This window comes from Tenrec ecaudatus, unplaced genomic scaffold, assembly GCF_050624435.1.
Source record: "Tenrec ecaudatus isolate mTenEca1 unplaced genomic scaffold, mTenEca1.hap1 Scaffold_104, whole genome shotgun sequence".
Taxonomy (NCBI): Eukaryota; Metazoa; Chordata; class Mammalia; order Afrosoricida; family Tenrecidae; genus Tenrec; species Tenrec ecaudatus.
In genome coordinates, this window is record NW_027457685.1 from 419370 (window position 1) to 491458 (window position 72089).

General features: G+C 42.7%; 1 long non-coding RNA gene across 1 annotated transcript; it reads left to right on the forward strand.

Moving 5' to 3' along the window:
* Positions 1-4563: 4563 nt before the first annotated feature.
* Positions 4564-23568, forward strand: LOC142435971 (uncharacterized). The gene is made up of 4 exons (XR_012781693.1): positions 4564-4668; positions 4963-5006; positions 22588-22851; positions 23218-23568. It is a non-coding gene; the product is annotated as an uncharacterized LOC142435971 (long non-coding RNA).
* The last annotated feature ends 48521 nt before the right edge of the window (positions 23569-72089 follow it).

Below are 72089 nucleotides of genomic sequence, written 5' to 3' on the forward strand. Positions count from 1 at the left end.
AGATGTTCTATTGAAATTAAAGACAATCTCCATCCTCACGATATTTAGGTAACAAGACCAGGCCTACCTGAATCTTTCCATACATCTGAACACATAGGGAAACAAGAGTATGTCATCCATAAAGCTCCTTGGCCCTATGATATTTCAGAATATTTAGAAAGGAGTAAAAATACTTTAACCCTATCTTCTAGATTTAGAGTTGGAATAAAAGGTTTCCTAACAATATGGTTATTGTGTGGTTAAAAGAAACCACAGAAATAAGAAAAAGTGCATTTATCCTCTCATGAGTTAGTACCAAGGGTGGGCATTGGGCTCAGTGTATTTTGAGAGGCGCCTGCTAACAGCGAGAGGCGTTTCCTGGACTTACACTGTCTTCCACATCTGTGGGTACCTCAGCAACATTCTTTTCTGGTACTGAGCTTTCAGACTCTTGGTCAGGAGTATTACCTGGAGTTGTCTCTGCAGGTTTCCTGCCATGGGCAGTAGAGCTACCATAGTGGTCAGCACAGCAGTTCTAGCTGACCAGGCACTGCAGTCCTTACCCAGACTCCTGTCTTCACTTCTATCTTCTCTTGGTCCAGAGCTGGTGGGTCCTTAGAATCCATGCAAGTCTGCTTTCTCCCTGAGACTGGTTTTCTGTCTGGACTCACACTGACTCTCACTCACCGTGAAAAGCTTTGGCCATAGAGAATGATACAAGTTGCGAACACTCTGAATTGGTTGCAGTGAAATGAAGTGAGATCGATTCATGTAGATATTTATATAGATATTGTTATGAGATATATGCCACAATAAAATATCAATCAAGAAAGACATTTGCCTGAAAGACAATCAAAGTATTAAACAGAGGTTAGGGTTCATTCTGTCCACAGAAATAGGAACCATACTTAAAGCAGATTTCTATTCAAAGTAATTCAAGCAAGAGAGTTATAGAGTTATTTATTCCATGTTAAGGAAGAAATTGTCAAGTGAGAATTCTTTTTATGGGTTTCTGTGATGCGTTTGGGAGGGAATTTTGCAGCTGTTGGTAATTGTTGAACACAATAATAATCTAATGCCATTTGTGTTAGTCTGGGTACATTAGATAAATGATCCACAGAAACTCATATGTATAAGAGAGTTTTATATAAAGGTTAAGTGCACATCAAGAAAACATCCTAACTCAGTGGTACCCAAGCCCACAACTCCAACATTAGCCCATATGCCCAACACCAATCCACAAAGTCTTCTTCCATCTCACAAAACATGCACAATGAGGCCGATGGCAGGAAGAAAGCCAAGTAAGAGAATGTGTAAGCATCTCAGCACAGGCAGGGTCACCCCTCAGCTGTTCTAGCACTCAGGGCTTCATGGGGGTAGGTCCATGCAGCTTCTCTTAAGGGATGTTCTTGCAGGAAGTGAGCCTTGCCAGATGAAGCAGGGAACTGTCTAAGGCAGCTGCACCCTTGTCTGACCATCAGAAAACAAGTGACCCTAGAACTAGAAAGGCGAGGCTCACCAAGCCATTTATCCCTCGGCCCTTCAATTGACCCCATAAGTGTTTATCGGCCAGGTTGGCACAATAAACTATGTACCTCTCCATTGAATTATGTATGAGAAGAATGTTGAAAATATTATTTTGTAGCACATATATGATAAAAATAACTTAGAATATGACATAGTTTTCATTTTTTACTCACAATTAGAAACTGATGGAGAGTGTTGCTGGTACAACATTTCAAAAGACTAGCTAAAATATTCAATCAGAAAAGAGATTATGATATAAGCCAGAAATTTGAATTTATAAAAAGTGTTAGCAATGGAATAAATATTCTTTATTTAATATTTTATTTATTGTCTCACTTTTCCTCCAAAACTGTTTTATTGGGAGCAAATGCAGTTGTCATATCCATCCGTAGTTCAAGTGCATCAAGCAGTATTATACAACTGCTACCCCAATTAGCTTGAAAACATCATCTTCCTTTCTCAACTAGTGGCACCATCTCCCTTTATTCCACCACCACCACCACTCCACTGTAGTCCCAGAAACCCTTATTCTACTTGCTGTCTCTTTATGTTAATCAATTCTGGCTTTCATCTACCATCAAAAAGAAAAACATATCGCTGAAATTCAAGAATGCTATCCCCCAATGACAAAATACATGAGATAAACTCCAATAAGAATTTAAATTGAGAAAGCAGGCAGTCCAAGTGCAGCCAGCAACCCTTCCTCGGAATCCATAACAGACCTAGGTGTGCTTCGGATGTGTCAGTCTGGCTACTGCAATGTGAGGATCTTGTCAGTTGACTGCCTTTCTCAGGATATTCTGGATCCAAAAGCACTCTTTAGTAGCTGGTGTCCTGCAACACGCCCTGTGGCTCATGCTGAACACGCAAACTGCTTGTCATATGCATGATATTGAATACAGCAAGAAACAACAAAAAACACCTACTCCCTGCCTTCAAGGAGATTTCAGCTCACAGCACAGCCTTATTTCTCTATGTTTGCTGTTCTTCAACTGCAGCACAAAGGAGGGATGCTTGCAAACCTCCCTCCCTGCACTGGCCACAGAGTGAAACCACTGGCTGTGAGGACTGCTGCCTACTCTGATGGTGAGCCGGCTCTGTCTCTTCTCTGTGAGCAAACTACTGTTGCACACAGAGCCTGTGTGTGAGCTGAGCTTTTGTCAGTGACTTACGACACTGGTTTAACAGAAATCAACAGTTATATGTGTGCAGTACACAAGAAGGGGAGTAATTCAACTTGAAGGGAGAATAAGCTTATTTTTATAAAAGAACCTTGTAAATTGAAGCACAATCAGGAAAAATATATTTAAAAGGAAAACCATTAACATGTTAATAAAGATTTTTAAAATAATATAAAAGATGTCACAGAAAAGGATGATATAATTAAAATGAGAATACGATATATGAAGTTTTGTGGAGACCAGGATGATGGAAAAAATAGAACAATTTTTAAAAATAGAACAATTCCTGATAATAATATGAAGTATGATTAAACACAATGCAGAATACACAGAAAACAAATTAATGGACATAAATAAACAAAACAAGATGCAAATTCAGAAATTCGATAACTATAAGCCATTGGCGCCGTTGAATCCCGAATCACAGTGATTCTAGGACAGAGTAGAACTGCTCCGTAGGGTGTCAGACACTGTTAATCTTTTGGAGGAGCAAACAGCCTCATCTTTCTCGCTTGGAGGAGCTGGTGATTTCAAACTACTGACATTGAACTTTGCATCCCAATGTAAAATAGATAAAAAGATGGCAAAATGAAAACCTGTGCCAGAGGAGGCTAAGAGTTAAGTGAGAAAGCCCTAATTCCAACAGGAAATCCTCCCTGTCATCCATCTGTGCCTGTCTAAGGCTGGGTTCTCTGCGTCCCCTGCTGCCCAGTGTCTTCCCTGCAGGGGAGGTTTGTGTCTGGGCTCACACTGACTTCCCCTCACTGTGCTCCTTGCACAGTAATACGTAGCCGTGTCCTCAGCGGTCACGGAGCTCAGCTGCCGGGAGAAATGATTCTTCAATGTGTCTCTGGTGATGGAGAGTCGGCTTTGGAAGGATGGGTTATAACCTGTATTACCACCATAATCTATGCACCCCATCCACTGCAGCCCCTTCCCCGAGGTCTGGCGGATCCAGCTCCAACAGTAACCACTGCTTGTTATGGAGAAACCAGAGACAATGCAGGTGAGGGACAGCTTCTGGGAGGGCTTCACCAATCCTGGACCCGACTCCTGAAGCTGCACCTGGGACAGGACGCCTGCAAATTAAAAAAAAATATTCCATGTCAGTCACTTGAAGTCATAACTATCTCCATAGACCCAGGTCGGATATCTGAATCTCTCACCTTGGGGAACTGTCACCAGGCACAGCAGAACACACAGCAATAGCATCTTTAGACCACAGCTCTGTTTCCCAAGAGACCCACAGCCCTGTCTGAAGAGAACTGATAGTTTTCCCACCCCAAGGGTGAAATTGTACCCTAGTGCCTGAAAGATAATTTGCATATGAGGGAGTCCTGTCCTTATAAACAGAAAGTGATAGAGGCCAGGCCCCCCTTTATCTTCTGAGCCCATGGTACGGTAACTGTTTGAACTCATATGTTAAGCAGGGACCCTCAGTTCTTGCTTCAGCCCCATTAACACTTTGGCAGAGTTGGGGGGTTGGGTGTTTCCAGTTTGTTAGGAGGATGCACATCCACACCCAATGTACATGGTTCTATCTCAACCATGTCACCCATGCACTCCCTCTGCAAAGGGCCAAATTACTGGTGCCTCAGCCATTGTTATCTGAGTCTTTGCCGCTGGAGTTTCAGCCACAGGTGTGGGCCCTTTGGCGTGGACCGCCTCTCTCCTCTCTGGCTCCTCCCCAAGCCCCGCCCCAAGCCGGCCAGGCCCCGCCCACCCCCTCACCAGGCACCTGTGCTGGCATCTCAGCAGAAATGGGCGGGGAAAGAGCTGCCTTGAGAGGAAGTGAAGGCAGACCCCTACCCCTCTCTTACCCCGCCAGCTCCTCCCACCCCGGGTCACGCCCAGACAGGGCCGGAAGTGGCGGTGTCTTATTCTGAACTGCAACTCACTGCAAGGATTCCACTGTCGGTACTCTGCTTGGGGTGCCAGAGAAGCGCCCACAGCCTGAGCACCCTGTTGCCGGCGCTCCCAGGTGGGAGGCTCTGGGCTCCGGGACATGTATGTGGGCGGAGGCTATTTTAGTCCAGCTGACTAGGGTGCAAGCGCCCTTTCTCTCCCCCAGGAACCCTGCCAGTGCTTCTCTTGGTGAGAGGTGGGCGGGTGTCCCTAAGGCCAGTCCTATTTCCCCGCTTTCGGATTGGGTGGGGTTCATGGTGGGAGTCCCTGTTGGAGAAAGGGGATCACGGCTGGGGTTTTGGGGTCCGGGTTCCCAGATTTGTTGCTTTGTGAGTTTCCTAACCCCCCTCCCTTGTTTCCTTCCACACAGCGATGCCTGCTCCCCGAGACTCCTTGCACCTCCTCAGCTCAAAGGTGAGCCCCGGGGTCTTGTTCTGCTGACCTCCCTCTGGACCCGATCAGAGTCTGTTCTAGGCACAAGATTTCTTGCTGAGTTCGTGACAGAAACGTCTTCCCTGGCTTTAAAATATTGGTCGCGGCCCTTTTTTTTCTTAACCCCTTGTTTAGAATTCTATCTATATATTACTATGGTTTTTTAAACCATTCCCATTTCCTTTCCTTGGTATTCTTTATTGCTTCTGTTGGGTTCAGTTTGTGAAGCACAGAAGGAGTGGATATCTGGAGATGAAATAACATGCGATGGTTTGTAAGGATGTCTGGGTGGGGTCGGGGTGGGTGGCTGGCGGAGTTGGGCACTAAGAATGAAGGATTGAGGGGACTGAACACTAGTACTGAAAGTGACTAATAAGCCTTTTTAAAGGCGATTGAATCATGGTGGGAAAATAGACAATATGAAATCGATTGTGGTAATGATTTTGCAGTGCTTAAGATGGCTGAACTATGGAATTGTGGGAATTTGTGGGATATGTGGATTCAGTGCCCCAAAAAGTGTTAAAGAAAAAAAGAAAGTTCTCCATCACAAAAGCAATCTAACTAAACTATGCACAGAAGAATCAAAAAAACAAACTGAAACAAAGAAACAAAAAAAAAGTAATGCTAAAGTACTTGACTTCTATTTTGGGGATGAAAGTGGAAGTGACCCTGAAATGGGCCCTTGGGTTATGAACGTTGTGAGGCTGAAGGACAATTTACTTTACCAGAGTGCAGCGAGAGCTGGCCAGCCTGCCTGCAGGGCAACAGCAGGTGCACAGTTGCCAGGATGTCCCAGGCTTTGATGGTGGAGCAGTTTGGAATGTGCCAGTTGAGATGCCTGGTAGGCGATGAGCCCACAGTTGTCGATCAACGAGTGCACGATGTCCATGGCCCTGAATGAGATGCTGAAGTCCAAGGGGACTTACTGGAGCACCTTGTGCACATACACAAGAGTAAGCCTCTGCTGCTGCACTGGCATTTCTTACAGTGCTCCCTCTGAGCCTTAGCTAGAGTCTCCATGGACTTATCAGGGTCAAGTGGGTTGTTTGACTGGGACAGTACACCTGGCAAAGGTAATGTAGGTGTCTTAAGGTGAGCTGAGGGAGGACAGAAACCTCCCCTGGAGCAGAAGGGCTAAAGCTTACTGGATCTTGATTTTCAGGAATATAGACTGTGAAAGCAGGACCTCCAGATTCCTCTGACCTTTTGGGTTTTCAGCAGGAATTGCTGGAAAAGTTACCACAGGGATAACTGGCTTGTGGTGGCTAAGTGTTCATAGTGATGTCACTTTTTAATCCTTCAATGTTGGAATGATTTGATCTGATCTCCCCTGTAAGATGGGGGTGGAGAGAGAAGGGCTGGGTTAGAGGAGAGAGGAGGGAGGACAGAGGAGCGGAAGGAGGAGAAAGAGAGAGATTGGAGCAGCTTCCACACACCCTGATGGCCCCTAATCTGGATTCCCAGGCTGCCCCCTGCCCGACAAGGTGGGTATACCAGCCACTGAGTGGGGACTTAATTGTTTTTCTAGACACTACGTAGGTGGTCGACTGGTAGATCCTATTAGGAAAACACGTTGGAGATGCTCACATTGTGCACTGTGTGTCAGCATGCCAGTTGGATCCCTGGCCCACTGTCGGCGCTCTCCAACCCTGGGGTCCCCAGGCTCTCCCTCCTGTTCTCACAAACTTTTAAATAGTTGAGTTGGATTCCATTTTAGTTTCTTAGATCTTATCATTGTTTCAAAATGTTTCACAAAATGTCTATTTTCAATTCTATTATTTTACTTACATGATTTTTGTGTGTACATATGTGCATGTGTGTGTACCATGCACACGTTTTTGTAGTATCCTTTTGGATCACCACTAAGGAGGTTGACCAGTAGTCTTGTTCGGAAATATGTGTGCTACCTGCCAACTGCGTATATAAATCCGCTATTCCTGTTTGTGCCCATTTTAGCCCTGCAGCCGGGCTGGCCAGCTCACTATTCGCTAGCAAACAGCATCACCTCCTCCTCCTCTTGTGTTTTAGGAGGGTATCGGTGTGTTGGAAAGATAGTCAGCATCTTAATATATAAGAGTTAATAGTTTGGGAGTTGGAGATTAGCAGTTAATCACTAGGGATTTAAGTACCAAATTATTTTTGAGTGTTGAAATGTAGCCTACAACTTTTTTACATTTACTAGCTATAACATTTATCACCTATTTGGCATCTTTTTATATGAAATCATCAATTTATGATGAAGAAGGAATTTTCATTTGTTTCTGGAAGTTTTTCTTCCTTTTATTAATTCTTTTTTTCTGATTAATCTAGCTAGTACAATTTTTAATATGAGTGGTGGAAATGGACACGTATGTTTATGCTGATTCTGAGGTAGTGTGAATTTTTTCCTCTTCTACATGTGAAATTTGCAGTTTTTTTCATGAATGTGTATTAGCATATTGGATTTGACCTATTTCATGTTAGATTTGTAGTTGTTTTTAACGTGAAAAGCTTTTGACTTTGTTTAGTATGTATTCTGTGTCTATTTAGATAATTGACTTTCCCCCCCATCAGTAGACATATCTGAGTGTTTATTTTCTTGTGTTAATTCAGTTCTGGGATGAATTAGAATTAATCATGATACATACTTATTTTAATATATTATCTGTCTCAGTTTCCTGCTTTTAATGTAACTTTTTCATTCAGATCCCTTATCAACACTGGTCTACAGTTTTCTTAAAGTATCATTATCTGACATTGGTCTCAGGTTACTTCTGGTCTCAGAGATGGTGTTACTAAGTACTCTCTCAAAACTATTGTTATGTTGGAACCCAATAAGTTGAACTTAAACAACAAAACAGTAAAAAAAAGTGTTTATTCATCTTTTGTGAATACTCTGCCAAAATTTTTAGTTTTCATGTATCATACAGTTAGGCTGGAAGTTTCTCATGACATTTTATTTTGATTCAATTGATTATAGACCTTCTAGTGACTTTGGTGTATGTGCTTGGCTGGGGAGCCAATGGGGCGAAGCTACCATCTGTGGGATTATGACTGAACGCCTCTAAGTCAGAATCCCGCCCAGGAGGAACGATACGGCAGCGCCGCGGAGCCTCGGTTGGCCTCGGATAGCTGGTGCTCTGCCGTCCCCGCCGGCAGGCGGGCCACGAGCGCATCCGCCTCGGCGGGCCACGCGCTTGCCCCCGCTGTGCTTCGGAACCGGGGTCTGGTACAGAGTGCCCCACGTCCCGGGAAACGGGTCGCGGCCGGAAAGGCGGCCGCCCCCTCGCCCGTCACGCACCGCACGTTCGTGGGGAGCCTGGTGCTAAACCATTCGTAGACGACCTGCTTCTGGGTCGGGGTTTTGTACATAGCAGAGCAGCTCCCTCGCTGCGATCTATTGAAAGTCAGCCCTCCACACAAGGGTTTGTAAAAAAAAAAAAAAAAAACTTAGTGACTGTGCTGCCCTTAGACTAGAGCTCATGTTTGTGAAAATACTCTGCCATCTGGCATGCTGTGAGGCCCTTAGAGAACTGCCTTCAGCTCACCAAAAGAATGGATTAATGAGGGGTAGGAATGCCTCAGTGATTTCGTTGTCACCTTGTTTGTTCCAATTTTATTAACTGAAGAAACCTCTTCCCTTTTTTAATGAGAGAAATAATACCTTATGTAAACACACACTAATGTCTTTGTGTTTGTGCTGGATGCATATTTGTGGATTCTGAGACTGTTATGTCAGCTGTCATTGAGTCAATTCGATTTCACAGGGACCCATTGCACAACAACAAAGCACTGCACTCTCCTGTGCCATCCTCACAATTGAGGATGAATGTATGTTTTTTAAAATTTAATTAATTTATTTATTTTAACTCATTTTATTAGGGGCTTATACAGCTTGTATTACAATCCATGCATACATCCATTGTGTTAAGCACATTTGTACATATGTTGCTATCAATTGTTTTTAAAAAATTTTCTTTATACTTGAGCCCTTGGTATCAGCTCCTCGTTTTTTTCCTCCCTCATGAAGCCATGATAATTTATGTTTTTATTGCTTTTTCGTGTCTTATATTGACCGATGTCTCCCTTCCACCCCTTTTCTGTTGTCCATTCCTGAGAAGGAGTTATATGTAGATCATTGTGTTTATTTCCTCCTTCACCCCCCACCTACTACTTACCCCCCTGGTATTGCTACTCTGATTATCGGTCCTGCTGGGTTTTATCTGCCCTTGATTCCCTGTGTTTCTAGCTCTTATCGGTAACCATGTGCTTTCTCTAGTCTAGCCAGAATTGTATGGTAGGTTTGGGTTCATGATAGTGGGGCGGGGAGGGGGGGGTGGGGGGGGGAGGGAGCACTAAAGATGTAGAGAAAAGTTGTATGTTTCATTGGTGCTATACTGCACCCTAACTGGCTCTTCTCATCCTTTCACCTTTTCTGATAGGTTGGTTTATTGTGCCAACTTGGGCAATAGGAACATTGTATTAATAATGTTGCAGTTTGATTGGAGGGCAAATAGATAAATGGCTAGGCAAATCCTGCCTCTCTCTCTCTCTCTCTCTCTCTTGCTCCCTTCTGATCAGATCAGGGTGTGCCTGCTAGTTCTCTGCCCCAACTTGTGAGCTACACTAACAGTGGGACTGCCAACCTGTGGATCATGTCGCTAGAACTTGAGATTCCTTCGAGAAGTGGTTCATCATGTTGCTGGTTTATACATCACTTGAGCTTGGGACTGTTGGATCCTATTGTCTTGCTGACTGTTGATGACCTGACCTTCTGTTTGCTTCCTGTGTCCACACTGCCTGCATTGCCCTACATAAGACTCACCTGTCTGCTTCCTTGACCTTGGACCCAGGGGCTCTCATGAGTTGAAGGATTTCCAGTATATTAAATGTTTCATGGAAGTGAGATGAACTGAGCACTTTGTACAGCTGTGTGGACTAATTAGCTGCTATATTCTTTTGTGCTTTATATGTCTATCCATTATATATAATACATAATAATATATAATGATTATATACATTATATAGAATGATTTTATATATCATGATTATATATAATATATAATAGATGTATACAGCACATAAATATATATACATATATATGTATATATATTTACAAGTGTCCTGGTTTAGTTTATAAAATACCCTTCTGTAAGGGGGTGTCCACTTGCCTACAGATGGACTGTATGTCTCATTCCATACTCCCCTTCTTTGACATTGATAGGATTTTTTGTTTTGTGTCTCTGATGCCTGATCCCTGATCCTATTGATACCTCATGATCACACGGGTTTGTGTGCTTCTTCCATGTGGAGTTTGTTGCTTCTCAGCTAGATGACCTTTGGGACCCCAGATGCTATTATTTTGATAGGCAGACAGCATCAACTTTCTGCACCATTTTGTCTTAATTGATTGTGTCAGGAAGCTGAGCATCACAGAATGCCAGGTTATTAGAGCAAAGTCTCCTTTCATTGAGGGAGTACTGGAATAGAGGTCCAATGTCCGTCTGCTACCTTAATACTTAACATTTAAATATATGTACATAGATTTATTTCCATTTCATCATATATATTTAAATATGCAAATGACTGTATTTAGAAATTTATAAATGCCCTTTGTCTCCTAGTACTTTCCTCTATTTCCTTTTACTTTCCTCTTGTCCCACTATCATGTTTGGCATTCATCAGTTTTCAGTAATTCCTCTCATTACATTGCCCTTGATCACGCCCTACCAGGCATCCCAGAGTATCTTCGACATCGATTTTAGGATTTTAGATTACTTGTGTCCTTGACCCCAGGTTAACAACCACTTCCTTTCCCCCGCTTCCCCGTCTCCTGAACCCCCCCCCAGAACCATCAGCCCCATTGTTTTCTCCTCTGGTGTGTTTATCTTGCCTATCTTATCTAGATAGACATGCAAAGACAATAGTAAGCACAAACACAAGACAGAGCAAAACAAACAAAAAACAACTATTGGAGAAAAAGAGAAAAGACTAGAAATCGTCCCAGGTTTGTTTTTTGACCATTAAGAGTATTTTACTATCGGTTGAGTTTGATGTGGTACCATGCCTTGGCCACACACTCTATTTTTTAATTTCCCGGGCACTTCATTGCTTTGCTCCCCTTGCTGCTCTGTTGCATGCCCTTAGCATTTTGCCCCAGTGTGGTGGAGTCAGATCGAGCACATTTCCCACACTGTGCCACTAGTGTTGTCCCTCATAGTGCTATGGGTCATTGAGGGATGTTGTGTCTTGTGGTGTGGCTGGGCCTATGGTCCTCTCTGTGCATTGGCCAATTTGAGCAAGAATATCATGCTTGGGGTTTGGTGGGCCGTGATGTGAGGGTGAACAAATTGTCGCAGTCACTTTGTTAATCCATTTAGTAGAGGGATTCATGTTTTTCACTGCCCTTCGTCTTTTGCAAACAGAATATCCTTTTCAAGGAATGATGTTTTCTGATAATATGTCCAAAGTATATAATATGAACTCTCACCATCCTTACCTCTAAGTAGCACTCTGTCATTACTTCTTCCAAGACAGACTTGTTTGTCCTTTGCCTGTCCATGGTAAGTGAGATATTCTTGACCAGAACCACAATTCTAATGCATTCATTGTTCCTCAGCCTTCCTTTGTCCATCTTTCAAATGCACATGAAATCAATTGACAATAGCATGTTTTGGTCAGGTGAACCGAGTCCTCGAGGTGATATCTTTTCCTTTCAATACTCTAAAGAGGCATAGTTCAGCAGATTTAGCTAATACAGTGTAACTATTGATCTCTTGACTATTATTTTCAGTATTCAGGGTTTTTGTTTGGTCTTTTTTCCATAAGCTAACCAATTTTCTGGAAGGAGTTAAAATTTACTCAAGCTTTAGATTAAGAATTTTGATAAATGAGAGGCTGTCAGAGCCAGCCGACTAGTCAAACAGTCCTGAAAGGGGGAGTGATGATTAAGGAAAAAGGAGAGACAAAAAGTATTGGGAGGGCAACAGGGAATACTGAAGCCTGGAGTTTATTTTACATATGTTTTTATCCATGCAGATACAACCGGGGTTAATTATCTCATTGTTAAGCAACTACATTTGATACATTTGCATACTTCCTTGTTCTTGTTTTTAAGTGTCTATTCTAAACATAAAGTCGCAGAAGAAATCACACAATGATACATAGGTCATGAGAATTCTGTCCTTTCAAGGCTGAGTCTTAATGGCCTTCAACATCTCCCCCTTTTCTATTTACTGAAGGTGTCTTTACTCAAAATGTCGGCAACTGACTGTGCCTGTCTTAGGTTGTGGAGTCCTCAAATCACCCTTACCTGTCATCAGTCACAGTCCTGTTGGTGACTATGACCCGTGTTAGTTTGGGAAACTCAGACTCCATCTTACGCATCTCTGACTAACCAGCCTCCGTCTTACACCCCTGTTTGGGGAGGGGGCAAAGTGCACAGGTGTACTTCATGAAGCTTTGTTCTTAAGTCCAATAATTCAACCATAACCCTGTGCAGTATCATAGGGAGTATGCATGAGATCAACAATACACACACTCCCGCTCTGACTAGAGACATAAGCATGTGAGGTAGGCCTCTGAGATTTCCTAATGAAGGGAAAGCAACTCAAAAGTGCTGGAGCCAATCCTCAGCAAGTTTAGCGGCATCAAAATCAAGAGACTTAGCATATTTTATGGCTAATATTTTTTGATGGAGTTGTAATAAATCTAAAGACTCATTAGTATTGTGCTATGTACCTTGAAGATGGTTCTTCACTTTAATCCAGCTATACTGACTGTTATTGTACTATTTAGGTGTAACACAGATCCATGTACGTACAGCATGGCACTGTAGACTAGACCTGGCCTTAAGCCCTTGCACCTCATCTCCTAAATACATGACCATGTCATAAAGAGCATTTACTTTTTGTTCTAACTTCCTGTCTATATCTTCTTGAGTTCCCAACACAGTAGTCACATTTTTGGATAATTCATTTACACAGTGGGCAGTTTGTATGATTTGTGAAAGTACAATTGCTGCAGTAGTAGCAGTAGCACCTAAACTTAGTATATGTAAAATACTTGCTATAAGCAAACCTACAAAGCACATGGGTCTGGTTAATGCTTTTCAATCTCTTCTAATACCTGTAACCCTCTTTCTGAACACCAAGCCCCAGTAATATTCACTGGTAGCATAACAAAAGAAGATTGATACAAAATGGCGATGATAATATCTTCAGGGGATCAGGTAATAAAAGTAGACAAATTACAATTATTACAAGACATGTTAAACTTAGAATCATCATGATCTATAGTAATATTCCCTGCCAAAAGTACATAAGGCGATGGTACGCAGGCAGTTACGTTTCCCTGCGGTCTGGAGGAAGGGCCCATAAGCTTCGTGTCCACTAAAGCAGCCCCTATTTTCCACCATTGAATTTGTGGAAAACCCGAGTCTGACCACCAAAGTCCTACAGACAGCCCCCTTTCCCATTCAGCAGTTTTTTTTTTTTTAGTATTGTCCTGGTTGCGAGACCAAGCTATGATATATAATTCCTTTGAGATATTATACCTGATGGGCTTGTCCGTGAGACACAATCTCTACAATATGCTTTTATTCTTTTGAGTCTCTAGTCCACAAGGGGAAAAAGACTGCGGAGTGGGTGAGATTACATTTCCTTCACTTTGTACAGGGAGGGCATGAGTCATTAACTCACACCTTGATTTCCGGACCTTCCCAGACAGGAGGATGTAAGAAGGGTAAATCAGGAACAGAAGCCTATACTGCTCACTGAGCAATGTCCTCAGAAACACACCGAGGCAAATTACCATCCGCATGGTTTGCAAACCGCACCAACTCTTCAGGCAGCCACCGTGCTCCATCAGCATCCTGCGTAAAAACACAAACATGCCCTCGTCCCCATATTAATACCGGTTCGGGGCCAACCCTTGAGGCAAAACAAGCCAATGAGATCTCTTCATAGGCTCTTTGAAGTTGGTGGAAGGGACGCTAAAGGCAAATCTTTTACAATCATTTGGATCCAAGGGCATGGTATAAAAACAATCTTTTAAATCTAAAATGATCTCATATGTATTGGCTGGAATAGCAGAGGGGGAAGGGAGCCCAGCCTGCAGGGCTCCCATAAGTTCCATAGTATTATTAACCCTCCTTTACTGTTTTTCCTTACAAAGCAGCTGCTGTCGCAAGCCCCTGAGTAAAGAAAGGTCCAATGTCCGAGCATAGTCTGATATATTCGGACATGTTGCCCTTTTTTCTAAAAGGTCTCAGCACTGCCTGGCATTTTCAAAAGCCAATTGTTTCCATTCTGTGAGGGCAAGTACCACGATGGAAAGTGTATCTAATAAAGATTGAGTAAAAGGGTACTCGGGACATATTGGTCACAAGCAACCTTGAATTCTTTTAGCTGTTTGAAAGGAATAGGAGTATGATCTCTCATCAGATTACCCTGGGCATCCTGTCACTCAGTTACAGGGAACTGCATACTGAACTCCCCTATAGCCTCTCCTTGTTTTGCTGCATGTGCGGCAGCACTAAGCATAGATCCTTTCCTGGAGCCCCAGTCACAACCAGTGCTGCAACTGGCAAGTCTTCTAGAAAAGGATTCCTTTCACTGAATGCACTCTGAAGCCTCTGAAATACCTTGGCCCCATTAAGTTTTGGCACCCATTCATGGGACTCTATCTCAGAGTGCTTTTCTATTAACTTGACTTGCATTTCCCTCATCTTTGCTGCTAATGATGCATAAGCTTCCTCCCAGCCTACCACCTTTGTTTAATCTGGGCAGGACTTCTGAGTATCTTGCACCAGGTTTTGATTCTCAGGTTGAAGTGCCTCGGAGGCAGCGAAAATACCCAAATCCTCATCATGATAATGTGCCACCTTGTCCTCTAAGGGCTCCCCATCGCCTGGGTCAAGGGGTTCCTCATCCTTGCTTTCAAAGCCCTCCAGTTAACTTTTCAGTGACTTCAGTGGTTGAGGAGGAGGCAGAGGCACAGAAGGAAGTTTACTTTCACTTTTGTTTGAGCATGCAAATTGGTGTTCAGGCTGGAGTCCCTCATGCCTGTGGTACAGGCTATCCCTAACTAAATCCCATAAGCTAAACGAGTCTATGGGAACCTTCTATGTCCATTAGTGGTGTAGTGATCTTTTAACCATTTCCCTACTTTTTGCCAAGTTTCAATATTTACAGTCCCTTCCTCAGGAAACCAAGGACATACCTTAACCACAAAATCTAAAAACTTCTCTATTCTTTGGTAGCTTACTTTTGCTCCTCTAGCTTTTAACATATCTTGAAAAATATTTACAAAAATCTGTTTGCTATTTCCTTGCCCCATTTTTCTCCCAATAGCTACTCACGTCACCACCAATCACTTTGTGTACACCTTTGTAATCCACGGTGTCCTTCACTTTGTCCCCCGTTTTCAGTGTCCCTGGTTTGGGCGCCACTCTTGTCCAAGCCAGCCAATGAGTTGAACAGTCCTGAAAGAGGGAGTGAGACAGAATTTATTGGGAGGGCAATAGTGAATACTGAAGCCTCGCGTTTATTTTTCATACTCCTTTTAACCATGCAGAAACAACCTGGGGTTAATTATCTCATTGTTAAGCAAGCATATTTGGTACACATAGCAACTCTTGTGACCTATTTTCCCAGAGCTTGCACACGTTCTTGTTCTTAACAGTCTGTTCTAAATGTAAACTCACAGAAGAAATCAGCAAACAGTGACACATAGGTCTTGAGACTTCTCAGCCGTTTCAAGGCTGAGTCTTTATGGCCTTCAACAAGGGTCCTAGAATCCAACCTTGTTCTTCAACCTGCCTGCCCCAGAGCTCTGAAATTGGAACCTGGACTTATAACATAGGGGAATGGTGAGCCTTATATTCCACATATGCATGATGAGTGGGTAGGAGAAATTTTATGAAATGTGTATTTCTCTAGTAGGCTGATTTGCAGATTAGTTTTATAGGGGCACTAACCTACACCTCTGTCAGATAACTGGCACTTCACACCTCCTTGCCTTAGAAACTCACTGGTGCTTGCAAAAGGCCAATGGTAATGATATCCAAGTAGCCACTCAGGCTAATGCCTCCCCACTTGATCGCAGCACAGCCTCTTCCCTCCACACTCATTTTGTCTTCCTACCCCTTCAGCCTCCTGGTGGAGCATGTTTTACAAGCTCATGCCCACACACTAGCTATCCACCCTCTTCCTAGAAGCCCAAGTCTATGGATGGGACATCCTAGAATACAAGCGAATAAGCCCTTTCCAACAGTTTGTGTTGTTTGTCATCAGTTGAACATTATTTAGAGAGCTTGAACCTCATGCTCTGGGCAAAGATGACGGAAGATAAGTTATCTCTTTCCTTGATCCATCTCATTTACCTTCAAGCTTCAGCCGTCACCTTGGCTCTTGGCTTTACCCATTTACCTACAACTAGGCATTCTTTGAGTATAGCATGCATCCTTTTACAAAGGCTTTATCATTGCCATCTGTAAACACAAGAGCTGCAGAGAGGAGAAAATAAGCATCCCCCTTGGCCTGTTTCCTAGTTAAGGCTGTCTCTGCATTGACCAGCTCACCTCTAGGATTTGCTGTTCATGTCCCTCTGTCTCTTATTGTCCACTTCAAAAAGAAGTTTCACTGATTAGCACACTCTGCTGTGCATATTACTATGGGCCTCTAATGGATTCCCCCAGCCTAAGTCATTTCTTAACACTCAGTAGATTATTCAAGGAGATGCGAGCTCATAAAGTTTGATGAAGAGCCCAGATGAGTTGGAGTGAACACACACTAGCAGGAAACTCACAAAATGACATTTGTATTCTAACAGTCATATTAACATACACATGCATATTGTGAACAAATTAGCACATCTACTACAACTAACAAATCTTCATATAATACCCTCAGATTAATAAATACACATGCATTTACTTAAGAAAAACCACAAAGACACACTAAAATATACTAGAATTATAATAATAAAATAAATGCAGAACAGACTACAAGTTCTGTCACATTGTATAACATCTTAAGGCAATGTGCTAGCACACACAAAACACACACAAAAGCACACACAAAAAATAAAGTGCATACAAGAACATACACTGAGCTACAAGAATGTGGAGGTCTGTGGTAGGGACATTTTCTCTGCAGGTAGAGGAAATAGGTACCTAATTTAACTAATCCTTCTTAGGCTGCTCTACATTTCTCCCCTGAGGGCCCCTTTTATCTGTGGGCTTTCAGTGACCCCTGAGCCCAGCCATATCCCTGTATTGGTGTTTGTGTCTGGGTTCCCACAACCTTTCCCTCTGTGTGTCCGACTCAGAAATACACGATCGTAACTACAGCAGTCACACTGCTAATTGAGGGAAAATCAGTTCCTGGTCATGTCTCTAGAGAAGGATATTCTGCTCTCAATAATATGTGGAGGCAGAGCCACCCACAGAACTTGAAGGGAACCTGTGGGTGCCCTGTGCAGAATAGGATGTGTATAGCCCATGCACAAGGGGACATAGGGCACGAAGGGAGGTGAGTTCTGTGGAGGTACCTTGAGACTAAGCATAAAATGTGTCTTGTCTCCCTTTTCCCACTCTTGTATCAATATTCACAACTACTGAATTAAACAAACAGCCTTTGGAGAAAAAAAAACGGACTCTAAAATCAGTCTGTGGTGGACAAGGGCAGACAGGAGCTGTTAATTAATAAAATGAATGAACTCAGAGAAGAAAGTCTCCGATTGGATGAATGGAGACAGGCGACTTGATATAGGATTGGGCTACTGGTGATAAGTTCTTGTAATATGTTGTCTGGAAAAATATATATACACACAAGCTAATAAAGTGAGATCCTTTGCACAGCAGGGACTGTTGTCCCAGGGAAGGAGGGAATACAGGAGGGGTATTGAATGCAAGGCATAAAGAGCTTGATGAAGCAGAGGATGTGAACAGAATTCATCCTAGATGTAGGAATTATCAATTATATGGGAAATGTGGCGCGATTCAAGGGGAAAACGAAACAGAAACTAAGTTCAAAATCATCCTATCGTCACAGGGAGATTGGGTGAGTGTTTGAGAAAGATGTGAGGAGATGCACTGATTCCCTGAGGGATACCGAGAAGGAGAAGAATCCCCAGACACAACAGGAAGCCAGTGGTGAAGCTCCATCTGCACCTGCTCCTCGGTCTGAGACCTGTGCTCTGGGTCCTGAGGGCCCCTGCAGCCTAACCTCTTCCACTAGAGTACATTCGTGTCTTGGTTAACTCTGACTTCCCCTAACTGTATGCGTTGGTCTGGGTAGATTAGAGAAACAAATCCATAGACACACGCATATTGTGTATAAGAGATTTAATATAAAGGGCAACTGTACATTAAGAAAGCATCTCAACCCCAGTTAGGTCCAAGCCCATAAGTCCATAATTTGCACATATGTCGGATACCAATGTATAAATTCCTCTTCAGACTTATGAAGTACATGCAATGATCCAGAATGCAAGATGATCACAGGAAAGTGGGCAGAAAGTCTTTGGATCGAGTGGCATTGTAAGTTTCTCAGTGCTGACGGGGGCTCTACATGGATTCTCCAGCACCCAGGGCTTCATGAGGTAGATCCACATGGCTTCTACTCAGGGATGTCTCACAGGGGGTCACCCTTGTCAGTAGGGTGTCTCCCAGAGATTAGAAAGAGTGTCTTCCCCTCAAAGATGGAATATGGGATTTCCCAGAATTCTCAGGAGATCGAGATGCCCACACATAGGCGTCATTGGCTATGATCCAATTGACAGACTCCAACCCTTCCCTCTTTATCCTCTCAAGTCCCAAATTTACACCAGATTATATAACTACCACACTGTTGAGTCTTTTGCACAGAATTACAGAGCTATGTCCTCGAATTTCAGATTGTCCATTTGAAATTATAGTATATCTTACTATTGTCTCTGGAGATGGTAAATTGGCCCTTCAGAGAATCTATGTGGCTTTTCCTACCAACACTATTAATGTATGAAACCCACTTCCGCCCATTCTCTGGGCCTAGGCAGACCCTCTGTGTATTATACACACAGACAGTGAATGCAGAGACAGCAGGGGAGAGTCTCAGAGAAGCCTCAGGCTGCCTAAAGTCTCCCTCAGATTCCATAGCTCCACCTCACACTGGACACCTGTAAGCACACCGACATCCTGATGATGAAAATCATAACATATTCACTGCCTCTCACTCACGCCCCCTCATACACACTTTATCTGCATCAAAGCACCATTTGAAATTCCAAAAAGGAAAATTGAGCTCAATACAGATTCCATGATGACTTGATGTGTTCAGTCCTGAATGTTGGCACCTGGGAATTCCAGAGTTGGAGCACCTCTCCAAGAACTTTAGAGTTGGGACTTGGATGGTTTTCATCAGCAGGGGAGATGTCTATTTGCATACCTTTTGCCTATATAGTCATAAGTAATGTTGAATGACTTCTAAGAGAGTCACTCCAAGAGTAGCTAAGGATGTTCTAGATATCTTGGAGAGCTCTGCGTGTGGAGTTCATTATGCGATGGGCTGCTAAATGCAAGGTCAATCATTTTAAATCTCCAATGGCTGTGCAGGAGAAAGAATGCTCTCCACACCCATGAAGGTTTACAGACGCAGAAGCCTAGAAGGGCAGTCCTATTCTATCCTATAGGGTTGTTATGAGAAAGAATTGACTTAATGGAAATGTCAACCTACAGTTAGAGACACTTCCTTGAAATGTGCCCACCTCCTCCCCACCCCTCTGTGTGGTGCTTATTCTTTTCTTGATGCAGTTAAATATTCCCCGTAGAAATATATATTTAATCTGACACAAGCTTCCCTTGTCTAATTCTGTTTTAAATTATCTTTTGGAAAGGAAATTCATATGCTAAAAGTAAAACCCTCATCATCACCTTCTAGACCTTCCCTAATTGTCCACTAGAGCTGAATATGACAGTGGCTCCTGAGTTTTGCTCCTTCCCTGCAGGTTTGTCTTGCCTTAATCAAGCTTGCCTTCCCTTCACAAATCTTTTGCACACCAAGAATTTTAAGGTATCAAGTTACACTTAGATGTTCTTTAAATGCTGAAGATCTCTACATCTCCCAGAGAAGCCAATGCTGTTCGTGAATTTGCATAACACATCAGGACGTTTCCAGGGCATCTTCCTAAAACTAGAGGAAGTCTCCCATGGTTAAGGAGTTGATTTTGTTCTCCAAATCTAGGTATTATGCTTTACAATACTAATGCTTTCTTTTTTATTAAATACTTTTATTGGGGGCTCTTATGGCTCATATCACCATCCATGCATTCGTCCATTGTCAAGCTCATTTGTACATATGCTGCCATCATCATGTTGGAAGTGTTTGCTTTCTACCTGAGCCCTTGATATCAGCTCCTCATTTCCCCCCTCCCTCTCCCACTCTTCTTCCTTCATGAACCTTGATAAATTATAAATTTTTATTTTACATTTTCCACTGTCTCCCTTCACCCATTTTTCCATTGTTTGTCCCACTGGGAGGGAGTTATATGTCAGTCCTTGTGATTGATGCCCCCTTTCTACTCCCATCTTCCCATTATCCTCTTGGTATCTCTATTCTCATTATTGGCCCTGAGGGTTTTATCTGTCCTGGATTCCTTTTGTTGTGAGATCTTAGCTGTAGAAGTGTACGTGCTCTGGTCTAGTCAGATTTGTAAGGTAGAATTGAGGTCATGATAGTGGGGGGAGAAGCATTACAGAACTAGAGGAAAGTTGTCTGTTTCATTGGTGCTGTAGTACACTCTGACTGACTCTTCTCTTTCTTGTGACCCATATGTAAGGGGATTTCCAATTGTCTATAGATGGGCTTTGGGTCTCCACTGCACACACTTCTTCATTCACATGGATATGATTTTAAAATTTTTTTTTGTTCTGGGTCTTTGATGCCTGATACATGATCACATGGACACTTCATGATCACACAGACTGGTGTGCTTCTTCCATTTTTGCTTCTCAACTACATGTCTGTTTGTTTATCTTCAAGCCAGTAAGACCAGAGCCACTATATCTTTTGATAGCAATGAACCATCAGCTTTCTTCACCACATTTGCTTATGCACCCAATTTGTCGACCGCCATCGTGTTGGGAAAATGAGCATCACAGAATGCAGGGTTTTAGAACAAAGTGTTCTTACATTTGGGGAGTACTTGAGTTGAGGCCCAGTTTCCAACTTCAACCTTAATACCTAACATATCTATTTCCCTGCCATTACATATAAATATATTTACATAGGTATATGCCTATATTTAGACCTCTGTAAATGCCCTTTGCTTTCTAATTTTTCCTCCATTTCCTTTTACTTTCCTCTTGTCCCACTAACATGTTCAGTCTTAATTTGAGTTTCAGTAATTCCTCGCTCTGACTTTGCCCTTGATTAATCCCCACTAGGGATCCTATGCTTTCTCTCCAACGATTTTAGTTCATTAGTTGTTAACTTGACCTTGGGTTGGTTGATCCCCTCACCCCCACCTTCTATTCTCCCACCTCTCCTTCTCCCATGTCCCCCCGGGACCACTGGTCCTGTTTTTCCTTCTCTGAATTGTTTATCCAGTCTTCTATCTAGATCAACATGCAGAGACATTAATAAGAACAAAAACAAGGCAAAGCCAAACAAAACAACAGAGGAAGACAAAACCAACCGAACAAACAGAAATAACAACAAAAAGATAGCCAGTGACAAAACAAGAAATGCATATAAATCGTTGCAGGCTGGTTTTTGACTTTTAGGAATGCTTTCAAGTCGAGCCTGAAGGGGTGCTGTGTCAAACTGTCCCCAACATCTAATTTTGGCATTCCCCGGGGACTTCATTGCTTTGCTTCCCTTGCTGTTGCATGCCCTTAGTATTTTGCCCCAATGTGATGGGGTCTGATCAGACACAAGTCCCACCCTGAGTCTCCAGTGTTGTCCCCCATAGTGATATGGTTCAGTTAGGGACATCATGTCTTGTGGTGTGACTGGCCCTATGATCCTCACTGTGCCTTATCTGCTATGAGCAGTAATATCGTCCTTGGGGATTAGTGGGTCAGGATGTGTTCTTCTCACACTCCTACCCTCTTCGCTTCTCCCGTGTGCTCTAATCACAGATGCACATGTCCCCAAGCTTCAGCTTCAGTTCTGTTCTCTGAATTGCCTTCTTTAGGTAGGGGTGGGGGGAAGGGAAGGGGGAGAGTCCACATAGTTGGGATTGGGGCAAGCGCCATTATATGATTTCTAATGACTATGAGACATTTTGATGCTTTATTAAGAATCTCAAAATGTCAGTTTCTCCAAGTTTCAAAAATACATGCAACTGTCAATTATTTCAGAAATGGTAAAATCAGGTTTGCTTTTGTTTTCTCTTCACAGGAGATATTTGGGCTGGGATTCACACACATATAGTTTCAACCTACAGTAACTGGTAAAAAAGAATTAGGATGGAGAGTAACTGATTGTGTTGAGAGAAGCACATGGAGGTCAGATTTTAACAGCCTAGAGAGATTATCGGTCCTTCTGGGATTGATTTCAACTTGTCCCAAGTGTGATTTCTTTCTCCCCTGTCTTCTCAGGAAGAACAAGGAATTTTAATTTTTAGGATCTTCCCTTCAGGAAAATAAGAGACATGAGAACTGTAGTTGCTGAAGTGTCCTTGAAGAGGTACTCCACGTGGGTGAACTGAGAAACTCCAGACACAAGAGGAAACAAACTTGGCATCCCCTGCACCTGCTCCTGTGGCAAAGATTGTGTCCCATGTACCCTGAGCTCCCTCTGCTGCCCAGTTAGTGTTGTGATGCTTGAGATGTTTGACCATTTAGCCTTCACTGTGTCTCCTGGTAAGTTTCCTACAGTTACATGTCATTGTCCTCAGGTTTCAGATTGTTCAGTTAAAGTACACCCAGCTGGTTGAGCTGTTGTGGTTTCAATGTATCAATATGTGAAAACTGAGTTGTTGCTAAGACTCTCATCACAAGACTTCTTTGCCACCTAACACAGGTTGTGTTTCCCAGAACCTGATAGATCTAGAAACTTGATATCTGCAGACCTGAAAGTTAGACATAGCACTTTGAGACATTGCACATAGCTTTCCCAACTCATGACTGGTCTGTAGCAGCTCTACCTGAACAATCACACCTAGGAATAAAGGGGGGGATATAATTTAAAACCATTCTAAGATGAAAATCATTGTTTTTGACATGAAGGTGCTTACAGGGTAGGACATTCATGTCACCAGGAAGAATCCAGAAGGGTGTTACCTCCACAGGCATCTATGATCAACATGGTAAGGATGAAGACCTAAGAAGTCTGACTTTCATTTGTGACTTGGAGCTCTGTTACCATATTTTACTCTAGGTGATTCACGTGTGCTGTGCATGTGGAAGCAGAAGGAGGATGGTTCTGAGTAGGAGCAGCTGAGTAATGGCCTCTAGAGGGAATTTTTCTGACCTTTGTTCTGTGAGGTCAATCTCTACCCTTCATCATTTGCACTCACTATGGACAAACAATTTCTTCCTGAAAACCATGTGTAGATTTGTAGAAATGCAGACAGTTGGCCTGAGGTGTGAGCCATAACGAAGGGAATTCCTGGGGATACTATTATTCTTGGAATGTTTCACTTTCTCTCTGGGCAGCCCAGTTCTACCCTTAGTACAAGGGTACCCCATGAAATGTGCAGGCTGTAGGGTTAAAGTGGGAGGTAAAATGATGAACATTTCTGAGAATTTGCTTCTCTTCAAAACAAAACAAATCACTTTTATTGGCACTTTTCAAGTTATCGTATAATTCAATACCTCAATCACATCAAGAAGAGTTGTACAATCTCTACCACAGTCAATTATGGAACAATTTTCCCCTCCATAATTATTATTCATGTAATATATTTCACATACTTGCAAAAATGTATGTAACAAAACTTTCACCAGTTCAACAACTTCTGCATGTGTAATTCAGTGCCACTGAGTATTCTTTTCATGTTGTACAACCATTATTTTAATCACCCTGCATATTTTTCCACCACCATTAAAATTAATTCACTATCCCCTAACTAAAAATTCTTCCTCCTTCACACATGGTAACCATAGATCAAGTCCCCCCCCTTTCTTTTGTAATGTTCCTGATATAACATTCAGATTTCCATACTTAAAACACTTCTAGAAAAGAGTTGTATATCCATTGTCAAATAAGCTTAATGCTCACTCGTGCCTCACAGATCCACTAATTACTCCCTAATTCCCCTCCCCCTTCCATATAAACCATTGCCTCAGTTATTGTCTCCATGCATCCACTTCTTTTTTGCTTCCAAACAGGGAGACAATAGCAAAAACAATTAAAAACCCAAAAAAGAAACATAAAGAAAAATAATAATAACATAAAGATACAAATTTAAGTAGAGTATAAAACAGAGAAGGCACCTACTTCTCTTTTCCTGTCCTCCTCTTCATCTGCCTCCTTGGTTGCTGTGGTAGTTGCATAATCTGTTGTCAATTTGAGACTTAAGAATGAAGGGGTGGAGTTTAGTCTGTCAGTGCGGGTGCAGTTTGATGACCTCATTTGGAGGCATTGAGGAGATAAATAGTTCCCTGGAGGCGGGACACAAGCTCATGCCCTGTGAGACATTCCTGTGAACAAGACACATGAAGCGACACTAGAGCCCTGGAGCTGAAGGAGCCACGTGGAGACCCTTGACAGCATTGAGATGTTTCCACCTCCACTGGATCCAAAAGAATTTCCACTCACTGGCATGTGGTCTTCCTGCATTCGACATCATTGTATATGTTGTGTGAGTCTGAAAAGAATTTATAGTCTGGTATTGGATATATGGGCTAATTTCAGACTTAGTGACTTCAACTGGACTGGGCAGGTATGCTTTCTTAATGTACAATTGCTCTTTGATATAAAGTTCTCTCTTGTACACATATGAATGTCTATGAATTTTTTCCCTAGTCAACCCAGAGTAACACAGTTGTGGAGTTTCACATGTTCACTTTCCAGGCACTAGGTAGAGGTGCCCATGGTTTATGACAAGATTTAGCTAGATCCAACCTCTAGGTGATCATATTCTGGGTACAAGATCTTAACATGGCTCTGTTCAATACTTACCTTCATTGAAAAATGAATGAAGATAAGGGCATTACAGCAAAGTGGGGTGAAAAAAAAGCAGATGGTGCCAGGCTATCAATTATCTGGGGTCTAAAAGGCTTGTCTTCAAAGAAGCAGCCATCTAAGTCAGGTGTCAAGGAAGTCCACAATGAAGAAGCACACCAGCATGTGGGATCCAAAGATAGTGACAATTAAATTCAAATGTAATGAAGGAAAAAGTCCCAGAGCTCAAATGATGAACATCCATCTTGTCGAAGGGTAGGTGAACAGTGAGAACTCAAAATCCATCTGAAGAAAATCTAGTCATATTAAACCTCTGGTACATCCCCTTGAAAAGGTTTACCATCAGACAGAGATGATTGTGAACTTGATCACAGTGGATCAGACCATGGCATAATATGACAATTGGTCAGTTGACCTACCTCTCGATCCAACCTGTACTTGCTCTAAGGTAAAGTATTTCCCACTTGTTCCATAACAGTATTTTTTTTGCTGAACTTTAAAATATTGATGGTAGTCTTTCCTTTCTCATTCTTTATTTTCATTTTTATCTTTATATTATTATTATTTTCTTCTTGCAGCTTTATTTTAGTTTTGGTTTTGGTTGTTTCTATTGGGTTTCCAAAGTTGCAACGCACAGACACGGATCCCTAGAGACAATAACTGATGCAATGGTCTATAGGACCCTAGGGGAGTAGAGGAGTAGCAAGGGTGAGGAAATTTTGGGAGCAAACAATGAATGTGGGAGGGGGAAAGAACATAAGAATTCATTATGATATATATGCATATATACATATATATTTTACAACACTGTAAACATTAAGTCAGTGAATATTTTTTTAACATTTTATTTTATTTTTTCAATCTTTTTATTGGGGCTCATAAGGCTCTTATCACAATCTGTACATACATCAATTGAGCAAAGCACCCTTACACATTCGTTGCACTCGTCATTCTCATAATTCACCTTCCACTTGGGTTCCTGGAATCAGCTCGGTTTCCCTTTTTTGCCCATGTCCCCCTCCCTCCCCCATGCCACCCCTGGTCCCTTGATAGTTTATAAATAATTATTATATCTTATCTTACACTCCCCGGCGTCTTCCCCTTACCCACCTCCCCATTGCCCATCTCCAAGAGAGGAGGTTACACATAGGTCTCCGAGATCGGTTCTCCCTTTCTACACCCCCTTCCCTCCTGGTGTCGCCACTCCCACCGCTGGTGTTGAGGGGTTTGTCTGTCCTAGATTCCCTGTGTTTCCAGATGCCTACTGCACCGCTGTACATCTTCTGGTATAACCAGGCCCGCTAGGTAAAATTGGGGTCATGATAATTGGGAGGGGAGGAAGCGTTCAGGAACTAGAGGAAGGTTTTTAGTTTCATTGTTGCTACACTGAACCCTGAGTGACTCATCTCCTCCCCACTACCCCTCTGGAAGAGATGGGATGTCCAGCTGTCTACAGTTGGGCATTGGGTCCCCATCATGTACTCCCCCTCTTTCACGGTGATATGATTCTCACCACCACCCCACCTTTGTTGTTGGAGACCTGGTCTCCTCTGCCCTTCATGATCACCTATATGTTGGTGTGCTGCTTCCGTGTGAGCTTGGTTGCTTCTGGGCTAGATGGCCGCTTGTTTGCTTTCAAGCCTTTAAGTCCCCAGACGCTATGTCTCTCAGTAGCCGGGCACCATCAGCCTTCTTCACCACACTTGCTTATGCACACTTTCGTCTTCAGTGATTATGTGAGGAAGGTGATTACACAATGATTGTTTTTGTTCCTTGGTGTCTGCTACATGGTCCATTCAACACCTTGTATTCGTTTAGGCCGTGTGCTTCTTCTCTTTGGGCTTTGTTGCTTCTGAGCTAGATGGCCGCTTATTTGCCTTCAAGCCTTTAAGACCCCAGACGCTATATATTTTTGATAGCCGGGAACCATCAGCTTGTCTGCTAGCTTAAGGTGGGTCTCTTGCAGGAAGCAGATTGATGGGTTATGTTTTCTAATCCAGTCCTCCAGCCTCTTACTTTTAATGTACGAATTGAGCCCATTGGTATTCAGAGTGATTATTACTATCTCTGGCTTCATAGTTTCCATACTCTGTTTTGTGTTTTGGGTCTTTACCTATCTCCCTTCATATCAGTGTGCTGCGTTTGAGTGAGGGTTTCTATCATGTCCTCTTTTCCATCTGAGACCCTGTTGTCCTGGTACTTGTTGCTGGCATGTTAACTTCTAGATGGAGATGGGATATATGGTGGCCTCCCGATGGTTCTAGTTGGAGCTTGATCTTCTGGCCATAGTGAGTCCGCCAGTATCTTCTGCAGGGTCGGGTGACTTGAAGCATATTTTTGAGTTCTTCCTTGTCCTGGAAGACCCTTACCCTCTATCTTAATGGATAACTTGGCAGGGTATAGGATTCTGGGTGAGGCATTTTTATCTTTCAGTTTTTGGAAGATGTTGCTCCATTCTCTCCTCCTTCATGGTTTCTGCTGATAAGTCTGAGCATATTCTTACCTGCGCTCCTTTGTATGTGACTGTCTTCCTTTCTCTTGCTGCTCATAAATTTTCTCTTTTTCCTCTAAGTTGGATATTTTTACTATTATATGTCTTGGCGTGTTGCTCTTGGTGTTTACCTTAGCCGGCGTCCTCTCTGCTTCCTGTATGAAAGTCTGATTCTCCTTTGCTAGGTTGGGAAAATCTTCTTCCAGAAATTCCTTTGCTATCTTTGCTGTCCATTTTTGTGTTATGTTGTGTTCCGGTAGACCGATTATTCGAACATTATTCCTCTTCATAGCATCTGTCATTGATCTCAGGCTGTCTTCTGTTTCATTAATTTTCCCATCTGATTGTTTTTCTTGCTTGCTTCGTTCGGTTTGAGTGTCCTCAGTTCACTGATACGGTTCTCAGCCTCCTCAAGCCTAGATGTAGCTTCTGTGACCTTTTGTGTGGCCTCTGCTACCTCCTCTGTTAGTTTCTGCAGTTCCCTTTGGTGGGTAGAATTCATCCCCTCTATTGTGGACTTCATCCCCTCTATTGTGTATTTCATCCCTTCTATTGTTGCATCCTTATTCTGGGTTGCTTCTCTTAGCTCCTGTATTACTGCAAGCAGAGTTCTGAAGATTTCCTTTTGTGGCTGATCCATATCTGTTTCTTCTATGAGTGACATTAGGTCTGTTTAAGTGCCTCGTTTCTCTTCTTTCTTTGTTGGGAGTGATGTGGTCTGTTGATTTTTTCTTGATTCTTTCATAGGCCCCATGCTTCTGGGAGACCGAGGTAACCTTATCTATGTTATTGTTAAGGATTCTTTCAGGCAATTGCCTATGACCTACTGTAAAGGTGGGTCAGACTGCTGTGTAGACCGAGTTCCCTGTTGGGTTGGTAACCCGCAGTGCAGAGATGTATCAGCAGCTGGAATGGGGGCTGGAGCCTCAGTGAGTGTCCTCAGGCTGCTTTGACCAGGTGTGACAGGGTACCCTTAGCAACCCCCTTTATGGGGAGTGGAGGTTAGTAATAAAAAGGATTTAAAAGGTTAACGATTTAAAAATAGTTTTTAACAAAATATTGGGAAGGAGGAAGAAAAAATTGGAGAGAGAGGGAGGAGAATCTGTAATAGAAGAGGGACAAGCTGTGATACTAGTAGAGGTGGAAGGAGAAGAAAAAAAGAGAGAGAAGGAGAATCTATAGAAAAGGGGCAGAAGAGAAATAAAAGCATTAATGAAAAAGTAGGAAGGAAGGAGAGAGAGAGTACAGCACAGAAAGTAAAATAACGGGAAGAAAAATTAAAAACAAAAGAAAAAACACAAAAAGGCAAAAAAAAACCTATGCTAGATGGAGGATGTGTAGATGTGTATATCTGAAAATTTCCCCCTTTTCCTCTAAGCGCTGGTGATGCCTAATAGAGCGCAGAGGTGGGTGAGTTCGTGTTGTCCCAAGATATGGTGCTGATCTATGTGATGGTGGGAATGCTCTTCAGCTCAGCAAGCCCTTCTAGGTCCAGCCGCTCCCCACTGGCAGTCCTTGTGCTCTAGCTGGGAAGTGCTAGGACAGCTAAGGGTACTGTGGGGGGGCACAGGCCACTGTGCCCGTCTCCTGTGGTGGCTGGGGAGGGCTGCGGCAGGCTTAGGGCTGGCACTGGGGACCCCACAGGGCCCCCAGGTGGTGAGAGCCGGCTGGAGCTCACTGACGGCTCCGCAGGTTCTGCAAAGCTGAGTCCTAGGCTCCACCGCAGTTGGAATGTTTGATCTGCCGGGCTGTGGGCGGGCACGGGAAGGCCCCTTGGACAGCAGCATGAAACGGCAGGGGGCAATGGCCCCTGTTCTCCGCCCAGGCTCAGAGCTCAGAGCCGTGTGGACAATGGCGGCTTGGCGCGAAACCGCAGGGGGCAATGGTGCCCGTCCTCTGCCCCCACTCAGAGCTCAGAGCTGTGCGGACAGCAGCGGCTTGGTGCGAAACCGCAGGGGGCAATGGCACCTGTCCTCCGTTCAGGCTCAGAGCTCAGAGCAGTGGCTGCCGGGGTCCCTGCAGCACCCTGGGGAAGGCACCCACTCTTGTGCCTGGCACCGGGAGGGGCCCTCGGGCAGACTCAGCAGCGCGGGCCACGGCGCTCTGCGGAAGCGCAGGGTCCGGGACAGGCGCGGGTTGGGCTATGGCTCCCGCCGGCGGGAAATGCTCAGCGCAGGGTCCTTGCCGGGAGTGGAGCTGTTGCTAGGCTGCAGGGGGTGGGTGGGGGTGGGCGGCCGGCACACAGAGGGCCGGTGGAGAGGTCCTCGGCAGCAGTGTGAGTGGTGGTCACCCGTGGGGGTCGCCAGACAACCTGCGGGTCTGCCCCCCAGAGCTTGGATAAATGGAGGGAGGGACACGGCCCCAGGGCAGATCTCTGCCTTGAAGGGAGAGGGGAACCACGGGAGAGGAAAACTTCTCTCCTAGTGGGGATCCGCGAGTGGGCCGCTGGTGTAGGGGAGCGCGTGACCTGCTGCGCTGGTCTAAGCAGGGCAGGCAAGCGACTCTGGGCGGGGGTCCGGTTTGGGGATGGAGCTTAGGCTAGTCGCCAGTGAGATGGTGGCAGCTTAGTGACCAGAGATGTCCCACGAGTCCGGTCCTGTTTCACCTAGACCCCTGCTCAGGACAAATGTGTGGGGTGGTACTGGGGTGCTGTCCCAGGGGGATATTTCACTCACCAGACACCTACTATTCAGCTACCTGGACACCAAATCTGCTTTGTTTGGAGGAGCTCTCAGAGTATGCAGGTGTCCAGGTCGGTCATCTTCCTGGCTTTAAACATTTTATTAGGGACCTATACAACTCTTAACACAATTCATACATACATCAATTGTATAAAGCACATCTGTACATTCTTTGCCCTAATCATTTTCAAAGCATTTGCTCTCCACTTAGACCCTTTGCATCAAGTCCTCTTTTTCCCCCTCCTTCCCCGCTCCTCCGCCCCCCTGTAATGTGCCCTTGATAATGTATAAATTATTATTTTGTCCTATCTTACCCTGTCCGGAGTCTCCCTTCACCCCCTTTTCTGTTGTCTGTCCCCTCAGGGAGGAGGTCATATATAGATCTTTGTGATTGGTTCCCTCTTTCCAACCCACTCACCCTCTACTTTCCCAGTGTCGCCCCTCACACTTTTGGTCCTGAAAGTATCATCCACCCTGGATTCCCTGTGCCTCCAGCTCCTATCTGCACCTGTGTACATCCTCTGCTCTATCCAGACTTGCAAGGTAGAGTTTGGATCATGGTAGTTGGTGGGGGTGGGGGAAGGAAGCTTTTAGGTACTAGAGAAAAGCTGTATTCTTTATCTGTGCTACATTACACCCTGACTGACTCATCTCCTCCCCTAGACCCCTCTGATTGGGGATCTCCAGCGGCCTACAAATGGGCTTTGGGTCTCTACTCTGCACTTCCCCCTTCATTCACTATGGTAAGATTTTTTTTTCTGACGCCTTATACCTGATCCCTTCAACACCTCTTGATGGCACAGGCTGGTGTGTTTCTTCCATGTGGGCTTTGTTGCTTCTGAGCTAGATGGCCATTTGTTTACCTTCAATGCTTTAAGACCCCAGACCCTATCTCTTTTGATAGCCGGACACCATCAGCTTTCTTTGCCACATTTGCTTATGCACTTGTTTGTCCTTGGCGATCATATCATGGAGGTGTGCAAACAATGATATGATTTTTTGTTCTTTGATGCCTGGTATGTGAATATTATATACATCTATTTTTAAAACTACATAAAAACAAAGCTTGACCAAGGGTTACCGTGGGTGGAGGAGATAGGGTTGTTGCTTAGGGGGAAGTCAGTTTATATGAATGGTGGCGGGATAATTTTGAATAGGATATCAATAATGGTTGTAAACATGAAGAGTATAATCAAAGACACTCAATTGTACATATAATAGTGGTTGAATTGGAGAATGTTTTCCTGTGTACATTTTGCCAAAATAAAAATGTAATGATATGAACAAAGAGGAAGAAAAAATTTTAATTGATAGTGATGATAATTGTATACCCCCCACTTTATTAAAAGAAAGAAACATATTTATTAATAAAGTATTTATTTGTCTTTCCTCTGTCAAACTCTGAGCCAATTATTTTCCCCAGACTGCCCGGGGAGGTGCAGAGAAGGGAAATTTTGGGCAGACAGACATGGGACAGAGAAATGTGGGGGGTGGATATGGCTCCTTCACATGGCAAAGGGATGAGGAAGGCCACCATCAGGCAGAAAAGCCTGAGGGCCTTCAAGAAGGCAAAGTCCAGGATGGCATAAGAGAAGGGTGGCTGCTTCAGAGAAGGGTTCCTGGCATAACCCAGGATGAGGCTCCCAAACCCAGTCCCAATGCGGGCTCCATAGATGCCACTCCAACTGTGGCAGCCCCAATGAGCTTGGTTGCTGTGTCAAAGTCCATTGAGATATGCTGGTTTGAAAGCTGTGACTAGAGATCAGTGAGGTCAGGGAATGTGGGGCTGCCAAGCTGCTGAAGCGCTCCTCTGTCAGTGCCTGTGCTGTTTCTGCGCGACAGACAAGGGTCACCTCATCAGCTGGGAGGCGCTTCTGACCAGAGGAGGGGTGGAGAAGAATTTGGCGCTGACAAAAATTTTTAAGGGATGAGGGTAGTGGCAGGCGAGCTGCTCCTACTGCAGAGAAGACTGACGTGTATGCCTCTTCTTTGTATGATTGAATTATATCATATGTGCATGAAATTCCAATAAAACTGTTTTTAGAAAAGAAACAGAAGATCATCTGTTACTTACACAGACCCTCAGTGTAGGGCTTTGGTTAACAGGCTCATGGCCCAGTTCCTGTCTTTGTGAATAGCATTCTATTATCACACTGCTATGCCCTTTTCTGCTGCCTGCTGTTGTTTACACAATCAGTAAGGTGGAATATTTGTCTCCAAGTCTATATGACCAATGCAATCATCAATTATAGTTTTCAGAGGTTTTTTTGAAAAAAATTTACTGACCCCTGATCTAGTGGAAGAGTCTGGATGAAAAAGAGCAAGGCTTCATGAAATACATAATTTTAAAGTATGATGATTTTTGACAGAATATAATACTTAAAAATTCACTAAAAATATGTCAGAACTACCAACCCCAGTTAGACAGTGGTGACTTGCCTAGCTGTTAAATGAAAATTCAATCTTTCAGAACCACCAACTTCTCTGTGAGAGAATTAGTGGTAGAATAATCTCATAAGGAAATACAGGCTTGGAAATCTTATGGGAGCAGTTCTAGTTTGTCCTATAGGATTACTATGAGTTGGAACTGATCAATGTCAACAGAATTTTAGTTTGGGTGAAAAGCAACTTTTTACACTATATTATACTTGAATAAATGACACCAAGTTTCAAACCACCAACTGTACAGCCATTAGTTGAAGCCATAAGAGTTAGCACTACCCAGGCACTCCACTGAGTCTGCCTGAAAGATTCTTCGACTGGCAGTTACATGAACTCTTGTCAACTTAAGAAGGGGTGGAGTCTATCCTGTCAATCAGGTCGCATCTTAGTGACCTCATTTGGAGGTACGAAGGAGATAAATAGCTCACTGAAGGTTAGATACACTCTCTCCCTGTGAGGCATTGCTGTTGACAAGCCACATGGAGCTATGCTAATGGCAGCCAGAACCTTGGAGCTGGAGGAGCCATGTGGAGGCCCACGCCAGCAGTAAGATGCTTCTAATGCCACTGGATCCACAAGACTTTCAACCCACTAACCTGTGATCTTCTTGCACTCAGCGTTGTATCATGTGTTGCATGAGACTGAAGAGGAATTACAGGACGGTATCAGACATATGGGCTACTATTGGACTCATGGGCTTGTCTGGACTGGAGTGATATGTGTTCTCAATATGCCATTGTTCTTTATATAAACTTTTTTCCTATACAGGTAGGAGTGTCCATGAATTTGTTTCTCCAGTCTACCAGGACTAGCACATTGACCTTCTCAAAAGAGATGCTGATTACCCCTGGAAATTTTCTACTATCTATGGAACAAGCTCATTTTGGTTGGCTGTTTTTCTCTCTATGAGAATGTTTTCTTTTCTTACAATACAACTTTGAATTCACAGATATTAAGGGTAGGCACTGAATCATATAAAACAAACAAACATAAATTCCTAGTGTGAAATAATGAGATGAAGAACCCTGGATCACAATAGAAACACAGACTAGAAACTCCCTTTCCAAATACTCATGATCCAGAATCCTTCCTTCTGTCCATGCCCTTACAGAGCCCTGCAAAACAGCTCCCTCCCTCCCTCATAGGAGGTTTGTGTCTGTATTCACTCTGACTTCTCTCTGTGTCTCTTCCCCACCATTATACATGGATGTGTGATTGACTTTTAGACTGTCCTTTAGCGGATACAGTGTGTTCTTGGCAATGTCTCTGGAGATGGTAAACCAGCTTTCATGGAATCTGTACAATACGTGATATAAACAGTACTGATAAGATACCCTGCAGGCCTTGAACTTGGCTGCTACAGGTCATGGAAAAGTTACTAAATGTAAATCCAGAGTTTGCACATTAGAATCTCAAAGATGTCTTATGCTCAATCAAGTCTCCTTCAGACTCATCCAGTTGCACATTACACACTCATCCAGTTGCACATTACAGTTGACATTTTCAAACAGTATATGCCGGTCATGAAAACGATCACACATGTCAACTGTCTGTAACTCATGCCCACTCACACACACTTGCTCTCAATAACATTACTTATTGAAATAGCTGCCTGAAAAACACAGCTTAGTACAGACTCCATGATGAGTCTGTGTTCATACAGATTGCATAATAGGGACTCTTGTAGATTATGGTACTGAGGATCTTCTCCAAGAACTGTATTGTTGGGATTGGGGTGTTTTTTTTTTTTATCAGCAGAAGGAGGGCCTTTATTTGCATATGCTTCTCCTTGAGAGAAAGAGCCAGGTTCACAAATAAAGCAGTCACAAAACCTCATGCTTCAATCCCTGAGCGTTTCACCTCAGAGTTTCCCCAAGAAGAGGAAGAAACTGACATACTGGCAATGAGGCCTATTATCCCAAGTGTATTATTCAGAGTGAGTAAGACCTCAATTTGAATAAATACATCATGAGACTATATCTGATGGGCTATGTTGGTATGCATGCGATTTGTAAGTTTGTAATAAAGTTTAAAAGGAATCAATCTGGGATGAGAACCTTGACTGCTTCCTCAGAGAACACATTCCCTTCCATGATTTTTCCATTCTCCAAGACCAAGCTCCTGTTCTTTCAGGCCACAGAAAGTGATGAAGAAGATGGTTGAGAAAGGTGAGGATGACTAGGATGACTTTAGGAATAAAGGCAATTGTATTCTTCTCTCGGGGACTTACATCTTTATAAGACACTCAGAACAAAACCAGGAATACTTAAATTGTCAGATACACATTTTCTCTTCTGCAATAGATTATGGAAAATCATTAGATACTCAAAAGTTTGAAGGTCAGCTAAATCTAGAAATCTCATTGAATTCAGCCCAAAGTGGCTCCCATTCAATGTATGCTGTAAATAGGAATGGCTTTTGTAAGTCACTAAGAAGGAAGAGCTTTCCTTTGACAACTATACTCTTACATCTGCTCAAGAGTCATTCTAAGGTGAAAAGAGTACCTGCAACAATGAAAAATTTACCTTTGGCACAGGAAGACATTTCTTGTCCACAAAGTCATCATTGATAAAGTTATTCACACATAATCTTACATTTTATACAGGATCTTATACCAAAATAGCTGAAATTCCTCACCTACAGTTGTGTGTCACTGCATACTGGGAATGTTACCGGTAACAAACAGCAAATTAACTAGCAAAGCCACCAGGAGGATGAGAAGCTGCTTAACAGGACAAATGTGGATTCTCTGGGTGAAACCAGAAAGAGTGTCCGACATTTTGTGCGGCTGTGAAGATGAAGATACAGCATCCAGCATGAAGAACTGAATGATCCTGTTTGGCCCTAGAATTCTCCCCGAATCCTGAATTTTCACAAAAGTTAGTATGTTTCCTGGACTATCATGGCCTGCAGGTTCTGAAGGATAGACTGATAGAGGATATTAGCACCCAGGTAATAAAATGCAATTGGTGAATTTATGTGTTTTTCAGATGGGATTGCAGAAAAGACACACACACACACACACACACACACACACACAGAAACATTAGGCCACGAATGTTAGGAAAAACAACCAAAGCTGTGCTGACTCCTGAGATTCCCAAATTTTGGAGACTTGACTGCAAAATTTGTGGTAATGGGGCCCTGAGTTTGCGCTCTCCCTTGGGGGGGAATAAAAGGAAAAACAACAAAAGCAAAAATCAGCAACAACAAAAATTGTGTCATTTGAAGAAATTCAATATAAAATAGGCAGACTGCCTACCTTTTAATTAAATCATTAGCTAGATCATTGCCAGAATTCCCCACAGAGTGTGATGGAAGCACATACTGTTAAGACTGTCAGCCAATACTCAAGCACCATTTTCCTGAAGTCTGACTGGAAAGTATTTTATCTGAGCGTCATGAGAACTCTGATGCAGGGACCACTGGCAGAGTCATTTCTTGTCCTTAAAGGTTAAGAAGCTGCTCTTTAAACCTGGTGTGAGAGGGGGAAGATGGCCGACAGGGACACCCGCATACTCTGAGAGCTCCTCCAAACAAAGCGGGATTGGCGACCAGGTAGCTGAATAGTAAGAGTCTGGTGAGTGAAATATCCCCCTGGGACAGCACCCCAGTCCTACCCCACGTATTTGTCCGGAGCAGGGGTCTAGGTGAAAGAGGACCGGACTAGTGGGACATCTCTGGCCACTAAGCTGCCGTGAGCTCACTGGCTACCGGCTTAGGCTCCATCCCCAAACCCGACGCCAGCCCAGAGCGGCTTGCCTGTCCTGCCTACTCCAGCGGCCCACTCCCCACTCCCCACTCGCGGATCTCCACTGGGAGAGAAGCTTTCCTCTCCCGCAGTTCCCCTCTCCCCGCAGGGCAGCGATCTGCCCTCGGGCCCACGTCCCTCCCTCCATTCATCCAAGCTCAGGGGAGCGGACCCGCGGGTTGTCTGGCGACCCCCACGGGGGACCATCCACCCGCACCGCCGCGGACCTCTCCACCTACCCTCCGTGCGCTGGCCTCCCACCCCCGCCCGCCCCCGCCAGCCCCTGGCAGCCTTGCGCCAGCTCCACTCCTGGCGGGGACCCTGCGCTGAGCACTTCCCGCCAACAGGAGCCATAGCTCAACCCGCGCCTGTCCCAGACCCTGAGCTTCCGCGGAGCGCCGCGCCCCACGCTGTTGAGTCTGCCCACCAAGGCCCCCCCCTGCGCAAGGCACAAGAGTAGGTGCCCTCCCCAGGGTGCTGCGGGGACCCTGGCGGCCGCGACTCTGAGCCTGAGCAGAGGAAGGGCGCCATTGCCCCCTGCGGTTTCGCGCCAAGCCTCCTTTGCCGGCGCCATTACCCCCTGCGGTTTCGCGCCAAAAGGGCGGAGAGCGAACACCATTGTTCCCTGCAGTGTCCCGCAGCTGCCTGCGCAGCTATCCAAGGGGCCTCCCCGCGCCCGCTCACAGCCCGGGCAGATCAAACACTCCACCTGCAGTGGAGCCTGGGTCACGGCTTTGCAGTCCCTGAGGAGCCGTCAGTGAGCTCCAGCCAGCTCTCACCACCTGGGGCCCTGTTGGGTCCCCAGTGCCAGCCCTAAGCCTGCCGCAGCCCGCCCCAGCCACCCCAGGAGACGGCACAGTGGCCTGAGCCTCCACACAATAAGGTTACTCCTGTCTCCCAGAAGCATGGGGCCTATTAAAGGATCAAGGAAAAATCAACAGACCACATCACTCCCAACAAAAAAATCAGAAAAACGAGGCACTTTAACACACCTAACGTCACTCATAGAAGAAACAGATATAGATCAGCCACAAAAGGAAATCTTCAGAACTCTGCTTGCAGTAATACAGGAGCTAAGAGAAGCAAACCAAAATAAGGATGCAACGATAGAAGGGATGAAATGCACAATAGAGGGGATGAAGTCCACAATAGAGGGGATGAATACTATCCACCAAAAGGAACTGCAGAAACTAACAGAGGAGGTAGCAGAGGCCACACAAAAGGTCACAGAAGCTATATCTAGGCTTGAGGAGGCTGAGAACCGTATCAGTGAACTCGAGGACGCTCAAACCAAACGAAGCAAGCGAGAAAAACAATCAGATAGGAAAATTAAAGAAACAGAAGACAGCCTGAGATCAATGACAGATGCTATGAAGAGGAATAATATTCGAATAATCGGTCTACCGGAACACAACATAACACACAAATCGACCGCCAAGATAGCAAAGGAATTCCTGGAAGAAAATTTCCCCAACCTAACAAAGGAGAATCCGACTCTCATACAGGAAGCAGAGAGGACGCCGGCTAAGCTAAACACCAAGAAGAACACGCCAAGGCATATAATTGTAAAATTACCCAACTTAGAGGAAAAAGAGAAAATTCTACGAGCATCAAGAGAAAGGAAGACAGTCACATACAAAGGAGCGCAGGTAAGGATATGCTCAGACTTATCAGCTGAAACCATGAAGAGGAGGAGAGAATGGAGCAACATCTTCCAAAAACTGAAAGATGAAAATGCCTCCCCCAGAATCCTATACCCTGCCAAGTTATCCATTAAGATAGAGGGTAAGATAAGGGTCTTCCAGGACAAGGAAGAACTCAAAAAATATACTGCAAGTCACCCGACCCTGCAGAACATACTGGCTGACTCACTATGGCCAGAAGATCAAGCTCCAACTAGAACCACCAGGAGACCACCATATAGCCCATCTCCATCTAGAAGCCAACATGCCAGCAACACGTACCAGGACAACACGGTCTCAGATGGAAAAGAGGACAGGATAGAAACCCTCCACTCAAACGCAGTACACTGATATGAAGGAAGATAGGCAAAGACCCATAACACAAAACAGAATATGGCAACCATGAAGCCAGAGATTGTAATAATCACTTTGAAAACAAATGGGCTCAATTCATATGTTAAAAGAAAGAGGCTGGAGGATTGGATTAGAAAACATAACCCATCAATCTGCTGCCTGCAAGAGACACACCTTAAGCAAGCAGACAAGCATATGCTGAGAATAAAGGGCTGGCAGAAAGTTTACCAAGCAAATGGTAACTCCAAGAAGGCAGGAGTGGCTATCTTAATCTCCGACAAAATGGATCTCAAGATCCAAAACATAAAAAGAGACAAAGAGGGACATTACATAATGCTCAAAGGCTCAGTAAACCAGGAAGCAATAAGCATACTGAATATTTACGCACCTAATAATGGTGCGGCAAATTTCGTCAAACAAACTATTAAAAAAATGACAGAAGAAATCACGGAAACAACAATAATAGTGGGGGACTTCAACACTCCACTATCAGAGAAAGACAGGTCACAGGGAAAGAAGCTCAGCAAAGAGGCCAGAGAGCTAAACAATGTAATTAGGCAACAGGGCCTGATAGACATCTATAGAGCCTTTCATCCAAAAGCAAAAGGTTTCACATTCTTCTCCAATCCACACGGATCTTTCTCAAGAATAGATCACATGCTGGGGCACAAGGCCAGCCTGAGTAAATTCAAACACATAGATATTATCCAGACGTCTTTCTCAGACCACCATGCCATAAAGCTGGAGATTAATAGAAGGGCACCCAGAAAAGCAAGGGCCACCAATTGGAGAATAAACAACGATCTCCTGCGACATGAATGGGTTAAGGTCCAGATCAGAGAGGATATCAGGAAATTTCTAGAAACTAATGAGAACGAGCATACAACATATCAAAACTTATGGGACACTGCAAAGGCAGTTATCAGAGGTAGCTTGATATCACTGAATGCATACATGAAAAAAGAAGAAAGGCGTATGACAGATATGTTAACACAAAACCTCCAACAACTAGAACAGAGTCAACAGAACTACCCCTCCAATAGCAAGAGAAAAGAAATAATAAAAATCAGGGCGGAGTTAAACCAGTGGGAAGACAAAAGAACAATGCAAAGGATTAACGCAACTAGAAGCTGGTTTTATGAACGAATTAATAAAATTGACACTTCCCTGGCAAAGCTTACCAAAGATAGAAAGGAACAATCATCAATAGCCAGGATGAGGGATGAATCGGGGGCAATAACAACAGACCCCAATGAGATAAAAAGGATAATCACAAAGTACTATGAAGGTTTGTATTCTAATGAATTCAGAAACCTGGAAGACATGGATAAATATTTAGAAAAACAATCTATCCCTAGATTATCTGAGACAGAGATCAAGAACCTCAACAAACCCATAGCGAAGGAAGAAATAGAGAGTGTCATCAAAAACCTACCAAGGAAAAAGGCCCCAGGGCCAGATGGCTACACAGCAGAATTTTACCAAACATTCAGGGAAGAGCTGACACCGATCCTCCACAAAGTATTCCATAACATAGAAAAGAACGGCAAGCTCCCAAACTCATTTTACGAAGCCAGCATTACTTTGATACCCAAACAGGGAAAAGACCCCACAAGTGTAGAGAATTATAGACCAATATCTCTAATGAACATAGATGCAAAAATCCTTAACAAAATATTGGCCAATAGAATACAAAGGAACATCAAACATATCATTCACCACGACCAAGTAGGATTCATCCCAGCGATGCAGGGATGGTTTAACATCCGAAAATCCATCAATATCATACACCACATCGAGAAGAAAAAGGATAAAAACCATATGATAATATCCATAGATGCAGAAAAAGCATTTGACAACATCCAGCACCCATTCCTAATCAAAACACTCATGAAGATAGGATTGGAAGGTAAGTTCCTCAAGCTCATACAAGCTATCTATGAAAGACCAACAGCCAACATCATAGTCAATGGAGAAAAGACAAGAACAATACCACTGAAAAAGGGTACAAGACAAGGATGCCCCCTGTCCCCTCTTCTATTCAATATCGTTTTGGAGGTTCTGGCTAACAACATAAGACAGCGGAAGGACATCAAAGGGATCCAGTTGGGAGAGGAGGAGGTGAAACTATCGTTATTTGCAGATGACATGATCCTATACATTGAAGACCCCCAAAACTCCACAGTTGGAATACTTACAGCAATAGAGGAATACGGAAGAGTAGCAGGATACAAGATCAATAAACAGAAGTCGGTAGGGTTTCTATACACATCGGACAGGGCCATGGAAGAGGCGATTAAGAGGGAAGTACCCTTCACAGTAGCCAAGAACAAACTGAAATACCTAGGAATATACTTAACAAAAAATACTAAAGACCTATATAAGCATAATTATAAAACCCTATTACAGGAAACCAAAAGTGACCTTCACAAATGGATGAAGCTCCCCTGCTCATGGTTAGGTAGGCTGAACATAGTAAAGATGACAGTTCTTCCTAAAGCACTCTACAAGTTCAATGCTATACCAATCCAATTACCATCAACCTTCTTCAAAGAATTGGAAAAACTGACCACCAACTTCATATGGAGAGGGAAGAAACCCAGAATTAGCAGAGAACTCCTCAAGAAGAAGGACACAATTGGAGGACTCGCCCTACCTGATTTTAATGCCTACTACATAGCTACAGTGGTCAAAACAGCATGGTACTGGCACAATGATAGACACTCAGACCAGTGGAAAAGAATAGAAAGCCCAGGAGTAAAATCATCAGCATATAGACAACTGATCTTCGACAAGGGTCCCAAAAACGTCAAGTGGGAAGCAGATGCCCTCTTTAATAAGTGGTGCTGGAAACAATGGATATCCACATGTAGAAAGTTGAAACAAGACGTCTACCTCACCCCATGCACAAGAATACACTCAAGGTGGATCACAGATCTAGAAGTCAAACCCCAAACCATCAGGACCATTAAGGAGGGAATCAGGACTAATCTCAGAGCACTGGCCCAGGGAGCACATAGGCTCCCTGCAACAGGGAAGGGGACACACACAGGTGATCTGGAAATCGACAAATGGGATCTAATAAGAATAAAACACCTGTGCACCTCGAAAGACTTTGCCAAGAGGGTGACAAGGCAACCCACAGACTGGGAGAAGATTTTTAGTAATGACACGTCAGACAAAGGGCTCATTACTAAAATCTACAACACCATCATGACCCGCAAAAAGAGGAAAACAGTTAACCCCCTAAGGAAGTGGGCAAAAGAAATGAGAAGAACTTTCACTAGAGAGGAGATCAATATGGCCAATAAATATATGAGAAAGTGCTCGAAGTCCCTTGCCATAAGAGAAATGCAAATCAAAACAACCAGGAGATACCACCTAACACCCCTCAGGCTAGCTCAGATCAGTAAATCAGAGAGCAACAAGTGTTGGAGGGGCTGTGGTGAAATAGGAACCCTCCTCCACTGCTGGTGGTCGTGCAGATTTGTACAGACACTGTGGAAAGCAATCTGGCGATACCTAAAGAAAATGGAAATTGATCTACCTTACGACCCAGCCATCCCTCTACTGGGCATATACCCGGTTGAAGCAGCAAATAAAACACGACCAGTCATATGCGCTCCAATGTTTATTGCGGCACAATTCACAATAGCAAAGACTTGGAAACAGCCTAAGTTTCCATCGATAGACGAGTGGATTAGCAAACTTTGGCACATACACACAATGGAGTATTATGCAGCATTAAAAAGCACCGATGAGCACATGAAACACGTTATTTCATGGGAAGAGCTGGAAGGAATTATGTTAAGCGAGGTAAGCCAGACCCAAAGGGACAGGTACAACATGAGTCCCCTGAGGTAAGTACAATCAGCATGACAGAAATGGGGCATTAATCCACCCAAGGGGAGGGTATGGTTTATATCTCCACAGGGAAAGTGGGACCAGACTTCAACCCAGTGTCGCAAGGTGTGAATGCAATATCCCGGCGTGGAGGACGGAACCGGTGGAGAGGTCTGGGAGGCTGGCCCCAGCACCATAAATTAAGTGGATTCCTGCCCCTCCCCCGAAAAGAACTTGTTCCAAAGGACGACATTGACCCTGCAGCTATGGGAGATGGACATATTTGATCAGAGCACACGGGAGCAGATGAAGGGGCAGGAGGAGAGAGTGGAGCACAGCCTGGCCCACCAGGCCGTGATGATGATGTTCCTGAGTAGAGCAGCCAGTCCACAGAGAGAACAACATGGCTGGCCCTACTATGAGACATGATGCCCCTCAGTGACTAAGGGCGATACAGGGGACAGCACCGGAGACACAGTGTGGGAATTGCACCTGACCTGATCCCACCACACCGAGGCAAATCACTGGGGGAGTGCAGCGGAACAGCAACGGAATGGAGTGGCAAGGTCCCCAGGGAATGCTGAAAGTGGACTTTGGGGCCAGGGCGTGGTGCCCCAACAGACTGGACTGGAAAACGCTCCTAAGGGCCAGCAAAGATCCCTGAACTAACTACAAGCTTTTCTCTTGTGAACTGTTTTGTTCTTTTTCAGTGGTTTGTTTTGGTTGTTTTGTTGTCTGGTTGTATACTGTTGCTTTGTGTTCCTCTGTCTAGTTTTCGTGCATGTTAGTGACTCCACAGGTCTGTCTGAATAGGACAGGCTGGATGAACTATCTGGATGAAAAACAACGGGACCGACAGTTCCGGGGGGACTTGGGGTGGGGGGTAGGGGGGGTAAGGAAGTGGTGTTAACAAACCCAGGGACAAGGGAAAAACATGGGACCCCAAAGGGTAGAGAAGGGGGAGTGGCAGGCCTGATGGGAAATGATCAAGGGTAAGGTTGCTTAGAGAAGAGGTATACTCTAGCCCAGGTGGCGATGAAGCATGGTAGTAGGGCAGGAGGAAGGTCAAGGGAGATGGAGGAAAGAGCTAGGAGTCAAAGGGCATTCATGGAGGTCTAGACAAAGACATGTACATGCAAATATATATAGGAGGTTGGGGAAAGATCTTTGTGTCGATATTTATAGGTCAAGTATTAAGGTGGTGGAAGGACCTTGGGCCTCTACTCAAACACTCCCTCTATGCATGAATACCTTCTTTTATTAAATTGGAACTCTATGATGCTCACTCTCCCGACACAACGGCTGGAGCCAAAGTGGGTGAACAAGTAAATGTGGTGAAGAAAGCTGATGGTGCCCGGCTATCAAAAGAGATAGTGACTGGGGTCTTAAAGGCTTGAAGATAAACAAGCGGCCATCTAGCTCAGAAGCAACAAAGTCCACATGGAAGAACACACCAGCCTGTGTGATCGAGTGGTCCCAAAGGGATCAGTTACCAGGCATCAAAGAACAAAAAATCATATCATAGACTACACACCTCCATGATAGGATCGCTGAAGACAAATGGGTGCACAAGCAAATGTGGTGAAGAAAGCTGATGGTGCCCGGCTATCAAAAGAGATAGTGTCTGGGGACTTAAAGGCTTGAAGGTGAACAAGCGGCCATCTCGCTCAGAAACAAATAAGCCCACATGGAAGAAGCACACCGGCCAGTGCGATCACGAGGTGCCCAAGGGACCAGATATAAGGCATCATGCAAAAAAAAAAAGATATAAGTGTGTGTATGTATGTGTATATATGTGTATATGTATATATGTATGTGTATATATATATTATATTAAATGAAGGGGGAAGTGCAGAGTGGAGACCCAAGGCCCAAGTGTCGGCCAATGGAGATCCCCTCATAGAGGGGCTTAGGAGAGGAGATGGGTTAACTAGGGTGTGAGGTAGTATCGATGAAGAACACAGCTTTCCCCCAGATCCTGGATGCTTCCTCCCCCCAACTACCATGATCCGAATTCTACCTTGCAGGGCTGGATAGGACAGAGGCTGTACACTGGTACATATGAGGGTTGGAGGTACAGGGAATCCAGGGTGGATGATACCTTCAGGACCAAGGGCGTGAGGGACGATGCTGGGAGAGTGGAGGGTGAGTGGGTTGGAAAGGGGGAACTGATTACAAGTTGCCACATGTGACCTCTTCCCTGGGAGAGGGACAGCAGAGAAGGGGGGAAGGGAGACCCCGAATAGGGCAAGATATGACAAAATAACGAGGTATAAATTACCAAGGGCATATGAGGGAGGGGGGAAAGGGGAGGGAGGGGGAAAAAAAAAGAGGACCTGATGCAAGGGGCTTAAGTGGAGAGCAAATGCCTTGAGAATGATTGGGGCAGGGAATGTATGGATGTGCTTTATACAATTGATGTATGTATATGTATGGATTGTGGTAAGAGTTGTTGGAGTCCCTAATAAAATGTAAAAGAAGAAAAGAGAAAAAAATGATTAGGGCAAAGACTGTACAGATGTGTTTTATACAATTGATGTATGTATATGTATGAACTGTGAAAAGAATTGTATCAGCCCCAATAAATTGTTAAAAAAAAAAAAGGTTAAGAAGCTGATTGTTGCTGTAGGACAGAATATATTCTTTTGTTACAATATAACTTTTTAATTCATAGATGCCAGGATTAGGCACAGAAGAATTATTTTTTTTGAATTAGAGATCTGTGAGGAACTGTGAGATTTAAAAGAATCCACATATAACCACAGGAAATCAGCCTTGAAGCTCCAGCTGCTCCTGGGTCTGAATCTTGTGCTCTGTGCATCTGGAGTGCCCCCTGGAGACCAGTATTCTCCCTGCAGGGGAGGTTTGTGTTTGGGCTCTTACTGACTTCCCCTCACTGTGTCTTGCACAGTAATACATGGCCGTGTCCTCGGCTTTCAGGCTGTTCATCTGCAGATGCAGCGTGTTCTTGGCATTGGCTCTGGAGTAGGTGAATCGGCCCTTTACTGAATCTGTATAGTATGTACTACCCCCAGTACTAATGCCTGCGACCCACTGCTGGCCCTTCCCTGGATACTGGCGGACCCAGGTCATCCAGTGGTCACTGAAGGTGAATCCAGAAGCTGCACAGGAGAGTCTCAGAGACCCCATGCTTTCTCAGATCGCCCCCAGACCCCACCAGCTGCACCTCACACTGGACACCTGCAAACAGGCACTCTGATTAGATGACTTACACACCAACACACGCACACACTATTATACACACACACAGCAAGCTCTACAATGATTACCATGTAAAATGGCCAAAATGAAAGCCAAGTTTGGTACGAAATTCATTATGTGTCCTCTGGACTAGCTCCTGATTTCAAAATATTAACAGCAGAGACCCTTGAAACTGGCACTGTCCTCTGAGATGTCCCACATCAGAGGTTGTGGTTGTTTTATCAGCAGGCAGAGAGCTGCATTTGCATGTCCCCTGATATTTAGAAGCAGATGAGTAGAGAATATGGACAAGAGTTCTCCCTCGGACTGAGAGAAACAAGAGCACCTCCAACAGAAAACAGCTCTTACACAGGTTGTTTATCAAGCATTGCTTTAATTGTTATGTATTATCAATCTTTTTAAAAATGGTTTTCAATGTGTGAACTTTATATTACATACATAACAGACTTCCTGTGTCGTATGAGCATTCACAATGCATCCTCTCTTGTTCACCTTACGGACTGGATACACATGATAGTAGACCGTTCTATTACCTCTTTCTTGTGTGGGAACCTTACTGATTTTTCTTTCCTTCTAAGGCATTTCCATATTTCAGTGATATTTGTACAGTGTGGACAGGAAGTTCTTCATAAAGCATGTCCACAAAACATGCAGAATGGTGTCTCCTCTCTGGTTTCTGATCTGAGATTCCTGCCCTCCTGCTCTTGGGATGATCAGGAAACCTGGCTATTGATCACTTTTGTTCATCTTCTAAAAAAGTCACTTTTCATATAATCAGATTACTGGTTGTGTTCCTGTTATTTCATTTATCTTGGTTACTTTTTTATTGCCTCTCCCAGGCGTGTGCTACCTATGCCATGGATATTACCTATGCATGCTCATCTTTTTCTAGTTCCATTACTTGGAAACTGAACTAATCCATCTCAGTTTTACTTCTATACTATACAATTCTGTGTTGCTATGAATTCCTCATTAAGTTCTCTTCAGATGAACCCCACAGTTTGTGATCTTGTGATTTAATTTTCATTTAATCCAGTACAGCCATCCAGGATGTGAAAATCATTAAACACATGTTCATGATACAAATAGTATATATCCATATATTCATCACTCACACTCACTGCCATGAGTCAGTGCAGACTCATAATGACCCTATAGACAGGGTAGAATTGTCCTTGAGCACTTCTGAAACTGTAACTCTTTATGGGAGAAAATAGACCCGTTTTTCTACTGTGGAACAGCTAGTGCTTAAGAACTCCTGAAATTTCAGGTCTCAGCTTAATGAGTAACCAAAACACCACCAGGGTTTATTTATGCATACATGTATTTAAATGTGTTTATGCATACAACATATAAATGAATTAATATTTAAATTGATGTGGTGTTTTGTAATATTTAGGAAGACAAGATTTTCAGAGAAAATATTTTGGAGGGAAAGGAAACCCTAGTTACTAACAGGAAGCTCCTTGCTCCCATCCCTCCCCCATTGCCCTTGCCCAGAAGTCTGGCTCCTGTGCTTTGTGCAGGCCATGAGATCTCTGTAGACTGAGGTCATTATTGCAGGATAGGTTGTGCCTGGATGGTACTGAGTCTTCTCACTGTTCCTCTCACACAGTAATGGACAGCTGTGCCCTCAGTGGTCATTGCGCTCAGCTGCCGGGAGAACGGATTGGTGGACATTCTTTTGGCGCTTGAGAGTCCACTCTGTTGAAGCGGGTAATTGTTTTCTGCTGCTCAGACATACTGATAACAACCACTGAAAACTTTTTTGTAGGTTGTAGTAGATCCAGCTCCAAAAATATGGAGCCACCAGAGACAGAAAATCTTAAGGGGGAGGATTTGTGGTGCATTTGTCACTCCTGGGCTCAAATCCTGATGCTGTACCTGTAACAGGACACTCAGGGCATGGAAAAAATCCATGATGACAACTAATGCAAACCTCTTTTATGTCAACCCATTTTTAGAATCTCTTGATACTATCAGGCCAAAGAATACCCAAAAGAAAATAAAAACTGATGAACAAGTGATGTAGTTCCTACAGAACTCTGACCACTATGTGGTGTCTTGCACCAAGTTTTGAACTTTAATCTGGAAATTGAAGGGGTGATCTACATGTTAGAATCCCAGGAGAGAAAAGTAGAGAAATTTTCCATCTTTTCTCATAAATCACAATGAGAAAGTCTAATGCCTTCCTTTTCTCTGGGATTACCGCTGTTTATTGAGAAATCAAGATTCTTAAGCAGAAGACCAGAGAAACTATTGGGACACAGAAAGCACAGAGAGTGTTAGGAAATTTGGATTATATTAAGACCCGCAATTGATAATGGATATTTATTCTACCATGTTTTCTCAGTTCTCTGCATATTCTCTTGAGAGTTCTCTCCTCTTTCTTCTTCCTAACATCTCACTAAGCATCCATTTGGAGAGTGAAACATGTACAGAGTTTTGAGACTCAAAGTGGGTAAAGGACATGAACTTGACCAAAGGAAACATTCAAGTTGCAAAAAAACACATACAAAGATATTAACTCCCATTATTTATTAGTGCTGTTATTGTGTGGTCGGTTGGCTTTGTTTGGTTTTGAGATCATTTCTTGGAATGGTTACAGAATGCCTGGCCATATTTTCTGGAAAACATTTTAAGTACTTTCATAGAATTAAAAAAAAACATGTTCAATGCAATCTATAGTGTGATTTGTTTCTTGTTTCCACTGATTTTCATTGTTCATCACAGTAATACAGAATCTTTGAAAACTTCAGCAGGTTCTTTATGCAACATGCTATACTGAGCAAATAAACTGAGAAGCTGTACAAAATGAAAACAATGACATCAAGATTGTAGGAAGCTGTATTAATAATCTGTCATGCAAGTAACATAGTACTACATGTTGTAAGATAGTATGACTTGTAAACCTTACTGATGAAGATCAGGGACTGCTGATTTCACTTTAGTTTAAAATTCATTGTAAATAAATTAACTCCCCACTAAGGGACCAATAGAAAATATCAAGATAAATGGAGATAATATTGAAGTTGTGAAGGAGTTCATCTTGCTTGTATCTACAATCAATACTCATGGAAGCCACAGTCAATCAAATGATGAAGTTCATTGAGCAAACCTGCTGCACAAAACTCCTGAAAGGTTGAAGATCAAGGATGACTCTTTGAGGACTGAGATGTACCTGGCCCAACCTATGTGGTTTCCAATTGCCTCATATACACGTGCAACTCAGAAAAAGAAAGAAAAATAAAAGATTAAACGGTGTATTTGAATTATGGTAATGGTGAATAATTTGATGGTAGGATGGACAGCCAGAAAAACAAAAAAATGTATATTGGATGATGTACTCTTATAATGCTTACTTGAAAGAAGTGAGGAGGTGATTACTTCATCTCAAGTACTTTGGACATGTATCAGGAAAATCAGAACTTGGAAAAGAACATAATGGTTGATGAAGCACAAAGTTATTTTTAAAACTGACCTTTAGCAAGATAGATTGGCACAGTAACTGCAACAAAGGCCTCATACATGACATCTGTGAAAATGAAGCATGACCCGTTTTTCATTCTGTTTTCTCGATTGTTGCTGTGAGTCCAAACTGAGTTAATATGATTTTAAACAGCAAAATGCAATGCCAGTGACAAATATTGTACTCAGTGGAGAGGCAGTGAAAGCATTCCCCTTTCAGATTGAAACCAGATAAGGATACCATTAAATACCAAACTTATTTCATATTGTGCTGAAACTCTATGATAGTTACATAATCTGGTGTCAACTTAAGACTATTAAAAGTGAAGGCGTGGAGTTTAGCCAGTCAATCAGATCGTAGACTGATTACCTCATTTGGGGGCGCTATGGAGATAAATAGCTTGCTGGAGGCAGGATACACACTCACTCCCTGCGAGACATTCCTGCTGATAAGAAACATGGAGCTACACTAGAATCCTGAAACTGGAGAACCACTTGGAGACCGCCTGCCAGCACTGAGATGCTCCCACCGCCACTGGATCCACAAGACTGCCCAGCCACTGGCATGTGATCTTTCTGCATTCGTTGTCATCACATGTGTTACATGAGTCTGAAGAGGAATTTGTAGATTGGTATCAGACATATGGGCTAATATCGGGCCTAGGGACTTGATCTGGACTGGGCTGGGATGTTTTCTCAGCTTTTTTTTTACACTTGCTCTTTTTATATAAAGCTCTTTCTTAAACACATGTTTCTCTAGTCAACCCTAACTAACACAAACTCTTAACTACAGCTATCAATTAACACATGTAAAACAAGGGCATCCAAAACGGCAACAAAGAAGTAAAACTCTTCTATAGTTGCTGATGGCATCATTCTAAACATAGAAAAGCCAAAAGCCATAGAAGACAATTATTGAAAGTAGTTGAAAGATTAAAAATTTTCACAGGTTATAGGGTCAACATAGAAAATCAGTTTGAGTTCCACATACCAATAGAGAAAGTTCTGAAAAGGAAATAAAATGTACACTGGTGCATATGGGCACTGGAGGCACAGGGAATCCAGGGTGGATGATACCTTCAGAACCAGGGTGTGAGGGGTGATACTGGGAAAGTAGAGGGTGAGTGGTTTGGAAAGGGGGAACTGATTACAGGGATCTACATGTGACCTCCCTGGGGGATGGACAGCAGAGAAGTGGGTGAAGGGAGATGCCGGATAGGGAAAGATATGACAAAATAACGATCTATGGATTATCAAGGGGTCATGGGGCGGGGGGAATGGGGAGGGAGGGGGAAGAAAAAAAGAGGACCTGATGCAAAGGGCTTAAGTGGAGAGCAAATGCTTTGAAAATGATTAGGGCAAAGAATGTACAGATGTGCTTTATACAATTGATGTATATATATATATATGTATGGATTGTGATAAGACATGTATGAGACCCTAATAAAATGTTTAAAAAATAATATAATTTACAATAGCCACCTAAAAGTTAAAATAAATTGAAATAAACCTAAGCAGAGAAACAAAAGTCTTACATAAAGAAAACTATAAGAAAAATACTACTCCCCCCCCAACACCACCACAATAAAGAAAATTAAGAAAAAGAAAAACACTTCCAAGGTACCAAATGACACACAAATAATTAGAATAATGGACTATGTTCAGGAAGATGAAGGCTTACGTATGTGAAAATAATACACTCTAAGTGATCTATAATTATAATGCACTTCTGAACAAGATACAGCGTCGGTCTTTAAGGGCATGGAAATTGCTGACCAAATTTTAAAAGAAAATACTCATCAAGTTAAAAAAAATGAAACAGACCCATGATAAGCAAGGTCAGAACTACCCACCCGTCATACCTCAGAGATCCTGTGGTGTTGTGGATTACACAGTCGACTATTAATTGAACGTTCTGCTGTTCATGAGCACCATATACTCCTCAGGAGAAAGATGACACTTTCTGATCATTGAAAGTTTTAGTCTCAGAAATCCAAAGGAACCTTATGTTTTCTCCTGTATGATTTCTATGAGTCTTCATTGACTCAACAGCAGCCTTACCCATTTTCTATCACTTATTTTAGTGGAGTATATTTCTGTTTTTCTGTATATTTGCTTTCACAATAGTTTTTCCTCTTCTAAGTTAAGACAAAATAGAAGAGTTTCTACTGGAATTTCCTCTCAATCAGTTGCTTAGCCGTGGGAAAAAAGCCAAACCAAGATACAGCAGAAAATCTCATCTGTGCTCACACACACACACCTGCTTCTGGTTCCTGGGCCTGTTAATTTGGACCTGACCTCCCCCTGCTGATCTTTACATCAGTCGCCCCTCCAATAGCCACCCCCCCCACACACCCCAGCTGTCCTGCAGGGTTGTTTGTGTGTGGGCTCACACTGACTTTCCCTCTCCTTGGCTCCTTCCACAGTGGTTGTCAGGGGTCACAGAGCTCAGCTGCAGGGAGAACTGGTTCTTGGATGTGTCTGGATGAGGGACACTTGGTAGACCAAGCAACTAAGCGACAAAATGAGCAATCTCTTCCTCCAAAACCAATCCCACTGTGATTGCATCTATTCTGACTCATAGGAAACTTAGAAAACTGATTGGAACTGCTCGTTAGGCTTTCTCTGACTGTAATTATATACAGGAATAGAAGTCATCTTACTCAGGGGAACTGTTGGCTGGTATGAATCCCTGACCTTGTGTTGAGCAACCAAATCTTATCCCACAGCACCACCATAGCCCTTTATATCTCTGCACCAACAGACCCATATTACAGGGTTTCTAAATGTCACTTTTAGAATCCAAATCATAATATTTTCAACATTATTATATACATATGAACTCTGCACTATGAATAAGCAAGGCCATAGTATAAATGATGGCCTTTGACTTGTGATGCTGAAAAAGAATGAGGAAAGTGCTGTGGGGAGACCTGGCACTATAACAATCAGGTCTGTTTTGAAGGGAGAACAGCCAGCAAGTTCCTTAGAATCATGGATGGTGAGACTCTTGATACCAGTCCCTTGAGAAAGACATCATCCATGATAAAGCAGGAGATCAATGAAGAGTAAGGCGCATCATGAAATGGATTGACACACTGGCTGTAACAATGGGCTCAAAAATATTCATTGTGATTATGGTGCCGAAGAAGGCATTATTTCATTCTGTTGTACATGGCATCACTGAGAACTGGAACTGACTCTATGGGACTTAACATATTCAAACACACCACATTCTTCCCATGTTGAATGTCAGTGCTGGGGAAAAGGTATATATTTTATGTTGGAAAACACACCTAGCAAAGGGAAATATGTAACAATACACTGTCTTTATAATAATTCTTATGTTGCCATTCACTTTGTCTCGGGTAATTACTCTTGTAAATGTCTTGTCTATGTAATGATATGACTATAAGCATCCAAGGTTGTTTGGGTGCAGGGTGGTTATTAGACCCTGAATCAAATAAAAGAACTGTCCAAATAGGATTTTCTTTTCTGTAATACTGATGGGAGACAGTTATCAGGTCTTTAGTCAACGGACTCACTGAGTGGTTTTAAACTGCCAATCTTTTGGCTAAAACTTGAGCATTTAATCATTGTGCTACATAGCTTTGTGGTCCAGGTTCACCTAAGTATAATTTATACGTACCGACCTTTACTTTCTGAAGATGAACATTTCTCTTCATGTTGACCAGAGTTAAGATTATATAGATTTCTTCAATGTCGGCACTACTGCTGAATTTTGATCCTTGAGTATTTATTGTAGGATGCTGTGCTATACATTGTGTGATTTTAGTAACAACCTGAACGTTATCTCTATTGCCTGAAACAGCAACCACAGTTGTGATAACCAAGAGTGACTCTAATAAAGGCCAATTACCCTACAAGAAATATCAAAGAAGAATTGATGCATTTGGGTTTTGGTGCTAGAGAATAATATTAAATATATCACAGGCTGCCTGAAGGACAAGCAGGTCTATCTTGGAATAAGCACATCTTGGATGCTTCTTGGAAGCATTCAGATAAGACTTTATCTCACTTATTTGGGCATGTTGTTAGGAGGAACCAGAACCCGGAGAATGGTCTTGTGCTTGGTAGATTAGACTGTCAATGAAAAGGAGAGAGACTTTCAAGGAGGCGGATTGTCACAAAGGCTGCAACGATGAGTCAAACAGAGGAATGATTCTGAGTGCACTTCCGGGCAGCATTTCATCCTGTTGAACACGGGTCTCTGTGATATGAAGCCAGCTCAAGGGTGCCTAACAATATCAACGCATACAATTATGGTCCAGATCATTGTAAGTTCAAATCATTACATAATGTACACTTGAGAGCATTCACTGGAATGAAAACATTGAACATCTACCTGATGGCTTGGAGACAATTTTGGGCTCACATGAGAATTTTTCCTGCATTAATATTTTTATAACAAGGCTGGTGGCATAGTGGTCATGTGTTGCGCTGAGATCTGCATGCCAATGCCCACTCCAAAGAAGAAAGACAGGGTTTTCTACTCCCATAAGCAGTTAGAATCTCAGAAACCCACAGGGTGCCACCATAAATTGCCATCAACTCGATGACAGTGAGGTTTTTTTTTTTATTATTTCTAACTTTGACAACACACAGCTCTTGCTAATCCTCTGAATTGTACACTGAGATCTCGTTGATACCTATTACTATTGAAAGGTGAAACAGACAAATCCTATTTCACTGAAAAGATGGCAGGTTCAGATACATGAAGGTTCCCTAGAATCTGTGCTTGGTGGTCCCTAGAGAGGTGCTGACAAGGTGGGGAAACCACAGCTTTTGAGAGGAAAACATCACTGACTTGTCTTTCACATCTGCTGAAACCATGCCTGATGTACTAAGGTTTGTGTTTGGGCTCACACTGAATTCCCATCACTGTGTCTCTAGCACAGTAATACATAGCTGTGTCCTCAGGATTCACGGAGCTCAGTTTTAAATAAACTTCGCCCTTGGAGGTGTCCCTGGTGATGCTGACTCGGGACTGCAGAGCTGGATTATAGTCTGTGCTCCTATTACTCCACATCACCCCAACCCATTTCAGTCCCTTTCCTGGAACCTGGCGAATCCAGTGCATATTATTGCTGGTTAAAGAGAATCCAGAGACGGCACAGGTAAGAGACAAGGTCTGTGAGGGCTTCACCAGTCCAGGGCCTGACTCCAGTACCTGCACCTGGGCCAGGACACCTGGGGATAAAGAGAAACACAGTGAGTCATGTGGTCAGATGCTGCATCCCCAGACTTCATGTGTGAATCCCTGAAGCACTTACCTTCCGGCGTCGCCACCAGAAAGAGGAAAACCCACACACAATTCATGATCATGTGGATAAGAATCGTAACACCCAGAAAATACTCTCCAGTTTGCGAAGGAATATGAATTTAAGTACATGCATGCTGTGATTTTATGGGACTGGTATTTGCATGTGGTAGGTGCACTTGTATTTAAAGGTGGAAAGGGTTGAATGGAGCTTGTAGCTCTGGGACTCAGACTATTAAAGTGATGCTGGTGGAGTCCTTGGGAGAACACAGTCTTCTCTCTGAGGTCTTCACTGTACCAATCACATGAATATCTGTGCAGATTTCATGTTCAATGTAACTTCATGTGCATTCCCATCAAAAGTACCCAAATGATCTATTGAAATTCAAGACAATCTTTATCCTCACCATGCTTTGGAATCAAGACCAGGTCAACCTGAATCTTTTTGTACATCTGAACACACAGGGGAAAAAGTGTATATCATCCCAAATTCTTCTTCCCCCCAATACATTTTACAATATTTGGAAAGAGGTAAAAAATACTTCAATGTTATTTTCTATATTTAGAGTTGGAATGAAAAGGTTTCCTAACAGCAGGGCTATTTGTGAGGCTAAAAGAAACCACAGAAATAAGAAGCTCAGTTTTCCACCCATGAATTAGTACCCGGGGTGGGTTTTGGGTCAATGTATTCTGAGAACCCCCTGTTGACAGCATCCCATCACATACAGGAGAGGTGTTTGCTGGGCTTACACTGTCTTCCAACTTCTGTGGGTCGCACATCAACATTTTCTCTGGCCCTAAGTGTTCAGACTATTGTCAGGAGTGTTACCTGGAGTTGTCTCAGCAGGTTTCCTGCCATGGGCAGTAGAGCTAACATAGTGGTCAGCGCAGCAGTTCTAGCTGACCAGGCACTGCAGTCCTTATCCAGGCTCCTGTCCTCACTTCTTTCTTCACTTGGTCCAGAGCTGATGGGTCCTTAGCATGCCTGCAGATAGCTTTCTCCCGGAGTTTTGTTTTATGTTTGGTCTCACACTGACTCTCCCTCACGGTGAACAGCTTTGGATGTAGAGAGTGCTACAAGTTTCAAGCTCTATGAATTGTTTCCAGTGTCAGGAAGTATGATCTATAGATGTTTATATAGAGATTGAGATAGAGAGATATGCCACAATAAAATACTGATTTCAAAAATCTGGCTTAAAGACAATGGGGCATTGAACAGAGTTTAGGTTGCTTTCTTTCCAGAGGAAGAGGAAAAGTACTTAAATCAGAATTCTATTCAAAACAAGTGAAACAAGAAATTGATAGAGTAATTTATTCCATGGTAGTGTGGAAGGGTTAAGTCGGAGTTCTTTCCGCAATTTCTGTTAAGTGTGACAGGAAATTAACAGATGTTGGTAATCGTTGAAGCAATGATAAATCTCATGCCACTGAATTATGCATGAAACGTATGTTGAAAATAATTTTGAATATATATGTGCAAAGAGAAAAATTTAAAATAAATGACAGATATATTTGTTCACACATCGTCAGAAACTGATGGAAATCTTTTTTTTCACATTTTATTAGGGGCTCATACAACTCTTATCACAATCCATACATATACATACATCAATTGTATAAAGCACATCCGTACATTCTTTGCCCTAATCATTTTCAAAGCATTTGCTCTCCACTTAAGCCCTTTGTATCAAGTCCTCTTTTTCCCCCTCCCTCCCCACTCCCCCCTCCCTCATGAGCCCTTGATAATTTATAGATTGTTATTTTGTCATATCTTGCCCTATCCGGAGTCTCCTTCCCCCCTTCTCTGCTGTCTGTCTCCCAGGGAGAAGGTCACATTTGGATGCTTGTAATCGGTTCCCCCTTTCCAACCCACTCATCCTCTACTCTCCCAGTATCGCCCCTCACATCCCTGGTCCTGAAGATATCATCCACCCTGGATTCCCTGTGCCTCCAGCTCCCATATGCACCAGTGTGCAACCTCTGCCCTACCCAGTCCTGCAAGGTAGAATTCAGATCATGGTAGTTGGGGGGAGGAAGCATCCAGCATCTGGAGGAAAGCTGCGTTCTTCATCGGTACTACATCGCACCCTGACTCACCCATCTCCTCTCCTTAACCCATTCTGTGAGGGGATCTCCAGTGGCCGACAAATGGGCTTTGGGTATCCACTCTGCACTTCCCCCTTCATTGACTATGGTATATATATATTTTTTGCATGATGCCTTATACCTGGTCCATTTGACACCTCGTGATCGCACAGGCAGGTGTGCTTCTTCCATGTGGGCTTTGTTGCTTCTGAGCTAGATGGCCGCTTGTTCACCTTCAAGCCTTTAAGACCTCAGACACTATCTCTTTTGATAGCTGGGCACCATCATCTTTCTTCACCACATTTGCTTATGCACCCGTTTGTCTTTGGCGATCGTATCATGGAGATGTGCAGCCAATGATATGATTTTTTGTTCTTTGATGCCTGATAACTGATCCCTTCGGGACCACGTGATCACACAGGCTGGTGTGTTCTTCCATGTGGGCTTTGTTGCTTCTGAGCTAGATGGTCGCTTGTTTATCTTCAAGCCTTTAAGACCCCAGTAACTATCTCTTTTGATAGCCGGGCACAACTGATGGAAATCTGTGGGTACAGCAACATTTCAAATTACACTTTAAAATATTGAAAAGGAAAAGTGATTTTCATATAATTCAGAGCCTTGAAATATGAACAGTATTATCAATGGAATAAGTGAAGTCTATATTCAATATATTATTTGTTTAATTGCACTAAAATCACTCTTAAAACAAGAGTACTAGCCATACATTATTATATAATTATAGCATATGAAAAAATGAAGAGATTAACCAAAGGACAAGGGATGTGAAAGTAGAATTGGAAATTCTACTATTATTTTAGGACCAAATGTGGGATCCTGGCTACTTGAACGTGAAGATCTTGCAGATTGACTACCTTTCCCAGGGCTTCTGGACCCAAAACCATCCTTTAGCAACTGTTGTCCTACAACATACTCTCTGTTCTGCAATAAAACAAGTATTGTCGTAAGTCTGTGCTTCTGGGAGATCCTATTGACTTTGACACAAGAGGCTTTAAACTATTAAATATTTTAGAAAAATCTTTATGCAGTTCCAATGTCATCTAAGACATCTTCTCTAGCAAAGTTAAGACTTTGGTGTGTTTCTGTCCTAATGGGAACGCTCTCACTAAAAATATGATATTTATTGTTAATATTACAATTGTGTTGAAGAAAAGTTTACTGTAAGGCCATGTCTGTTACTGTGATTTCTTGTAATATTAATGTGAATGCTTTTTTCTCTTTTATTTCAACCCAAATAGTAACTTTCATTATAAAACCAGAAATGAGAAATAACCTAAATGTCTAAAAAGAGATAAATTGTAGTATATGCGTGTTCCTTCTCTAAGATGTTAAGCATTAAAATCAATTCATGCTGACTAGATATAAACTTATGGGTCTATTGCCACATAAATGAAATAAATTGAGTGAAATATGTTAAGCAAATGAGCATACATACTGTCTTAAATCAGCTATATATAAATCGCTTATTGTGTATGAAACAATATGAACAGGACTGTATTCTGTGTATCGCAATCACATAATAAGGAACCATTTCCAAGTAATAATCCATATGAATCCTTCTGGGAGACTCATTTACGTTTAAGGTGGAACAGTGAGCATTTTGAAAATATTCAGCCATAGTTGCCACTGTATATTAGGAAGATAAGCAAATACCGCCCCCCCCTTCTGCTAATAAAATCCACACCATTCCCAACCATACAGCTCTGTGAAAAGATCCTCAGTACCAGAGTCCCCAGGTAAGCCCATTCAGTAGTTTGTATGAACACAGACTTGTCTCACTCAGGTATTTTAACAAGTCATTTTATTGAGAGCTAGTGTGTGGAGCAGGAGACTGGAAATATGTCATGGTTTTCATGACCAGCATATTCTGTGTTTGCAAGTGTCAACACTAATGTGCAACCGGCTGGGTCTGAAGGAGACTTGAGGGAGCTTAAGATGTCTTTGAGATTCTTTTGTGCAATCTCTGGATTCACTTTCAGTAGCACTGCTGTGACCTGTATCAGTCATGCTCCAGGCCTACAGTGGGTTTCACATATTAGTACTGTTGCTATCGCATATTATGTAGATTCCGTGAAGGCTGGTGTACCATCTCTAGAAATATTGCCAAGAACACACTGTATCAGCGAATGGACAGTCTAAAAGTCAATCACAATTCCATGTATTATGGTGGGTAAGACACACGGAGGGAAGTCAGTGTGAGTACAGATACGAACCGCCCATGCAGGGAGGGAGCTGTGTATTGTAGGGTGCTGTAAGGGCCTGAAAAGAAGGAAGCATTCTGACTCTGGAGCATTTGGAGAGGGAGTTTCAAGTCAGGTTTCTTACTTTGATCCAGGGTTCTTCATCTCATAGTTTCCCACTTGGAATCTATATTGTTTATGATTCAGTGCCTACCCTTAATATTTGTGGATTCAAAGTTGTAAGAAGAGAAAACATTCTGTTGGAGAGGAAAACAAACAAATGAGCTTGTTCTACAGGGAGTGTATATTACTCTGTCAGGGGTGATCAGCATATGTCTTGAGGTCAGTATGTTAGTCTGGGTGGATTGTAGAAATCAATTCATAGGCACTTCTATGTGTATAGAAAGAGCTTTATAGAAGCAGCAATTGTAAATTGAGAAAGCATACCAGCCCAGGACAGATCAAACTTATAAGTCCAATAGTAGTCCATATGTCTGACACCAATCTGTAAATTCCTCTCGATTCATGCAACATATGCAACAACGCTGAGTACAGGCAGATCACAGGCTAGTTAGTGGGTGGAAGGTCTTGTGGATCCAGTGGCCTTGAAAGCATCTTAGTGCTAACATGGGTTTCCATGGGACTCCTCCAGCTCCAAGGCTCTGGCTGCTATTTGCGTAGCTCCATGTGACTTGTGAACAGGAATGCCTCGCATGGAGAGAATGTATGTGGCCTCTAGTGAGATGTTTATCTTATTTGCACCTCCAAATTAGGTCATTTAGCTGCAAACTGATTGACAGGGTAGAGTTCATTCCTTTGCAAGTTGACAGGAAATCACTTAACTGCCACAGTCGAATAGCTTTCAGGCAGACTCAGTGAAGTTCCTGGGTAGTGCTAACTGTTAAGGACTCAACTAATGGCTTTAAAATTGGTGGTTTGAAAATTGGTGTCATTTATTCAAGTATAATATATTGAAAAAAGTTGCTTTTCACCCAAACTAAAAGTCTGCTAAAACTGATCATTTCCAACTCCTAGTAATCCTATAGGACAGATGAGAACTTCTCATATAAGAATACCAAGCCTGTAGTTCCTTATGAGGTTATTCTACCAAAAATTTCTCCCACAGAGCAGTTGCTGGGTCTGAATGATTGACTTTTCATTTAACTACTGGGCAAGTCACCACTGTACAACCATGGTAGGTAGTTCTTACCTATCCATTCAAGTGAAAATTTTAAAATATTATATTCTGTCAAATAATCATTATAGTTTAAAATTATATATTTCCGAAAGTCTTGCTGTTTTTCTTCCTGACTCTTCCCCTAGATCAAGGATCAGCAAATTTCTTTTTTGAAAAAGGCCTGAAAATCATACTTTATGATTCCACTGGTCATATACTCTTGGAGACTATTACTGAACCCAACTGATGGAGTGTGAAAATAGCAGCAAGCAGTAGAGAAGGACATAGCCATGTGCTGATAGAATTTTATTCACAAAGAGAGACTCTTGGCCATGAGCCTGTTAACCAAAGCCCTATCTGAAGGTCTGCATAAGTAACAGACAACATTCTTCCTTAAAACAATTTTATTGGAACTTCATGTACATATGCTTCAATTCAATAATTCAGTCATATCAAGAATAGGTGTAGAGCTGTCTATCTTCTCTGCACCAAGAGCAACTCCCCTGACACTACTCCTCATCCCCTGAAAATGTATGCCTGCACCAAATTCATCTCCACCCTTTCCCTGGTCAGGAACACCTCCCAGTTGTTGACTCGACCCTTGTCTGTGTAGGTGCCGAAATAACTGGAGACACTGACAGATGAGCACTTCATCAGCTCGAGAGTCCCACATTCCCTGACCTCACTGATCCCTTGTCGAAGCTTCTAGTCAGCACCATCTCAAGGGACATTGACATAGCAGCCAAGCTCATTGGAGCCGGGACTGGAACAGTTGGAGTGGTGTCTCTGGAGCCGGCATTGGGACTGGGTTTGGGAGCCTCATCCTTGGTTATGCAGGAACCCCTCTCTGAAGCAGCAGCTATTCTACATCATCCTGGGCCTTGCCTTCTTGATGGCTTTTAATGTAGGGGTTTTTAATATAATATTCACATGTAATACACTTGCATAGTTAAATCACTTTTTAAAAGAATTGTAAATATATATATACCTATATCATAACAAATTCTTATGTTCCCTCCCCCTCTTGCATTCATTGCTTGCTCCCCAAATCCCCTCACCCTCCTGACTCCTTTGCTCCCCACATGCCCCAGACCAATGTATCAGTTATTGTCTCTAAGTATCCACTCCTTCTGTGCTTAACACACTTGGAAACCCAATAGAAACAATAAAACACATAGAAACAATAAAACACAAAAACAAAACAGCAGGAAGAGAATAAAAACATTATAAAAATGAAAGTAAAGAGTAAGAAAGGAAAGTTCACCTTCAGTATTTTAAAGTCCAGAGGTGGGTGGGGATCTGTTGTAGAACAAGTGAGAAATACTTGACCCTAGAGCAAATTCAGGTTGGGTCAAGAGGTAGGTCAACTGACCAAGTATCATATTATGCCATGGTCTGATCCACTATGATCAAGTTTGCAGTCATCTCTGTCTGATAATAAAGCTTGTCAAGAGGATCTGCCAAATGCCTAATATGACTAGATATTCTCCAGATGGACTTTGAGTTCCCACTGTCCACTTAGCCTTTAACAAATTGGAGGTTCACAATTGTAGCTCTGAAACTTTTCCCTTCATCATATTTGTATTTTGTTGTCACCATCTTTGGATCACACAGGCTGATGTGCTTCTTCAGTGTGGACTTACTTGACGCCTCACTTAGACTGGTGCTTGTTTGATGACAAGACCTTTAAGACCCCAGATAATCGATAGCCTTGCGCCATTTGCTTTCTTCACCACACTTTCCTCTAATGCCCTTATCTTTAGTGATCTCCCCATGAAGGCGAGGATTGTGCAGAGCCATGTTATAAGATCCTGTCCTCAGAATAAGATCACCTAGAGCACTGATCTAGCTAAATCTTGTCACAAACCATGGGCACTTCTATCGAGTACCTGGAAAGTGACAGGTGAGACTCCACAACCACCAAGGTAGATGAGGAGGACGAAATGAGAAGAGAAGTGGGTGCTCCCCCCTTTTTTGTATGCTTTATTTATTTATTTTTAAAATATTTTATTAGGGGCTCATACAACTCTTATCACAATCCATGCATATACATACATCAATTATATAAAGTACATCTGTATATTCTTTGCCCTAATCATTTTCTTTCTTTTTTGTACATTTTATTAGGGGCTCATACAACTCTTATCTCAATCCACACATATACATGCATCAATTTTATAAAGCACATCCGTACATTCTTTTCCCTGATCACTCTCAAAGCATTTGCTCTCCACTTAAGCCCTCTGCATCAGGTCCTCTTTTTCTTCCCCTCCGTCCCTGCTTCCCCCTCCCTCATGAGCCCTTGATAATCCACAGATTGTTATTTTGTTATATCTTGCCCTATCCGGAGTCTCCCTTCCCCGCCTTCTCTGCAGTCCATCTCTCAGGGAGGAGGTCACATGTGGATCCTTTTAATCAGTTCCCCCTTTCCAACCCACTCACCCTCCACTCTCCCAGCCTCGCCCCTCACGCCCCTGGTCCTGAAGGTATCGTCCACCCTGGATTCCCTGAGCCTCCAGCGCTATTATTCTATCTTTCTGTATTTGTTTATAGTTTCTGTTATTTGTTTCCTGTTTGGAGCACAGAAGAAGTGGATACATAAAGACAACCACTGAGGCAATTGTTTATCTGGAAGGGGAGGGAGAAGGTAATTGGGGAGTGATCAGAGGGTGCGGGAGGCAGGAGGAAACATTAGAGCTGATTGTGATGATGCATACGGAACTCTTTTTAGGTCTGGTTTAACAAGGGAAGTGTGAAAATTATATCAAGAAAATTATTTTTAAAAAGAAACCAAACTTTTTACTGTGCGTGAAGGAGGAAGAATTTTTGCTTAGGGGACAGTGAATTCATTTTAATGGGTGTGTAGCAATTCACAGAAGAATAAAAATAATAGTTGTACAACATAAAAAGAATGGTCAGTGGCACCGAAGCACACATGTAGAAGTTGTTGAATTGGTAACTGCTTTCTTGTGTATATTTTTGCAAAATAAAAAGTTACATAAATGATAATGATTATGGGGGAGAAAATAATGTAAAATTGATTGTGGTAAGGATTATACAACCCTTTTGATATGGTTGAATTACTGAATTGTATATTATGTGGATAAATTATCAATAAAATGTCATTTTGTTATTTTTTAAGAGAAGTGGATGCTCAGAAATAGTCATCATTTTACCCTCACTTTACCCAATAGCCTGAATCTCTCATAGACTAACCTTGTCCTTAGGATAGGATGGAGCTACCAAGAAAGAAGGTCACCAAGGAAAATGGCATCCTCGGGAATTTCCTTCATTGTGGCTCACAGCTCAGACCAACCACGTGCATTTCTACCAAACTGCCCATGGTTTTCAGGGAGGACTTCTTTGTCCACAGTCAGTGTGAATGATGAAGAGGAGAGGTTGAATCACAGAACGCGGGTCAGGAACATCCCCTCCAGGGGCCATTGCTCAGCCTTTCCTACTCGGAGCCAACCTTCTGCTTCCACAAACACAGCACACGTGGATCACCTGCAGTGTAAAATATGGCAGCACAACTCAAACTCATATTCTTCCCATGTTGATCAGAGATACCTGTGGCGGTGACACCCTTCTGGATTCTTCTTGGTGACATGGATGTCTTACCCTGTGAGCACCTTGAACATCAAACACAGTGCTTTTCATCTTAGAACTCTTTTAAATTAGATCTCCTCTGTACTCCTAGGTGTAATAGTGCAGGTAGAGCTGCTACAGACCAGTGATGGGCTCAGAAAGCTTTCTCAGAGGGCTATGTCTCACTGCCATGTCTGCAGATAGCAAGTTTCTAGATCTATCAGGCTCTGGGAAACAAAGCGTGTGTTATGTGGCAAAGAAGCCTAGTGATGACAATTTTAGCAACAGCCCCGTCTTCAAAATCAACACACTGCAACCATGATAGCTCAGCCAGCTAAGCATGTTTTAGCAATAATCTGAAACCTGGAGACACTGGCATGTATTATGTGGGAAAAGTACCAGGAGGCACGGTGAAAGGAACGTGGACAAACATCTCAAGCGTCAGGAGACCAAGAGGGCAGCAGAGGGAGCTCAGGGTATAGGGGACACAGTTTTTGCCATGGGAGCAAGGACAGGGGTGCTGAGTGCTTGTTTCCTCTTGTGTCTAGACTTTCCCAATTTACCCAAGCCGAGAGCCTCTCCGGGAAATCCTCCGGAAGGGCAGTTCAAATATCTCTTATTTTCCTGCCCTGAAAATGAAAATCCATCGTTCTTCCTGAGAAGACAGGGAGAAACACATCAAACTTGGGATAAGTTGAAATCAATCCCAGAAGGCCCAGTGTTCTCTCAATGTCATTAAATTCTGCCCTCAATGTGCTTCTTTCAACACATTCCGTTTCTCTCCACTGTTGTATTTTTCCCCAAATGCCAGTTGGTTGAAACTGTATGTGTGCACATCTGACGCCAAATATCTTTTGAAGAGAAAACAACTCAAAACAAAGCATGATTTTACAATTCCTGAAATAATTTATACTTAAATTATTAAGTGCTGGGAGGCACTGAACTGCAGAGTGTCTGCTGGGAGAGAGGCGTAGTCTCAAAGTTTTTGGCATTTTCAGGGCCCCAGTTGGGAGGCGTGGTCGACCATACTGGTTAAACCCATTGGCTGAATCAAGCCCATCTGACCTAGATGGCGTCTCAACCAGGTGTGCCGGCTTCCTCTCACAAAGACCTGAATGTGAGCATGCCCTTTAGCCTTAAGCAGCTTCCAACTTCCTGTAAGGGTCGAGAGAGGCTTTGGCACGTAGAGTGACAGCCCATAGTTCTGCCTCACAGCATCAGTGTCTAAAGAAGACATGGGTGTTGGAGAGTGTGGGGCAATGATGATACTCTCGGGTGGACCTGATGGTTTCAAGGAACTCCATACTGCCCAGTCCTCGACACACAGGATAATTCCATACTGTCCAGTCCTTGACACACAGGATATACGGGAGCCTCAGTCAGGGCAGGAGCAATGAAGGCTGGAGGGAGAGAACACTGGGCTCAGAAATGCTGGGTTTTCCTTTGGCCATTCACACACACCTCTTAGGAAAAGAGATCTCTCATTGCAGCCTAACACACAAATAAGTTCAAAAGAAGAATTACCCTACAATGGCCTCAGAAGAAACAAAAGAACCTCTATTGATAAACACAGGGTTCCCTCCTATGCAAATCATTCTGCAGGCACTAGGTTAAAATCCCAGCCTTGGGTACTAAAAGCTATCAGTTCTCTTCTGACAGGGCTGTGGGTCCCTTGGGAAAGCAGAACTGTGGTCTAAAGATGCCATTTCTGTGAGTTCTGTGCCTGGTGACAGTTCCCCAACCTGAGGGTCTCATATATCAGTGTTGATTCTATGGGGATGGTTGTAACTGCAAGTGACTGACATATTCCAATTATTTTTATTTACAGGCGTCCTGTCCCAGGTGCCGCCTCAGGAGTCAGGGCCAGCACTGGTGAAACTCTCCCAGAAGCTGTCCCTCACCTGCACTGTCTCTGGTGTCTCCATCACCAGCATTGGTTACGACTGGAACTGGATCTGCCAGACCTGAGAGAAAGGACTGTGGTGGATGAGATACAGAGATTATGATGGTGGTACAGATTATAACCCGTCATTCCTGAGCCGACTTTCCATCACCAGAGACACATGGAGGAATCAGTTCTCCCTGCAGCTGAGCTCCGTGACTGCTAAGGACACCGCCATGTATTACTGTGCAAGGAAGAGTGAGGGAAGTCAGTGTGAGCCGACACAAGCCTCCCCTGCAGGGAACACATTGGGCAGCAGGGGGCGTGCAGGACCCACTGAACACACACACCCAGTCCTAGACAGACACATGAATGACAGGGAGGATTTCCTGTTGAATGAGGGTTTCCTCTCTTACCTCTCAGCCACACCAGGGACAATTTTTTTTCTCTCCACTCACCTCTAAATTTACAGGCTTTTTAATTTCCTCCCTGCATACGTGAACGGAGGAACAAATATTAAAGTTACTCTGATCCTTCATACTCATCTTGTATGACCGATTTTCCTTCTCTACAAACTGATTATCATGGTCATTCTCATCCTAGCTGTTACTCAAAATCTGTTGACAATGAAATACAGGCATGCACAGATTCATGAGTGCAAAGCATGATTTCAAATGTCCTGAGCTCGCTGATCTATTACAGCCCGGGCAGGCCTCTGGAGTTCTTTCTACAATGCTCCCTGTGCACTGTGTGTGATAATTGACTAAAGATCTCTAAGTCTGAGAAAATAAATGGGTGACTTCTGGGGCTAAACTTGTGGCATATCCTTCATAATGCTTGCTCTCCACTGTCTCCCTTGATGCAAAAACAAGTGTTCCAGGCACAGAGGGGAACAGGTGAACTGGAATGAGCTGTCTGGTTCGCGGACTCCTTTGTAAGATTACTCATTGGAGTCCCAAGGAAGTGAACGCTTGTTGGAATGAAAACTTTGATTTCCAAAAGAAAGCAAATGTGTCATAAGAGGAGGACATTCCACACTCATATCTCAGAATGCTTTTTAGAACTGAGAATAGTGTGACTTCACACGTATTTTGAATCTGTGATCAGGGGAACTGGTTCCTAGAGAAAGGACATCCTGTTTGGTAGAGTGTCAGCAAAACAGAGGAAAACGCTCAGTTAGAAGCACAGACAGAGTGGCTGCAAAAATGGTATCAAACGTAAGAGCAAGTGAGGATGGTTCAGGACTTGGAAGTTTACTTATTTGCTGTAAGTCTTCATGAGTAAAAGTGACTCAAAAACACCCAGCATCTTTGATGGCCTGAGGTGCAGAATGGTCAGCTAAGTGTAATTACCTAAAATAATCTGAAACCGTTTTTTAAAATTTTAAATGTTAAATAATTTTAAAATTATTTAACATTTAAAATTTAATAAATGTACCAGTCCTAATTAAATTACAGCTATATGTTTTTCAATCAGGAGAACAAAGTATAATAAATAACTAATATATATAATATATGCAAATAAAGGTTATTTACAACTCCACTACCCTGGTGGCATAGTGGATTTCACATTGGGATGCTAAGTACAAGGTAAGCAGTTCAAAAGCATCAGCCACTCCAAGGGAGACAGATGAGGCTTTAAAAAGATTTACAAGGAATGTAAATTATATAATCCAAATCCAAAGAAGCCAATAGTATCAGAGCTTAAAAAACAAAATTTTTTAAATAGTATCAGAGCTTAACTTGTGAGATTCTGGCATGCAGAAGGCCATGGATGACAGTGGAAGCTCAAAATACATTTGCAGGATCTCCACAGGGAATACACCTCCTGTGATTTCCCTCTGACCGTAACTGAGGAGTGGAAAAAGCTGGTGATCAGAGAGTATTGGAGAGATGACTATAGAATTTCAGAGTGACACATCTGACTTTGATGGTTAAAACTTTTCACTTGATCTCTCCTTTTATGAATTTTGTGCTGAATCTGGGTTTTAACATTTTATGTGATTTTTACAAATTTAAGGGATTATTTCTGCTGTGTTTTGTTATTGTTGGTAGCACTTTTGATCCTCATATATTTTTATATGTTTCTTAATGTATGAAGCACAGGGTGGGTGACTCTACAGAATAAGGGTTCCTGGGGGTTTCAGCAAGAGAGATGGGGGAGTTAATAGGAGTTGAAGAAGGAAAAAACATGTTTTCTAACTCTAAAACACTGCTGGATACAATTTAACTGTAGAATGGGATGATGTCTGGATTAGGTCTTAATCAAAGGGTTTTTGTTTGAAAGAAAAAAAATGTTAAAACATATTAGTTTTGAAAAAATGTTTTAAAATATTTTTATTTTGAATACTTTCAAAAATTATTTTAACAAAATAATATTGAAAATTAAATAAGAAATCTAACATCGATATAATATTATCTATTATATATTTCATAATAAAATTGCCAATTTCTCAATTAAGAAAGTTTTACAGTGCCTAAAACTCTAAGAGGCAGATTTACTCTACTCTAGACAGTCACTATGAGTCAGTGCCAGTGAGTTACGTTAATTGTGTTTCCAATTTGAATCTTATTTTGGTTGCTATGTCCATTAGTTTATTTTCTGTATTTTGTTTAAACATATTTAATACTATTGTCAGGAATTGTTTTTTTCCCATTACCATGGTCTTCATAGAATTTCCTACATTGTGTTTATAGGTTAATAATCTCATCTTTTCTGTGACATCATTTATGATATTGTTTATATTTATTAACATGTTAATGGTTTTCCTTTTAAAGATATTTTTTTCTGGTTGTGCTTCAATTTACAAAGTAGCTTGATAAAAATAACCTTATTCTTCCATCCATTTGCATTTTCCCCTTCTTTTATAGTGTAAGGACGACTTAACAGAATATTTCCGTTCAACCAATGTCTGAGGTCACCAGAAAAAGCACACCTTATTCAAAGGCATTGGATGTAATAGTTTTCTCACAGAGAGAAGAGACAGAGCCGGCTCATCATCAGGAATGGGCACCAGTCTCCACAGTCAGTGGTTTCACACTGTGGCCAGTGCAGGAATGGAGGTTTGCAAGCATCCCTCCTTTGTGCTGAAAGTGAAGAACAGTGTTCCCTCCTCAACAGCAGAGATAGAGAAATAAGGTTGTGCTATAAGGTGTAATCTACTGGAAGGCTGTGCTATAAGGTGGAATCTACTGGAAGGCAGTGATATGGTTTTGTTGTTGTTGTTTTGTATATTCCATGTAATGTATGTAACAATCAGTTTGGGGAATGTTGGCTTATGTTCAGAAGAAGGTAGGTGTGTTGTAGGATGCCAGCTACTAAAGAGTATTTTTAGATCCAGAAGCCTTGGGAAAGGCAGTCAGACAGCAAGGTCATCACATTCCAGTAGCCAGCCTGACACATTTGGTCCTAAGCACACCTGGGTCTGTGATGGACTCTGGGGAAGGGCAGCAGACTGCACTTGGACTGCCTGCTTCTTCAATTTCCAATTCCTATTTGGGTTTATCTCAGATGTATTTTTGTCATGGGCGGTAACATTCTTGAATTTTTGTTCTTTGTTTATCTGTTTTACATTAGATGACACCCAGAATTGATGAACACATCGAGATTGCAAAGAGAATAAGAGATTCTGGGGCCTACAGTAGGGGGTGGCGGGGATAAAAGGGAGCTAATGCCAAGGAGTTCAAGAAGGAAGGGGGTGTTTTGAAACTGATTCTGGTAACAATTGTTCAATGCTGCTTGATGCACTTAAACTAAGAATTGATATGATTATAAGCACCAAATAAAATGGTTTTGGAGAAAAAAATGAGAAAATAATTAAATATTAAATAAAGACTATTCCATTGCTAACAATTTTTTAATTTCAAATTTCTGGCTTATATCATAATCTCTTTTCCAGCTCAATATTTTAGCTAGTGTTTTGAAGTGTTGTACCAGCAAGACTTTCCATCAGTTTCTGATTATGCATGAAGAAATTATCTTTCATTTTTAATTTATTTTTCTCATGGTACATGTATAGGCAACAAAATAAATTTTCAACAATTCTTTTTATGAATGATTCAGTGGCCTTAGATTATCATCATGTTCAACAATTGCCAACAGCTGTAAGCTTTCCTATCACACACATCACAGACACCCATCAAAAAGAATTGACTTGACAATTCCCTCCTTTACATGGGACAAATAACTTTTACTTTCTTGCTTCAATTATTTTGAATAGAAGTCTGCTTTAAGTATCTTTCTCTTCATGTGGAAAGAGTGAAGCCTACACTCTGTTCAATACCTTCATTGTCTTTCAGGCAGATTTCTTTCTTAATCAGTATTTTATTGCGGAATATATCTCAATATAATATCTATATAATTATCTATATCTATAGATCATACTTCCTTCCACTGTACCCAATTCAGAATGTCTTCAAGTTGTAGCACTCTCTACCTCCAAAGTTTTTCACAGTGAGGGAGAGTCAGTGTGAGTCCAGACATAAAACTAACCTCAGGGAGAAAGCTGACCTGCAGGAATGCTAAGGACCCATCAGCTCTGGACCAAGTGAAGAAAGAAGTGAGGACAGGAGATGGATAAGGACTGCAGTGCCTGGTCAGCGAGAACTGCTGTGCTGACCACTGTGGTAGCTCTACTGCCCATGGCAGGAAACCTGCTGAGACAACTCCAGGTAACACTCCTGACCAATATCAAGAATACTTGGGACCAGATGACGGAAGGGAGGTTCACTCCGCTATGGGAATGTGCTAATCTGTTCACTGAAATGTTGAAATCCACAGACACACGTGTATAAAAGAGAGTTGTAATTAAATATTAAATGCACATCAAGAAAACTTCCCTAAAAGATCTTTTTAATCTCATAAGCCCACCATTATGCCATAGGCCCCCCAGAATCCACAACCATCTACAAAAGAGATGGAATGAGGCTGACTGCTATTAAGAGCAAAGTCAGAGAAAGCAAAATAATCTCATGTTTGGTGGGCATCTGCATATAACTGGGGAGCACCCAAAGCTGTTTCACGTAGATAATGTGGCTTCTGCTCAGATATGTCTGAGTGTACGTGAAGTTTGGAAGGAGTAACATTTAACTGGCTAAGGCATCGTCTCACTTTACTGAATTTCAAAATCAAGATGCTCAAGAACTTGCAATGCTAAAGTGACCAATGCATGAATCATTCCGCCCTTCAATTAACACCACCTGTGCATTTTGGACATTTGGCATGATAAGCTAACAATATGAGTGAGCATAACCTGTTGTGAAAAACAGGAAGATACAGAAAGCTCCATTGTTTAATGTAATTATTGTATACGGGAACATGCAGGATGTAAAATTTCCCATATGTATCTGAAGATGGAAAATGACAATGCCCCTTGACCAAAAAAAACAAAACAAAAAAAACCATGTTGAGGCACTCTCAAAATGAAAAACATAAATCTGGGTGAGGCAACACAGAAGGCAGCCAGTGAAACGCGGCTTGTTAAGATTTCCTTCACATTCACATAGTTGAAAATCTAAGGCATGAGCTGAGAATAGTAAAACTGTTTGATGCTCCATAATCGGTGCAGAGAAAACACCAGAATAATTGCCTCTTCCTTAATATACTTGAATCTGTTGGAGTTACATTTGGAGGTGAGATATGGGAAACTGTTTGAATTACAATAGTATAGAAGTAAAAGCAATTTTACACTGTGAGAAGCTCAAGTGTTTTCATTGTAATTGGTTGTCTGAATGACACCCACCTGGAGCTTTTTTTTTTTTTTTTTCAGTTGTAGCTTTTGATTCTGTGTCTTCTCTTCTGCAGGCTAGGTTTTCAGGGTATTGACTGCTCTTTCTAGACTTTTGACAAACCTTTAGTCTGCAGGTTTAAGGTCTGGTGCTGGCTGCACTTTTGTCTATGGGAAGGAGAGGGACACAGAATCAAAGGGTTTATTCAGATGGTCTATGTGTCCTAACGTAGAAGTCAGACAGAACAGTCTGGTTACTGTAGTTGCCATCCGCCTGGGACTGAGTTTTGGCTGCAGGAGAAGAATGATAGGGATAAAAGTGATGCAAACAGAAGCAAGTATCTTTAATATATTGATGCGTTCAGACTCCAGCCTAGACACTGATCCTTTCTGGGGACATTATATGCAGTCTCCCCTGACTCCAAAACAGTTCTGAGGAGTCGGTGATTGTGACTGTGTAGGAGGGCTCACTGCCTAGATATCACACGTCGTAGGTCCACATGAGGGCTATTCCACGTCAAGCGGTGTCTTAGTGTGCCTCAATCAGTGTTTCCACCCAAATCCCTAGGCTTCTGAATTTCCTAGTACCCTGTGTCCTGCAGTCCCTTTTACCCAATAACCCTGGTGTTTATACTTTATAACCACATTTTCATTTGTGGAGATTAAAAATTGATATTAAATAATGTGGTTTATGGAAATTGAAAAAATAAGCCACTAGAAGCTTACTTGGCTAAAAAAATATGCCAGTTTGCAAGGAAATGGCTGGAGAGGCTGCGTAGGCAGTAATAGAGCCGGCTCAAAGTTGGCAGTCAAGCACTTGCTTCATTGAATGTGTGTCACTATCCACAGTGTTGGAAGTAAATTGGCATCATGAAACAGGTTCCTGAAAGGTCCCCAAATCACTATTCCAAGGATTTAAACCATACTTTCCCCCATTCCATTTAACCTCCAGATCATTCAAGCTTTTAAAAAACAGGTCAATTTCACATTCAGTTCATCAGCCCACATCTCAATTGGCTCATATCAGTTCAAAGACCCAGAAAACACAATCTCTGAGTTGTGCTGTATTACACTTATGATGAGCTGCATTATGACCGTCTGC